Raw genomic sequence first — 72089 nt, 5'->3', positions numbered from 1 at the left:
AATATGGAACCTCTGAATCATCTTTGGGTTGTGGCGTAGCATTTGAGAAACGGAAGAAAATAACTTCGGATTCATAAAAGAAGTATCAGAATGGGTGTACCAGTTGAAGATATAAAAGTGCGCAGAAGGAGGGGTATGAGATGATTCGTGGGTTTTGAAACAACGTGGTTTCGTGAAATAAGGTCACCCGGGATGAGTGCGAATTTGAGTTCGTGATGTAATGAATGGAGCTATTATCATTTCTAAGGCAAGTTGAGAATAAATTGAGAAAAGACAGGTCGGCTAACAATGGTTGAATTGGCATGATGGTGGCAATGATCAGTTCCTTCAGCGCATTGAGTTATGCTTGTAATTTGTGGCAGTACGTGCGAAGCTTGACGACCGCCGTAATTGATTTTATTTAGAGGACTTCAAGTATTATGGCATGTTATGTGTAGAGGGATCCCGGAAGAGATATGGTGGTTTAGACCACTACTTGAGGCCGGTATTTTTTGCGGATATGGGAATTTAGTCATGTGTTGCAATGGTTCTCTTGAAATGAGTTAAGTAGAAGGTTGCTATATGATGAAGTGTTTACCCTATTAGTGGTTCGGGAGTTATGATGGAATTCTTATACTCCTATGTATTTGCGTGATTAAGTGCATTAAGTAGCATGAGATTCGAAAGTTGAGGATTTAAGATTTCGGCTCGGTGTTGACAAGGATTTCACAAGCTCGGACGAGCAGAAAATGAGTTAGAGGTTTAAAGCAAGCTGGTATTATCTTTAGTGTCACTTGAGATCGGCGTTATGTGTAAGAGGCTTTATGTATTGAATTGCGGATCCTTGATTCTCCTTACAGTATTAGTATGGCCGGTGGTATGGATGTGCAGACTTGTTATCTGTTGCGGAAGGTCGTGGGAGCGTATTCCACGGGAGAATTGTATGAGTATGACAAGTAGTCACCTGATTGATTAAATATTTAACAACCAAGTATGAAGATTGTGGCAATATCGCTAATTCGAGAATTTTTGCCTGGAGGGTGCTCGGTTCATTTGGTTGTGGAATGTGAAAGTTTGTTCAGGTTATGATGGTTGTTCTTGTGTGTTAGGGGGAAAAGGATTATTATGGATCCTTGAAAGGCTATTAGCCTAGTACGGTGCGATCAGAATCGGCTTGAGGTCTTGTGGATGAATTTAAATATGAATACGGTCTCTATATTAGGCCGGATGTGTTCATTTCAGCATAAAAGCTCCCTATGGAGGAGTATTCATACGTTGGATGTCGTTTTGTCGTCGGTTATTTCATGTAATACTATATTGTATCGTGTGAGTTATGAAACGGCTTGATAAATTTCTATGTGTTGAGGTCCCGCATAGCGATAGTGTTATGTGAGCAGGATGGCTCTCGAGATTCAGATCATATATAGCACCTTAGTTGTGCTTGAGTTTTGAAGCGTTTGGCGCTGTCGGTCCTTCCAGGGATGATATTATGCACTGAGCGTGCTTGTGTCCGATATTCGAATATTTTGTAGTAATGATCACTCTAGCTCGGTAAGTATTTTCTTATAGATTCTTTTTGTGCGGATCGGCTGGCACGTCGCCACGGGTATGTTGTTTGGATCGGGTTGCACGCCACAATGGTACCATGTGTGGATCGGGTTGTACGCCGCAACAGTGTGATGTTGAGTACAGTCCTGTCACGACCCAAAATCCCAACCTGTCGTGATGGCGCCTATCTCGATACTTTGCAAGCCTAAAATCTCAATAAACCAAAACTCCTCTTTAAGGTTAAAAATATAATATTTAAATACAATACAAACACTCCCCAAAACCTGGTGTCACTGAGTACATGAGCATCTAATATGAATACAAGTTTGGAAAATATAGTCTATAATAGTCTGAGACCAAATACAGTAAACAAAGAGGTTGAGAAGGAGAGACAAGGTCTGCGGAACACGGCAACTACCTCAAAATCTCCTGAAAATCAACCGCGCGAAAGGATCAACACTCGCTATGTCCGGGAATACCTGGATCTGCACACGAATTACAGGGTGTAGTATGAGTATAACCAACTCAGCAAGTAACAATAATAAATAAGGAACTGAAGATAGTAACGAGCTACACAGTGATGGTTCATTTCGAGTAATTCCAGCAAAGAATAAACATGCTATCAAATCTAGCAGTTTAATGTCAAATCAATTTTTATACAGTTCCTGTTCATGTAATCCGTATATCAACAATCTTTCATAGATTTCACAATAATGATAGATAACAACTAAGTACAACAATAAATGGAAATCAAGTATAACCTCTTAGGAAAACAATCACTCACTGGGCTCCCAACCCTCATCACTCCCTGGGCTCCCAGCCCTCATCACTCACTCTCAATGGGTACCCGCACTCACTGGGGGTATACAGACTCCGGAGGGGCTCCTACAGCCCAAGCGCTATAATCTGCACGGACAACTCACGTGCCATAATATAACTATCTGGATCCGCACGGTCAATTCATGTGCTATAGTATAATATAAGGATCCGCACGGCCAACTCACGTGCTATAGTATAATATAAGGATACGCACGGCCAACTCACGTGATATTGTATAATATAAGGATCCGCACGGCCAACTCACGTGCTATAGTATAATATAAGAATCTACACGGCCAACTCACGTGCTGCACGGACAACTCATGTGCTATAGTATCAATATTTCACAATCAGGCCCTCAGCCTCACTCAATCATAAATTCCTCCAGTCTCTCGGGCTCTTAATAATCATGAAATCAACCCAATCAACAATGATATGATGTATCAATAATAACAACAGAGACTGAGATAAAATGTGCAAGTAAAACCTGAGACTGAGTACATATAGCATTTAGCAGGCAATTCAACAAGTACGCGACCTTTGTGGATCCCAACAATACTATCACATAGCCTAAGCATGATTTCTAACATGATTTACAATCAAATTTTTATCAACACATAGAGAGCATATAGCTAACAACAAATTATTCAACTTTACAGTTTCTTGGGATGGACCAAGTCACAATCCTCTCGGTGCACGCCCACAAGCCCGTCATCTAGTATGTGCGTCACCTCCAAAACAATCACATGATACCAAAATTCGGGGTTTAATACCCTCAGGACCAGATTTAAAACCGTTACTTACCTCAAATCGTGAAACTCTTTACTCTACTATGCCTTTGCCTCGCAAATCAGCCTCTTAATGCCTCGAATCTAGTCACAAATAATTTCTTTCAATCAATAAAATTTATTGGAATTAATTCCATAAGAAAATACTAATTTTTCATAAAACTTTAAAATTTAGATCAAAAATCGTCCGTGGAGCCCACGTCTCGGAACCCGACAAAAGTTACAAAATTCGAAAACCCATTCAACCGCGAGTCTACCCATACCAATTTTACCAAAATCCGACCTCAGCTCGACCCTCAAATCTACAAATCTTATTTCAAAATTTCTAAGTTCCAATCTCCGATTTACATCTCAAAATCATGTAATCTAGTCGGATTATTCGATGATAATTCAATATTATGGAGTAAAAATTATCACAAGGGACTTACCTCAAGTTTTCCTTGAAAATATATCCAAAATCGCCTCTCCTCAAACTCCAATTTGTCAAATTGGCGAATGGGACGAAGTCCTAGTTTTTATAATTCTGCCCAGACTGCCTCGATCTTGGCCTTCGATCGAGGTCCTCGATCCTGGGTCTCGATCCTGGGCCTCAATCCTGGGTCTCAATCCTGGCCCTCGATCTTGGCCCTCGATCATGGCTCTCGACCCTGCCTTCGATTGTGGCTCTCGACCCTGGGCTTGATCGTGGCTTCGAGCTTGATCCTCAACCCTGCCTTCGATCGTGGCCCTCGACCCTGGGCTCGATCATGGCTTCGAGCCTGATCCTCAACCCTGACTTCGATCGTGGCCCTCGACCCTGGCTTCGATTTATTTGGGCTCGATTCTGGCAGAAGAAATTTCCAACAGAAGGAAATTGCAGCAGCTGTTGTAGTTTAATTTTTGATCCGTTAACCATCCGAAACTCACCCGAGGCCCTCGGGACCTCAACCAAATATATCAACAAGTCCTAAAACATCATACGAACTTAGTCGAATCCTCAAATCACCTCAAACAATGTTAAAACCATGAATTACGCCCCAATTCAAGCCTATTGAACTTTGAAACTTTTCATTTCTACAAATAACGCCGAAACCTATCAAATCACGTTCGATTGACCTCAAATTTTGCACACTAGTCATAAATGATATAAAATACCTATTAAAATTTTCAGAATTGGATTTCGACCTCGATATCAAAAAGTCAATCCCGGGGTCAAACTTTCCAAAAATTCAACTTTCAGCATTTCAAGCCTAATTCCTCTACGGACCTCCAAAAAAAATTTTGGACACGCTCCTAAGTCTAAAATCACCATACGGAGCTATTGTAATCATCAAAATTCAAATCCGAGGTCATTTACACATAGGTCCATATCATGTCCACTTTTCTAACTTAAATTTCTCAATTATGAGACTAAGTGTCCCATTTCATTCTGAATTCCTTCCGTACCCAAACCAACTAACTCGATACGTCATAAATTAATTGCAAGGTATAAATTGAGCAATAAATGGGAAAAAAGGTTATAATATTCAAAACGACAGGTCGGATTGTTACAAGTCCCTTATATTCTATTTTGTGTGTTTGTGTCCCATTTTCTAAGGAAGGTTCATGACACCTTTTCAGTTGTCTAACTAGTCACGTGGGTTGAGTAATCCTTTCCAGAGTTCGTTTTTCTTATGTATCGCAATCGAGTCCGTAGCTTATTAGATCATTGTGGCGTCATATGAGACTTTTTGCCGTGTCTGAGGTGGCTTATTGCCTGAGTAGCTCATACTAGGGGAGACAAAATTATTGGATCCGGGATCAGTGCGATCGGGTTATATGAAGTATAATAAAGAACAAATACCATTATTTGGTTATAATGAGGCAACGGTTCTTGTTAGAAGGAGAAACTCAATAATTATTGGCTCGGCAGTTGGTTATGAATTTCTATACATTTCTTCCATCGTGGAAGAATTTCAAGAGTTGGAACAGGACTTATATGTATCACGAGGTGTGTTGTGAACATCAGATTTGTGGAATTTTGGCTATTGTTATCGGGGGATATTATTATAGTCATGTGAATGATGCGGTGCATGGTCTAAATTCAACAAAGGTATGCAATCCTGTATTGGTGCATCGTGTAGTGATTGATACGACATTCATAGGTTGGAAACAGGCATCGTGGAGAATTCTGGATGTTAGAATTGGGCTCTAAGGCTTATTTGCCTAAATAAAAGGGAGAATTTTCAGATTGGCTCGAGTTAATGTGCTAAATTGGGTGTGGTAGCACGGGTAGGTGCACGAGGTGTTAAACAGTGATTTTGGATAACTCCGGAACACTCCTTAGCACGTTCGAGGACGAACGTATATTTAAGTGGGAGAGAATGTAACGACCCAACTAATCGTTTTGACTTTTAGAACCCCGTTCCCCTAAATAAAAATTCTCGTATGTGCTTTAATTATTTATAACTTGCGGGAATAGTTGGTTCGGGATTTGGAAGTGTTTGGGTTGAAATCGGAACACTTGGTTCCTTAAGTTGGCTTTAAAAGGCCAAGTTTGACTTTGGTCAATATTTTAAGCAAATGGACTTGGATCAGTATTTTGACAAGTTTGGTAGGTCCATATCGTAATTTGGGACTTGGGCGTATGCCCGAAATCAAATTCCGAGGTCCCTAGCCCGAGATATGAATTTTTGATAAAATAGTAAAAATATTAAGTTCAAATAGTGACCGGATGTTGAATTATATGCAAACGACTCCGGAATAGAATTTTAATGATTCCAACAACTCCGTATGATGATTTTGAACTTAGGAGCATGTTCGAAATTTTATTTGGAAGTCCGTAGTTAAATTAGGCTTGAAATGGCTAAAAATAAAAATTTAAGTTTGGAAGTTTGACCGGGGAGTTGACCTTTTGATACCGGAGTGGGAATCTAGTTTTGAAAATTTCACAGCTCCGTTATGTCATTTATGACTTGTGTGCAAAATTTGAGGTCAATCGGACTTGATTTGATAGGTTTCAACATCGAATGTAGAAGTTGGAAATTCTTGAGTTTCATTAAGCTTGAATTGGGGTGTGATTTGTGATTTTAGCATTGTTTGACTTGATTTGAGGTTTCAAATAAGTTCGTATGATGTTTTAGGACTTGTTGGTGTATTGGGTTGAGGTCCCGAGGGCCTCGGGTGAGTTTCGGATGGTTAACGAATCAAAAGTGGGACTTAGCTGATGCAAAAGCTGCTGCAATCTTTCTGCTGTAATTGCTGTCAAAACCGGACTGCATGTCAAAATCGGGCTGCCTGTCAAAAATCGGGTTATCTGTCAAAATCTAGCTGCCTGTCAAAATCGGGCTCCCTCACAAATCGGGCTCCCTCACAAATCGAGCTCCCTGACAAATCGGGCTCCGTGGCAAATCGGGCTCCATGACAGATCTGTAAGTTATAAAAAGAGGGGGCTTCGTCCCACGTGCCATTTTTGACGAATTGGAGCTTGAGGAGGAGCGATTTTGATATATTTTCAAGGAAAAATATTGGAGTAAGTGACTCTAACTCGGATTTGGTCAATATACACGAATATATCATAATTTTCACTATTTAATTAGTGTTTTGAGATAAAGATTTGGAAAAAAAAATTAAAAATCTCATAGAAACGAATTTTTGAGATTTCGGTGTCGATCCGGAGTCAGATTTGAGTGAAACTGGTATGGTTGGACTCGTAATTGAATGGGTTTTCGGATTTCATAACTTTCGCCGGATTTCAAGATGTGGGCCCCACAGATGAATTTTTAATTAATTTTGAAATTTTAATGAAAATGTAGTGTTTTCTTATAGAAGTGATTCCTATAAATTTTAGTGATTATATCGAATTATTGTTGGTTGGATTCGAGCCAATCAAAGTTGGATAATCGAGGAAAGGGAATTTAATGGATTAAAATGTAGCAAATTGAGGTAAGTCTCTTGTCTTATCTTGTGAGGGAAAAATTTACCCCATAGGTGATTAAATTAAATAATTGTTGCTAATTGCGGGGGCTACGTACGCACGAGGTGACGAGAATCCGTGCGTAGCTACTATTAATGCTAAAGTCCGGGTAGTTTAGGATTTAAAGCATGAATCACTTGTGTAAATTGTATTCTTTATTAATTAAAATATTTGATGTATATATTGTGAATTGTTATGAAAGGTAACAAAAGAAGAAATTTGTATATGCTTAATTTTTGTTTAGATTAATTAATTATTGAAATAAATTGTTATCCTCTCGAATAAATTTTATAATAAATACTCTCATTCCGGAGGTACATAAGAAAATGTCCTCCTTTCTTGTGGAGCGGGTCGAACGCCTCGGCATGATAGATGCATCTATGGATCGTACCGCACGTCTCTCGGCAGTGTACACGAAACTCTGGATCGGGCCGTACGACCTCGGCAGAAATTGTGCTTAATAATAATAATAATTACACGATACTTGGACAGTTTATTATAGCTTGTAAAGCTATTTGATAAATTGGAAATTTATTGAAATTGAATTGCAGCTTGTAAAGTTATTTGATAAATTGGAATTTTTATTGAAATTGAAGGAATTTAACTAATATATTGAGAATTATTGGAATTGAAGGAATTTAATTACTTCTACTGGTTCAATAAAATTATTGTTAACTCTGTGAATCACGTTGATATAAATATTTCTATTTTCATAATTATTTAATATTATTGACCCATAGTGAGTGTCATAGTCGGTCATCTCGTCTCTATCTCTTCGAGATTAGGCTTGATACTTACTGGGTACACGTTATTTTCGTACTCATGCTGCACTTGCTGTACATTTTATTGTGCAGGTACATATATGTCTAGCGGTCTTGTGGGCGTAGAAGTGTGGTTAATAGTTGCGGGGACATAGGTGAGCTGCATTCTGTATTACGATCCGCAGCCAACAGAGTCTCCTTCAGAGATATTATAATTTTCTGTCTAATTTATATTCTGGACAGATGCTCTATTTTAAATTTTAATTCCCTAGTAAATGCTCATGCACTTGTGACACCGGGTTTTGGGATGATTATAGGTTGCCCTATATTGAAAATTTTTAAAGATATTATTACGTATTTTGTAAACTTCATCTTCTACTATTTAATTGAGGGGAACAACTATGATTTCAAAAATATTAAATTGAGAATTTATTCAACAGTGTCCGGCGCCATCACGGCCTTTATGAATTTTGGGCCGTGACAATAATACTCCCCATTATAAAAAGTGAAGGATGTATGATTGAATTGCTTAGCCAATTAAGTAACCACGTGGTACTATAGTAGTAGCTTTTACTCTTTTAGGATGTTTGGGACAATTAAACGTTTTTGTTCTATTTGTTTTTCGTCTTTAATTTAGTTATTGGATTTGTAAAGCCAAATCTTGTGGAGTATAAAGACCAACTCAGGATATTTTCTCGATCACGAACGTATTAAATTTCTCGACGTATCTCAAAACTTACCAAATATATTCAAATGTGATTGTTCCATTAGTCTCAACTAATATAATCTCGTCCTCTCACATATATAAAAAAAAATATTATTTTTCTAGAAAATGAACCCTCCAAAATTGAACAAACTCTGTTACATGAAAGCTACATTGCACATTCCAATATTATATTAATTAAACCCAGCTCCTTGTAAGGACCACAATTAGACATCATTTTGATATTTTTGGAAGCCATCTCTGGCATTCATATCCAAAAAATTCACTCTTTTATCTTATCTGTAAAACCAATGAGGCAATGAAAAGCCAAACATGAGAATATCCTATAGTTTATCATAATGTGGGTCCTCAAATTTATTATTTGTCTCATCATTCTTAACTGGCTTGAAATGAACTTGCTCTTGCTTTTTTACTCGGTGTTAGATTCTTATATTAGGATTTTGACTAATCTGAATTCATCGATATGTAAGGCTCATACAAAGGTGAAGAGCTCTCTACCATAATTTTGTTTTTTATTTTCAAAGGTTTCGAGACCCCTAATTAAGAATGAAGAGATCATGCTAGTTATTCCACCCGCAAACCTTGGTGAAGGCTATACATCTTTGTCATCTTCCACAAAATTCTTGGCATTCTATTTACATACTAAGGTTGTTTTTTCCTATTCTTAGTTAGTACCGGGTGAGACCTTCGTGACGCAGGATAGACTCTAGGTGATGGACGTCGGTATCATGATAAAGAGGAAGAAGAGGGACTGAGGATAAGATTGGGAGCCTTGACCAAGAATAAAGCCCAGGAGTTGAAGAGGAGGTTATCAGCTATGGGAGCCTGGAAGAGTAGTGAAGACATGAGCGATATGTGGACGACGACGGCGAACTGTATAAGGGAATCTGCGAGAGAGGTGTTAGGAGTCTCGAAGGATTACTCTGACAGGCACAAAGGCGACTGGTGGTGAAATCAAGTGGTCCAAGGTAAAGTGAAAGCGAAGAAAGCGGCATACCTGAAGTTAGTTGGGAGCACAATCGAGGAGGAGAGGAAAGCGAACAGAGAGAGGCATAAGGTAGCTAGGAAGGAGGCGAAGCTGGCGGTCACGGAGTCTAAGACTACGACGTTTGGTCATCTGTACGAGGAACTATAGGACAAAGGTGGGGAGAAAAAGTTATTCCGACTCGCCAAAGAGAGAGAGGAAGGCTCGGGATCTGAACCAGGTGAGGTGCATCAATGACAAGGACGGTAGAGTATTGATGGGAGAGGATCAGATTAAGCAGATATGGCAAACTCACTTTCATAGACTTCTGAATTAAGAGGGGGATCGAGACATTGTGCTAGGTGAATTGGGACATTCTGATAGTCACCGATAAAGGTAATATAGGCGCATTAAGGTTGAAGAGGTCGTGGGGGCTATGCGTAAGATGAATAGGGTAGAGCTAAGGCTGTGCATTTGGATCGGATATCCGAAATCCGAACCGATCCACTCAATTTTGAATTTTCAGATTTCGAATTTTGGATATTTAATTTGGATTGGATATGGATTATATTTTATAAAATTTCGGATATCTGGATTGGATTCAGATTGGTATAATTTTAATCCGATCCGACTCGAAATTCGAAATTATATGGACCTATATAAATACTAGATTAAAATTTTAAGGTTAGGCTTCTTTCTTATTTCATTTTTCAGACAGCCCACTTAGGTTATATCGATATCTCTCACACACATTTCTATGTACCGACTTCCGCCTCTCTTCTCCAAGAGTCCAAATCCATGTTAATCAGATTGTGTTTTCTCCTAACTTAAGTCCTAACTAGCAATGTTACTGGTGGAATCATTAATCAGCATTTGAAACGTCTTTGGAAATTCCTATGTTAGTTAGCGGCATCTGCTACAGCAAGAGCAAAACTTAATTCATTCTTGTTTTAATTGATAAGCACCAATATGATTGGCAATAAGCCATAACTATTAACAATAAGCCAAAATAATGCGGACAATCTGATCCGACAATCCAAAATATTTATCTGATCCAAATTTTAAAATTCGATTCGATCCAATATTAATTCGGATCGGATTCAGATTGCATTTTGTAGAATTCGAAATCTGAAATTTCAATCCGAAATGTGCTAAATCCGATCCGATCTGATTCGATCCGTGCACAGCCCTAGGTAGAGCAATCAGACCAGATGAAATTCCGGTAGAATTCTAGAGGTGTGTGGGTAGAGCAGGCTTGGTTGGTTGACTGGGCTGTTTAATGTTATTTTCAGGACGAAAAGGATGCCGAATGAGTGGAGGTGGAGCATGGTGGTACCGTTGTACACGAACAAATGTGTTATCTAGAGTTGTAACAACTATAGGGGTATCAAGTTACTAAGCCATACCATGAAAGTCTGGGAGGGGGTGGTTGAAGTGAGGGTGAGGAGGGCAATGTCTATATCTGACAACCAGTTCGAGTTCATGCCGGGTCGTTCGACTATGAAAACTATCCACTTTAATAAGAGGTTGGTGGAGTAGGACAGGGATAGGAAGAAGGATTTGCACATAGTGTTTATTGACCTAGAAAAGCGTATGACAAGGTCCCTAGAGAGGTTCTTTGGAGATGTCTGGAGGCGAAAGGTGTGTCGGTTGCCTACATTAGTGCGATTACGGACATGTATGATGGAGTTAAGACACATGTTCGGACAGTGGGAGGTGACTCGGAGCATTTTTCCGTTGTTATAGGGTGACACCGAGGATCTACACTCAGGCCGTTCTTATTCGCCCTGGTGATGGACGCGCTGACACGCGACATTCAAGGGGAGGCACCATGGTGTATGTTATTCGCTGATGGCATAGTTCTGATTGATAAGATGTGAGGCGACGTTAATGAGATATTTGAGATTTGGAGACATGCCCTTGAGTCTAAGGTTTTCAAGTTGAGCAGGACTAAGACGGAATATCTGGAGTGCAAGTTCGGCGCGGAGCCGAGGGAAGCGATCACGGAAGTGAGGCTTGATTCACTGGTCATCCCCAAGAGAGGCAGTTTCAAGTACCTTGGGTCGGTTATCCAGGGGAGATCGACGAGGATGTCACACACCATATAGGGGTGGGGCGGATGAAATGGATATTAGCGTCTGGAGTCTTGTGTGACAAGAGAGTACCTTTGTTACTCAAAGGTAAATTTTATCGAGCGGTGATTAGATCGGCCATGTTGATGGGAATGAGTGTTGGCCAGTTACAAACTCACATATCCAGAAGATAAAAGTAGCAGAAATGAGGATGTTAAGGTGAATGTGCGGGCACACCAGGATGGATAAGATTAGGAATTAAGATATTCGGGTGAAGGTGTGTGGATCCTATAGATGACAAGATGCGGGAAGCAAGGCTTAGATGGTTTGGGCACATACGGAAGAGAAGCCCATATAGCCTGGTAAGGAGGTGTGAGCGATTGGTTTTGGCGGGTACGAGAAGTCGTAGAGGGCGGCCTAAGAAGAATTTTGGAGAAGTGATCAGACAGGACATGGCGTGGCTTCAGATATTCGAGGACATAACCCTTGATAGGAAGGTGTGGAGGTCGAGCATTAGGGTTGTAAGTTAGGAGGAAGTTGAGCATTTTCTACTTTATACAGGTATAAGGCTAGTCTGACAGGATTTTGTCTTAGACGGCTAGTGGCTAATGTCGTGTTCTCACTATTCTCTCGTTTTTCATTACGCCGAGCTTTATTTATAGGTTATTGTTATTGTTATTCATCTATTTTCTGGTTCTTATGATGCTGTCATTATTTCTATGGTTTTCAATTGATAATATTGATATATTGTCTCGTGTTTCGTCTTCTTGAGCCGAGAGTCTACCGAAAATAACCTCTCTACTCCCTCGGGGCAGGGGTAAGGTCTGCGCACACTACCCTCCCCAGACCTCACTTGTGAGATTTTACTGAGTTGTTGTTGTTGTTAATTAGTAGGAGTATTATTTGATACGGTGATAGAGAAGGAAAGTTGGAACATGACTAAACTTTTTTCTTTTATATTTTAATTTGTTTTTCTTTAATCTCCATTCACCAATATTAGTACTACCTACTACTTAAACTACTCTTAGTTCTATTGAGTAGAGTTTTTAGCCAAAATTATCCCTTATCTTTGGGGCTAAGTCTAACATTGTCCTTTATCTATTGCCCTGAGCACTTATTGTCCTTTATGTTTGCTAAACTTAAGCAGGTTTAGTCCATTTAATAAAAGACCCAAAGGGAGACCTAAAAACTAACAGTGATTTCACTAAGTCAAATGGGTAAAGAAACTTTCAATACTCAAATTTTGCAGAACCGATGTAGTGAACCTAAACCTGTTTAACGGGGCCGGGTTGACCCGATTCCGGACCGGTCTAGACCGGTAGTAAATCGGACCGGTGGAAGGGGGCCGGGTAGGGCTGGGTTTGGGGGGTTAGGGGGTTGGTCCGTATATATTTATTAACCGGCTAATCGGACCGGTCAAATCCGGTCAATAAAAATTACTGTTAAACCAGTTAACCGGCCCTGCCCGGTTCAAAAACTATTTTTTTTAAACTTTTTTTAAAAATTATCACACTTGTTTGTGCAATCTTAAAGGTGACAAAGGGGTGGGCCGGCCCGGCCCGGCCCCTTAGTCCCGGAACCCGGCTCGTTCAATTTTTCACTGGATGGGCCCGGACCCGTTAAGCACGATTTTAAAAACTCGATAACCGGCTAGGATTTGTGATCGACCGGTCACTATTTTTCTCAACCGGGCCGGTCCGGTCCAGTTAACCAGTTCAACATTAATTTTTATTAACCAAGTTTGACCGTTCCGATTAACCGGTAAAAAAATATATACGAACCAACCCCCTAACCCCCCAAATTCAGTCCTACCCGGCCCCCTTCCACCGATCCGGTTTACTGCTGGTCCGGAACCGGGTCAACCTGGCCTGTTAAACAGGTTTAGGTTCACTACATCGGTTCTGCAAAATTTGAGTACTAAAAATTTCTTTACCCAGTTGACTCAGTAAAATTGCTGTTAGTTTTTAGGTATCCGTTTGGGTCTTTTGTTAAATGAAATAACGAAGTAACTTCCCTTGCACCAAACTTGATAATCATCACAGATGCATTCAATGATAAAGCCCCCTAGTATACGAGGTTGATTTTAAAGAGGCCTCAGATACTCGACAGTTGTATCGTTTTCGATATATGGCTGGTATCGATCTCTGGTCGACTTTTGCTTGGTAGTTCTTTTCGTAATGGACCTAGAAATCAACTGGTCATCTTCGACTCTTATTTTGGATTGATATAGATTATGCACATTGGTCCAAGTGATAGCTGGGTACTCGATCAGATTTTGCTTCAGCCGCCGTGAAGCCATCGAGCTCCGCTCGTTTAGGCCTTGAGTGAAAGCTTGAACAGCCCAATCATCTGTGACTGATGGCAGATCCATTCGTTCCATTTGAAAATGGGATACGAACTCTCTTAGCATCTCGTTATCCTTTTGTATTACCTTGAACATATCTGATTTTCTGGTTTCGACCTTTATAGCTCCGGCATGTGCTTTTACGAAGCAATCTGCAAGCATAGTAAAAGAATCAATAGAGTTAGATGGTAAATTATGATACAATACCATTGCCCCCTTTGATAGGGTTTCACCGAATTTTTTCAATAATACAGATTCGATCTCATCATCTTCCAAATCATTGCCCTTGATGGCGCACGTATAAGAAGTGACGTGCTCATTGGGGTCGGTCCTTCCGTTATATTTGGGTATTTCGGGCATACGGAATTTTTTGGGGATTGGTTTTGGGGCTGCACTCGAGGGAAAAGGCTTTTGAATGAATTTTTTTGAATCTAGCCCTTTTATCATTGGTGGAGCTCCCGGGATTTGATCGACCCTGGAATTATATATTTTTACTTTTTTATCGTTGGCTTCGACTCGTTTTGTAAGTTCCTCGAGCAATTTAGTAATTTCGGGGGTAGTCCCTGATTCTTGCTCATTTGACTTCACTATGGCTGGTTCCGTTCTGTGGGTGATTTCTCGAAGCGGATTAGACTCCGGCCTGCTTTGTAGTTTGGCTCTGCAACTGAGTTATCGCTATTTGCTTGGCTTGTAACACCTCGAAGATCATCCGTAAGCTGACTACGATCTCCTCCACGTTATGGGTGTCTCGAGCTACGGATCGATTACCGCCCTGAATGCTTTTTTTTGGTTCAGAACGTTGGTTTGCCTCAAGAGCCATTTGTGAATTGACATCTAGCGGTACTTCGACTCGAACTTTAGTGACATCGTTAACTCGCCTTCCAGCCTTGGGTGTCAAGTTGTTGGTTTCATCTTGAAGCCGGCTTCGTGGTCGATAGGTAAAACCATCAATCGAGGGTTTGCCGTTGCTGATTTAAAGTTGTAAACTGGTGCGTATTGCAGATTTATATCAAATAACCACTGTTACCCTTGGCCCCACGGTGGGCGCCAAACTGTTTACCCGAAAAATGGATAGAGTTGAATTTATACGTAGTTCCAAGGATATGTGGCACAACTTAATACAAATTGTATGGAACAATAGAAATATAAATATGGATTGCGAAGAATGTGAAATAGGTAAGGTTGTAAAGAAAAATGAATCTTAGGACTCAACAAATAGAAACAATTTAAGAAGCCTCCAAGAATGATTCTTTACTATGGGAGAATATAGCATTATTATTATAATGTAAGCCTGGAAAAAAACTCTGCCCTACAGAAATGGTAACCATGCCCTTTTATAGTGGAGTTACTCCACTCTAAGCATAATAAAATAAACACTTAGTGGGAGACCCATGATAAATTAGTTTTTTCACAATTTCTGCCAAGATTCTCTCTAGTGGGATTGCAACGGCTTTTGTCTGCGAGCTCGATCTTGCTTAGAGCCCTCGATTTTGGTTTGAGCTCGATCTTGACTCGAGCTCCCGGTCTTGACTCGAGCTCCCGGTCTTGGCTCAAGCCCGATTCTGGCTCGAGCTCTCGAATTGATTCAGGGTCAATGTTGGTTGGTCTCTGGATTATAAGCATGATAGATTTACTCTGCATCATAGTTCGATTTGGATTCGAGCTCGATAACGATGTCGAACTCGACGTGGATCGGCCCCCCGTGTTCGAGGTTTGTTTGTTCCATCTTTGGAATCTTACTTCGATTGATCATCGTTCGAACTCGATCGGACATGCGAAGGCCAAAATCTATTTCGACCGTATACACATTTGTACTGATATAATTCATATAAACTTTCCTTCTATGAGCCTTCGATTTTCATCACGAGACATCACATATTGATATCTAACCTACTTCATATTTTTTAGTTGGGTACAATTTCTTTAATAAAGAAGTAATGAATATGGAGAAAACATGCGTTAGGTAGGAAGAGGATTATGAATTTGGAAACTTAGGTGCATTAGTCCGATTTAGGCTGTCGAAATTGATTCTTCAAGCTTTGGTTGACAATTGACCCTCCTCTACTGAGGGATTCAAAATTTAAACTAGATAATTTTAACTTTTAAGATTTTAAAAATAAGTTTATTGTATATTTGTACTTTTAAAATTATAGGATCAAAATTAATATTCTTTAAAAAATTTAGTAATTTTTTTACATACATATCTTTGTTCCATATTAAAAATATTGAACTCATTGAACATGCTTTATACACCTCTGTCCCTCCATCACCCTAACGCCTCCCCTTGAGCCCCCCACCCCCAAGAAAAAAAAAAAGAGAAAAAGGAAAAGGGAAAAAAGAAAAAGAAAAAAGAAAAAAGAAAAAAGAAAAAAGAAAAAAGAAAAAGAAAATTGACTTTATTTTTTTTAAAAAAAAGGTAGACAAAGTTGAATGACCTTGTAGTGCAAAGGCAACTAATATTGGTGAGTTATTTTCTAAGAAGAATACCTAGGGGTCAAGTGGGATTGGATGCAACTTAAATTTGTGTTTTCTTTTTTTTTTTTTTTACTATAAAAATAGAGAATGTATGTCGATATAAGATTTATTAGAAGTAGAAGTAACAAATATACTGATCAGAAATATAAAATGGAAACGGAATCAAACTAGCGTTACTGCAATGGATAGAGTCAATTTTTAAATCTAAGGAAGGTTAGTTTCCGTAAAATATTTTTCTAATTTTTTTAAGGGAAGTTATTTTTCTCCAATTTTTAAAAAATGTGATATCTAGAAAAATATTTTTTAAACTATTTTGTGCAATCAAACAGTGAAAAATGAAAAAAAAAATTCAAAAATTATTTTTCGAAAAATATTTTTCAGTCATACCAAACACTCACTTAGTTTAATGGCTTTTAGGATTCATATTTGAAATAAGAAATGGTTGAATATAAATGGCAAGACAAATATTCTTTTAACGGTTTAAAACCTAAGTTTTTGGAAGAAAGAAGTGTTGGGATTTTAAGCTTGTGTAGCTTAAAGAGGGTGGATGAGAAATGGAGAGAAAATAAAATATTTGAGTTTCTCTCCTTTGCAAAGGGACATTATCCCATATTAGAGGAAGAAAAGGCTTTTGATGGGTATATATATAATTACTCTTATTCTATCTCTTAAAGAGTTAAGAAGAAGGCAAGCCTCGCGTCGTTATCGTCACTTGGCTTCGGCTTCGGTCAAAGATTGATTGATTAATCTTTTTGGACAAAATTTCTTTCAATTATTTAATTAAATAATTAACGAAAAATTCAATCCGGAATAACTCATGACCTGCGATCCGGTCCGGTCAGGCCCGTTTTCTTTCCCGGATTATTTTAAATCTGTTTTCCTGTAATATTTCAAACAACCTGTTCCAACAGCCATAACTGTTTCTGAAAGGTTGCAAACCTTTTCAGAAACAATGCCAGCAACTCTATAAATATACTTTGAATCCCATAATCTTTCCTTACGAAATTTTCTGATCTTCTTCTTCTTCTTCTGCACAAAAATTCCAGTGTGTTTTACCGCCTTCGAGTGGCTCGCTGTTCACCGGCGTTTTTGGTACCAACACTCCGGTGAGTTAAATCGTTCTATCCTGGGAGGATATATTTCAGCACCTCGGGTACTTGAGGGGAATAATTTCCTTAAGAACACACTGTGTATTCAGTGGGCTCGATTTATTCCTATACTGTTTTTCCAGAATTTATTTCGTTAAATAAGTATTACTAACTTTCTGTTTTGTTTATATATTTCAGAAAATTTAATGGTTTAATTATTTATTACAGCAATCTAGATTTATAAAAAGAAGAATATCTCAATTTTTTCCATTTTCAACTATATACTTTGAAGAAAGTTATAATCACATAAGAAACTAAGAAGCTCACATGCTGCTAATTGAAACCATTTACTAACCACTAGGTAATATAATAATAATTCATAGACTTAAAAAAATCATAGACTATTGGAAACAAAAACAAAAAAAATTGTTTTCTCTGTCCCGTGAATATTATTCTATGTGATGCACCAACACTTTTTTAAAAGCAAAGAATTTAATGTCAGAGTTCATTAACAGAACTCTTTTACTGCGTAAATAGCCTAATAGACAGATGAATAGGTAATCAAGTAGTATACAATTTCCATAATTTCAAGTTGAAGTGGAGAATGACATAAAGTATTAATTAAGCAAGTATATGTATATACTTTCCATAATTTCAAAGGGAAAAGCATTTCAGTCAGTGTTCAAAATCCTTTGAATATACGCTTTCTGCAATGAGATTGGCAAGAAATGTACAAATATTTCCAATATTTTATAGACACACTGTAGCCCACAGTTGACCAAATTACAAATCACGTGCATAACCTCCTCTCTGTAATTACGACTAATAATGGAATTAATTTCGATACCTCAATTTTTTCCTTTCTATTCGTCCATCTAAATTAGTATTTTAAATAAGTAGTACAAGTTGAAAGTCATAAGTTTTATCCATCATAAAAAAATTACCATTGTTTTTACAATATGTTGGGAAAAAGAGGAAATGAGGATAAAGAAAAAAGAAAGAAAAGAAGTTCGATACACAGCTTTCAAGTAGTCTTTTCAAACTTTTTCGATGATGAGAAGTGGAATGACTTTATCGATTAAATATATGGTCAAATATCAGTTTCATAAACAGAATTTTGGTGATGATAATGAATCAATAGAACGAAATATATATCAATTATTTTTATAATTTCTGACTTAGTTGAAGCAATAAGTGGCTAAAAAGAAATTGCCTTTTCCTTAAAATTATTCCTCTCCCTTTCCTAAGCAACCTAAACAATTGGAAGACGAATGTTGAGATTTCATCTCGTCCCCTCTAGTTTACGTAATTCGCACTTTTCCTACCGCTTTTCATCTCATTTTTCATATTTGAGGTTTTAAAATTCATTTTTCTTTCACAACAATGATAATTAGATATTTATAATTAAAATTAAGCTATTAGAATTAAACTGATAGATGCAATATTTTTCTATCAAATTAGACGATAATATTAATCTAATAAGACGGTCATCAAAATTATCGTCCTTAAATAAATCCGTGTAGGAAAATTACTTTTCCTTGAGAGATTCCAAGTAAAACATGTATTTTTTCCCTTTTTGAGGGGTTCCCCACGCAGTAATCTTTACTTCACGGCTGTAGTCGTTAATTAACTAATTATTCGTATTATACTGTCTCTTGATACATTGTGACGTGTCAATTTTAATCGACTGGGATCATGAAAACAAAAGTTATAAAATAAAATATATAAACCTCATAATAACCTCTTCAAAATAAAATTTGGGAGTTCTTTTTCAAATAACCTGTTTATTTGAAGATTTTAATTATTTTTTGGTAGATTTTGAAAACAAAATCTTCAAATCCCAAAAACAGTTCTAGAATAGTTTTTGAAGTTTTATACTCACAAAATTTCAAATTCTTTTCAACTAAATTATATGTCCAAACATAATTTCAACTTTCAAACTTCAAAAACTCACTTTTTAAGTTTTATGTCTAAATGCTAGCTTACTTGATAACAAGTTGAGAGTGCAATCAATTTCCTATTCATTATATCACCAAAGAATCTAATAGAACTAGGAGTGTTCATGATTCGGTTTAGATCGGTTTTTCTTTAAAAAAAACCAAACCAAGTAAGTCGGAACTTCAAATATTGGAACCAAACCAATTAAGTCGACTTTTTATCGATTCGGTTTTTATCGGGTTTTTGGTTTTTTCGGTTATTTATCGGAGTTTTTTCCTTAAATATGAGACATACACTACCAAACACATATTTCGGCGAGTACATTTTCAACGTAACACTATCAAACCAATTGCTCTTTGAGAAATCTATCATTAATTACCAAGATATATCGATGATAATTGAATCAGATAGTGATGAATAATTTAATTTACTCAATTAAAAATTAATTATTTTTAACATGAATTAAATTCTTGTACTTAACAAAAGAAAACTACCAATCAAACTAGAATATAAAAGCAAAGAATTAGATTATTATAATAGCAAAAAACTAGACTAAAAATACAAATGACTAATATGTACCATAAAATTTTTAAAACTTTATATAAAACTATACATATATATAGGTGTAATAATAAATTTAAATAACTACTTCTATAGTCGGTTTGGTTCAGTTTTTTCGGTTATTTTTTGATTAAAACCAAAATCAAATTAAATTTGATCGGTTTTTAAAATTCAAAACCAAAAGCAAACTAAAACTAAAAAGTATCATTTTTTGATCAATTTAGTTCCGTTTCGGTTTGATTCGATTTTTCGGATAATTTGGAACACCCCTAAGTACAACTATGAAAAGAAGAAAGATTTGTTTAATGAGGCATATGGATAATTTTGGGGTAATGGGTATCATAAATCATCCATTAATTATCCTACTGATTACTCTATATCATAATCCAAATAAATATAAAGGTATGGCAATTCTTGGGATTCCATTTCAGTGGAGACAACTCATTTAACCATTACAACCGCAATAACACCTCTCCCCTTCCCTCCCGGCTCCTACACCTCTCCTCCCTCTTCACCATTATCACCAACCTGCAAAAAATCTGCAATCCCCATAAACCCCCCCAAAAAACTTTTCATCACTCAAAAACCCATAAAAAAACTTTCTTTTTGTTCTTGATTTGCCAATATTTTTACGCAAAACACACATAAAGCTTGTGACTTTACAGATAAAAATCAGAACTTTATGGGTTATCTATCATGTAAAGCTGAATCTTCCATATCAATTTCCAATTCTCAGAAAACCCATCAACCCCATAATGAAGAAAAGGAGAAACCCATCAAAATTCAGGAGTTTAACTACAGGGATCTTGAAGCTGCCACTAATGGTTTCTCTGACCAAAAGCTTCTTGGTAGGGGCAGCCATGGACTTGTCTATAAAGGAATACTTCGCAATGGGCGTCTTGTAGCTGTCAAGAGGTCTTCTAGAGGTGCCCCAAGATTCAGCACAGATAATTGTAATGAGGTAGAGAATGAAATTGATATTCTTTCCAAATTGCAAAGTCCAAGATTGGTTAATCTTGTTGGTGTTAGCACTGATTCTCATGATAGGCTTTTGGTTGTTGAGTTTATGTCTAATGGTACACTTTATGATGTTCTTCATTCCAATTCTCGTTCAGTTAGTTGGGGTAGAAGGATAAAGTTGGCTTTTCAAACTGCTAAAGCTGTTGATATTCTCCATTCTTTGAACCCTCCTGTAATTCATCGCGATATTAAGTCTGCTAATGTGTTGATAGACAGGAATTTTCATGCTCGTTTGGGCGATTTTGGGTTAGCGTTAAGGTGTCATCTTGATGATTTTAGGTTGAGGTCTACTCCTCCTGCCGGTACAATGGGTTATCTCGATCCATGTTATGTGACCCCTGATAATTTAAGCACCAAGACTGATGTTTTCAGTTTTGGGATTTTATTGTTGGAGATTATTAGTGGGAGGAAGGCTATTGATGTAGCATATTCGCCGCCTTCCATTGTGGATTGGGCGATTCCATTGATTAAGAGAGGGAAGTTGTTGGCTGTATACGATCCGAGGATTCCACCTCCCAAGGATCCTTTGGTGAGAAAGCAATTGGCAATTGTGGCTGCTAAATGTGTGAGGTCTTGTAGGGAGAGGCGGCCAACTATGAAGGAGGTTGTTGAATGTTTGAGCGGGTTGAGTAAGTTGGCACCCCTACATTCTTGGAATGGTTTTACCAATCCTTGTTTGATGGTTGAAACTGTGGGGCGACCTGTTGAGTCGAAAACCAGCCAATTGAACTTGAGGATAAAAGAAAGAGATTTGGATGGTGGAGATGCTAGACTTGCAACACCACTCAGGAATTCGCAGAGGGTTTACTCTGACTTGGGGTTCCGCAGCAATTTGATGGATTTAATGGCTGGAAACGATGGGCACTCTGAATTTAGGGGAGATGCTGATGGGGTTGAACCTAAGTCAAAATCTATCAGTAGAGCTTTGAGCTGCAGATATGTAAGCGGTTCAGTTGTTGGTAGAAGAAACAATGAGTCTTTAGTTCACAGCAATGGTAGAGGAGGCACATCCCGTTTGAGAAGAAACAATTCAGTTGGTGCGCATTCAGATAGGGATTAAGGAGCTGATATGATTGTTAGTTCAATCGTTTCAGCTCTGGATGCAAATCTTTGTAGAGCATTGTTGTAATATTTAGAAAGTCATTTAGAATCTCTTTCTGATTTGATGAGCAACCTTATTCCTGCAAGTTTCTCTTGCTTTCAAATCACATGGAAGTAAAATATTTTAGGGTTATCGAATTCTTTAGGCTCTTATTCTAGAGCATTAGTAAATTCGGCTTGATTACTCATGTATGTTGCTCAAAAGCACATTGAGTGTACTTTTAATGAATTGTTCATCCTTGCTTGTGTATTTCAATTGTTGAAAGTATATGAATAGTGACAAATGATTAGCTTCCATATGTTTCTTGCTTATTCCAAAAGCTCATTGATGGAAATGCTTATCTTTACTCGTCCACATAAAAAATATACAGCAAAAACAAACCCAGTATAATCTCACGTAGTGGGGTCTGAGGAGGGTAGTGTGTATGTAGCCTTACCCCTATCTTGTGGAAATAGAGAGGTTGTTTCCAATTCCACATAAAAAAACATATAGATCGCAAATCCTTGTTGGAACTTCATCACTGGGAAGATGAATCTATAAAGCTGTTACAATATCCATTTAGCTCCTAAACTGCAGGTGGAATGAACCAGCTATCTGGAAGAGGTCGCTAGCTTTTGCAAGGTACATTAAATTTCCATGTGTTCGCCAGACTTGCATTGATATTGAGCTCTCATATTTGGATCTTTCAGTGAAAAGTTGTTCTAACTGTTCTTTTTATGAACATTTTGGACACCTTAATGCAGAAATTTCCGCGGTCATGAAATAGAAATACTCCTGATTGGCATCCTTCCTGTAACTAATTTATGTGGACAGGGAGCTGGATGCAGTAGTATCTTGAAATTGTTGATGCAAGTATCGAATGTAGCAATATGCTCAAATCTGTACAACAAAGATGCAGTATAAAAGATTTTAAACATGGTATTATCCACCTTTTCCTTGTTGATATTCATTCAAATATTAATTTGAATTAACAAGTTCTTGTACATGAGCAGACACTCTTATGTTGTATATTTTTGCTACGCATCTTATTGATGCCTGTTTATGAAATTCTGTTGCTTCATCAAAAAAGAAAATCTGTAGTGGAAAACTAACTAATTCGGAATGCTCAGTAATTTCTGTCCTCAAAATTGTACTTTTACCTTATTGATTATCTAAACAAATACCATGCTCATTCAACAACCACTAAAATGCAGACATCTATTACAAGATCACACAATATGCATTTTAAACAAAACAATGAAACATTTCCTGGAGGATTTTGTCCTTGACTGTATTTATGCTTTGCAACATTTCTGGCTACATTTTTACGCAAAGGTTGGGCGTAGTGGTGAGATTCTCTTGGTTTCTATCTCTTCAGTCTTCTATAATCACAAAACTCAAAGTAGCTGTAAAGTAGCTAAGATCTTGCATTGCTAAATGAGTAAAACTCAAAGTATCAGTTGTTACGTATGTTCTAACAGATGTACTTATTTTGGAATTTGTCTTATTTCAAGAATAGAACTGTATAAGCTCTTTTTTTACCTTCTGAAAAGCCACCTCCTAGTGTATTTGTTACATATCTTGCAGTACTAGATTTACATATATTGTGTAGAAAAGTAGCTGAACAAGATCTTATATTGTGATGTTGGTCAAGAGAAAATATGATATTTACTTATTGTAAAAAAAGTAGCTGAACTAGATCTTGTATTGTGATGTTGATCAACAGAAGATATGCTTATTTTATTGTGAAAAACATAGACATATCGTATTTAACATGTTTTACTTCGAGCTAGCAGGTACACCGTGGAGTTAGCCGAGGTGCGCTAAATCGGCTCGGACACCACAGTAATTATTAAAAAGATGTTTTTCTTCTGAAATGGATTGTCATTTTTTGTTATCTATGGTCAAGTAAATAATAGTACTAATTTTCAAAATCAAGTTGTTTATTGAGATTTGGCCATGTTTTGAGCTTAATATGGCTGGTTGTTAAACAAAAGTTTGATTAAGAGAGGTAATCAGGTACATTCAAGAGACTTATTCGTGTTGATTGTTTGGCAAATGGCATGTTCTAATCCCAAGTGTTGCATTTATTCTCACCAAACTTCTTGGTGTATTAAATATTATATCCATGTGTATTTTTCATAACCATGTATTACTTGTCATACTCATCTTCGCTGGACTTTCCATATTTAGCCATGATAGTCACGTCCAATTATTTTTTGTAAAATTAAACGTCCTAATCAACTTAGATTCTGCATTTAGTAATTGATACATGTCCTTGCTGGTATGTCTAATCTTATTTTATATTATATTAAATTTTGATGAGTTTAAATAGAGCTGACATATACCGTGAAATTGGCAGTAGGGTCGACCGTGAATAGTGAGGACAGGGAAGATAGAAGAAGAAAATGAATTTGATGAAATTCAAGTCTTACAACTAAATAATGCAAGCCTTCTATGTATATTCTAATGTGCAGAATTTCAGTTGTCTTAATGGGTACAAACAGATGAATCTAAACAGTGTACTATTTTGCTGAACTCGAAAACTACCTTTTGTTCTGAATGGTGAAAATTAATAATTTCAAAAATCGAAATTTTAGTATGATTTACTGTTGAAAGGAACTGTAGGAACATGACTAAAATACTAATCATTTTGATATATACTGTGTAATAGCAAACAAGTGGGTACCACGAGAAATGCAACTGTAAAAACAGAGACTTAAAGCAGTATAAAATTTCAAGTATCACAGCTGCCAAATTCCCTTTACAGTAGGAGACAAATTGGAGCTTCAGTTTTCAAGATTCATAGACGAGTAGGAAGAAGTTGAACTTGAAACTTCAAAAGAATTGGGCTTTTAGCTCGCGTCTCCTTGCAAGAAAATTATATTCCTTTGCTTACTTTCATTTGGCATGTGCTTCTCCATGTTGAAATGCTATATGGTTGTTCTATTGACCATAGTACATTGTGAGCAGATCTGAAATTCTTCTTGTTCAACTTTATGTGAAGTGAAAATGACAAATGGTAAAAACATAAGGGCAGTCCTAACATCTCGTGTTCATACAAAGTCCGAAAAAAAGGTCGCACCTCAACATGGGCGAATCTAGAGTGTAGTTATTGGGTTCCCGGAAACCCAATAACTTTTGCATAGACCTTCCATTAAATATCTGTAAATATCTAACTGTTAATCCAGTTATTATTGTATATTAATTTGAGGTTACGACGGGAATCCATAAACTTCAAATCATGAATCCGTTTCTGCACCCCAAGGGGTGTGATGCAAACATTAGTAGTTGGCTAGTTGCATTCATGGCTCGAATCAGTGACCCATAGATTATACGGAAACAATTTTACTGATGCTTCAAGGCCGTACTTTGCAATGATATTACGGGGGAAGTAAAAACTCTAAGAGGTCTGTTTTTCTCTTAGTTTTTATTTTTCTTCATGGAGCGTGGGGAAGTCCATAAAGAGAAGAAAGGAAAAGGAATGCTGAGAAACTTGAGTATAGGACAAAATAATTATAAATGGATGAAGTGAATAGATCTTTTTTTTCTTTAAGGTAATAGGGATATTATTATCAGAATATCAAGGTTTAGTACATTACTTGACCTTTCAGGGGTGGGTAGTCCCTATAAGGCTTGTATGGTTCATAATATAAAGATACAAAGAAAGCAGAGTTAGATAAAATTAATTATAGAAAAAAAAACCTTAGATTCATTCACCCTACTTCCATCAGCTACTTGGTTTTCTTCTCCGACAATAGAATATATGTATATTTCTCTGAAAATATGGTATTGTTATATTTCCTAGCCTAGTTAAGGCTAACTTGCAATCATCAATATGAGCATAATGTTCATTTTTATTCAGTTTACAAAAGTTAGTAAGAGGAGGGTTTCCATTTGAGTTGTTCAGCAATTTGGAGGATCCTATTGGTACACGGCCATACATGTTAGGGCAGTACATTCAATTGCCATCGTAACAACTAACAACATTATGTATAGTGGATATCACGCACTGCTTGTTTATTGTTAAATAGATTGTTGCATCGGTTTAGCCAAAAATGTAACAGAAAGGGAATAACTCTTGCCACTTCAAGTTATGCACAATATTATACTTTCTGTCCAAGGACAAAGGGTTTGTCAAGGTAAATGTTTTTCGATCTTTACCTTTCAAGATATTGCATATAGAAAGAAAGATAGCCGGTCCTCTTGGGCGCACGGTCAGAACCTAAAGCAAGTGGTCCCAAGAATTTAAGGGCTCCAAAACTACTATTTCTCTCTATATATATAGTATATTGTTTATATAATTATTTCTTAGTATTGATAAATTTATTTATTTATTTTCATATTAAATTTTAATAACTTAATATCTTCCTCTAATTATTATAATCAAAATAGTTTTCTGTTATTTTTACTGAATTATATTTCTCTAATCATTAGTTAGTCACGTAAATATATCTAATAATCTAATTTATCATTTATTTTTCTCACATAAATTATACTCCCTTCATCCTAATTTATATGAAGGTGTTTGACTGGATATGGAGTTTATGAAATAAAGAAAAACTTTTGAAACTTGTGATCTAAAATAAAAGGTATAAAATAAGTTGGGACGGAGGAGATATGTTTTATGGGTTATCTCATTTCAGTTGTTATGTGATCAACGTTAAATTCATTTAATTTTTTGTACTTTATAAAACCAAATTCTCATTTTTTCCATTTCACATACTCACTTGTCTAGTGTATATATATATATATATATATATATATATATATATATATATATATATATATATAATATTTAGAACAATTAACCCAAATAGCCGTCAACCCAACTACTTAAACTAAAAATAGCCGATGAAGGTATAATATATGCATAATTTATGTATTATATATGTATAATTGTGTATAATCAATGTATACACTATGCATATGACTAGAAAAAAGTAAACAATGAATATAGACGGCTATTTGTGTAAAGATCCCTAATATTTAAGGTCTTTTATTAATGTTCTATTTTAGGTCTCGGATGCTATTGAGCCGCCCCTGCTTGGGCGGTCAAAAGTTTTATGTAAAAAGGACCAAGGAGGCTTCTATCCAAAAGGAGGAGGAGGAGGAGCTAGCTTCAGGGGCCGAAATGAATAATTACGAGATAATAATGAGACAAAGGAGAGCACTTAGACAATTCACTTTCAGTATGCTCGTAGGAATTCTTTCACCGAGGGGGTGGATTGAAGCGATTGAAGTAGTATTGGTATTTTGTTGAAACTCCCCCATTGGTCCAAACAGCTTTTTCATACTTACATTAGGATGATATGCTCAGCAATTTCCACCTAATTGCAGCCTACGCAGAATAAACAAGCCAAAGGAAGTGCTCTATCTTGTTCACAGCTTTTAATTTCTAGAACCACATGTAGTTAAGCGTATGATCTTTTTCAAAAAATTCAATTTAACAAAAAAAACAATTATAAAAAAGTTTCATTTATAAAGATCAAGGGAAAACAAGTGTAAACAGAAAGATCTCAAGGAAAACAGATGAATGATATCTGGCGGAATTGCTAAGCACATAATGACTACTTAACTTTGCTCGCTAAAAAGCCATTTTAGTTTCAAAACCATTTAATGACTACTTAACTTTGCTCAACCCAAACTAATCGGCTATATGAATCCTTTATATCCATTCTACTCTAGTTGGACGTATTTCATTTCAATACTCAATAATTTATTTATTTTTAAAAATTAAGGATTCTCTCCACGTTATCTAGCAAAAATGCAAGGACTCCCACAAACTAGAGGATCTTAACTCCCACAATAATTCTCCACTAACATACAAACCTTTCACGAAACATAAAATTCTCCTGGCAAACCCAATAACAAATGTAAGTTTAATAACGATTACTCTACCTATGCTCGCAAATTATAGTCGGTCTTAAGTTCCAATGAATAACAAGGGTGGCAGAATGTTGCTAGCCAACGTAAACCCAGTCCGATATGAGGTTCAGACTGTCGAGGACGAATTCTTTTCCATATCAAAAGCAAGAAACAGTGCCTTTGCTATACTTATGTTATTCCATGTTGGTTTTACCAACTATCTACTTTAGCTTGTCGAATAAAATGACATCCTCCTTAAAATGCAAAACCATCATCAAGAAAAGTCAAACTAACATACAACAAAACTGGAGTACTTTATATTAATACCATAATACTATATTTCTTTTAATCTCTGTGAACCTCAACTCAGGTTGAACAAAATGAGAAGTAAGAGTATATAATGTTCTGATTGTTTCAGTGAAACCAGAAAAAGTAATTGATCTAATATGCATCACTTACCTGTCATAGCTTGGATATATGGGCCATTAATCTTGATGAATGGGACATGTTTTATCTTGTGCCAATCTTCTCCGACATCCTTTCTGCATCTTACTCCCAAGTTTGGACAGCCCCATATAGACAGAAACTGAAGCTTGGTTAGCTTTTTCACTGATTCTGGTACAGAACTTAGATTTTCACAGTACCACAGCTCCAATTCTCTAAGAGAAATGAGATCTCCTAGCCATTCTGGGAGCATATACATCTTAGGACAGCTCCATATATGCAGAGTTTGGAGAGATGTAAGGTTTTGCATAGTCATCGGCAAGATTGTCAAGTTTTCACAGTCAGAGAGTGATGCATATTGAAGAACCTGTAAACTTTGTAATCCTTTTTCCAGGCTAATGTTACGACAACCATGAATGGACAAGGACTTCAAAGTTTCAAGTCCACATGAATCGAGCACAGAACTGAGACTGTTACAGTTACTGATGCTTAATGACTCGAGACAAGGAAGAACTTTCAGCTCACTCGAAAGACTTTGAATCTCCGCACAATCTCTAATTTCCACGGAAAGCAGATTGATATTATTTTTCAGCAACCCCTCAGGCAAGTGTAGAATTTCCAAACATCCACTGATCATAAGATGAGTAAGGGAGGTAATCTTGGCTGCTGCCTCTACTAGTAATTCACTGCTACAATCAGACAATTCTAATGAGTCAAGAGAGGGAAGATCTGGCAATTTATTCAAATAGGGACATGCCTCGCATGTAAATTTCTTCAGACAATGAAGAATACTATGATCTTTATTAACTGACCATCCCAATAGATTGGGCATATTCCGGAGGGTCAGTTGCTTCAGTGATGCAAATTGAGTTGCCGAATCCTCTTCACCAGAACTATTGCAGAAATACATTGCGGAATCCATCCCGTCAACAGTGAGAACCTCAAGAAAAGGCAACTTCCCTAGTCGAGGCAGCTCCACACACCTGTGACATTTTAAAAGCCAGATTTCCACAATGTGTACCAAGTACATATTCATCAACCAACTGGGGAAATTTGCACCAATATAACCCTCTATGTGTAACTTGCTCAAATCAGAATTTGGTTGAAGGCTCTCAACAATGCGCTCAACATTTTCTCTTGTGCCCATTTCTTCAACTTGATCCCATATTAACTTTAGAAATCGGATGTGCCTCTTCCCTTTCAAGTTAGCATTTTTGGCACATATCTCGTCGGACAAATTCTCAAGGTTCTTTATCATTAATTCACCATGAAGATCAAGTCTCTGCAACTCGGAAATGTCACTAGCAGCAGCCTTGCTAACAATGTAAACTGGCAATGTTTGCAGGGATCTCATTTTTCCAATGCCACCAGGTAACATGGTTAAGGATGTGCATCCGTATATATCCAGATGTCTAAGGTTCACCAACTTTCTAATTTCTGCCGGAAGTTCTATCAGATGGTTGCAATCCTTAAGTATTAAAGATTCAAGATTAAGGAGGCAACAGATAGACTTTGGCAATGTTTTTAGCAGAGTATGTGAAAGATTGAGGTACCGTAGATGTAATAAAGTAGGAGACAAATTGGAGCTTCAGTTTTCAAGATTCATAGACGAGTAGGAAGAAGTTGAACTTGAAACTTCAAAAGAATTGGGCTTTTAGCTCGCGTCTCCTTGCAAGAAAATTATATTCCTTTGCTTACTTTCATTTGGCATGTGCTTCTCCATGTTGAAATGCTATATGGTTGTTCTATTGACCATAGTACATTGTGAGCAGATCTGAAATTCTTCTTGTTCAACTTTATGTGAAGTGAAAATGACAAATGGTAAAAACATAAGGGCAGTCCTAACATCTCGTGTTCATACAAAGTCCGAAAAAAAGGTCGCACCTCAACATGGGCGAATCTAGAGTGTAGTTATTGGGTTCCCGGAAACCCAATAACTTTTGCATAGACCTTCCATTAAATATCTGTAAATATCTAACTGTTAATCCAGTTATTATTGTATATTAATTTGAGGTTACGACGGGAATCCATAAACTTCAAATCATGAATCCGTTTCTGCACCCCAAGGGGTGTGATGCAAACGTTAGTAGTTGGCTAGTTGCATTCATGGCTCGAATCAGTGACCCATAGATTATACGGAAACAATTTTACTGATGCTTCAAGGCCGTACTTTGCAATGATATTACGGGGGAAGTAAAAACTCTAAGAGGTCTGTTTTTCTCTTAGTTTTTATTTTTCTTCATGGAGCGTGGGGAAGTCCATAAAGAGAAGAAAGGAAAAGGAATGCTGAGAAACTTGAGTATAGGACAAAATAATTATAAATGGATGAAGTGAATAGATCTTTTTTTTCTTTAAGGTAATAGGGATATTATTATCAGAATATCAAGGTTTAGTACATTACTTGACCTTTCAGGGGTGGGTAGTCCCTATAAGGCTTGTATGGTTCATAATATAAAGATACAAAGAAAGCAGAGTTAGATAAAATTAATTATAGGAAAAAACCCTTAGATTCATTCAGCCTACTTCCATCAGCTACTTGGTTTTCTTCTCCGACAATAGAATATATGTATATTTCTCTGAAAATATGGTATTGTTATATTTCCTAGCCTAGTTAAGGCTAACTTGCAATCATCAATATGAGCATAATGTTCATTTTTATTCAGTTTACAAAAGTTAGTAAGAGGAGGGTTTCCATTTGAGTTGTTCAGCAATTTGGAGGATCCTATTGGTACACGGCCATACATGTTAGGGCAGTACATTCAATTGCCATCGTAACAACTAACAACATTATGTATAGTGGATATCACGCACTGCTTGTTTATTGTTAAATAGATTGTTGCATCGGTTTAGCCAAAAATGTAACAGAAAGGGAATAACTCTTGCCACTTCAAGTTATGCACAATATTATACTTTCTGTCCAAGGACAAAGGGTTTGTCAAGGTAAATGTTTTTCGATCTTTACCTTTCAAGATATTGCATATAGAAAGAAAGATAGCCGGTCCACTTGGGCGCACGGCGGCCAGAACCTAAAGCAAGTGGTCCCAAGAATTTAAGGGCTCCAAAACTACTATTTCTCTCTATATATATAGTATATTGTTTATATAATTATTTCTTAGTATTGATAAATTTATTTATTTATTTTCATATTAAATTTTAATAACTTAATATCTTCCTCTAATTATTATAATCAAAATAGTTTTCTGTTATTTTTACTGAATTATATTTCTCTAATCATTATTTAGTCACGTAAATATATCTAATAATCTAATTTATCATTTATTTTTATCACATAAATTATACTCCATCCGTCCTAAATTATATGAAGGTGTTTGACTGGATATGGAGTTTATGAAATAAAGGAAGGTTTTTGAAACTTGTGATCTAAAATAAAAGGTATCAAATAAGTTGGGACGGGGGAAGTATGTTTTATGGGTTATCTCATTTCAATTGTTATGTGATCAACGTTAAATTCATTCAATTTTTCGTACTTTATAAAACCAAATTCTTATTTTTTTTCATTTCACATACTCACTTGTCTAATATATATATATATATATAAACCCAAATAGCCGTCAACCCAACTACTTAAACTAAAAATAGCCCGTGGAGGTATACTAGGCGTAATATATGCATAATTTATGTATTATATGTGTATATTATGTATAATCAATGTATAAACTATGCATATGGCTAGAAAAAGTAAACAATGAATATGGGTGGCTATTTGTGTAAGATCCCTAAACTAGCTAATATTAGTGCTCTACTTTAGGTCTCAGATGCTACTGAGCCGCCCTGCTTGGGCGGTCAAAAGTTTTATGTAAAAAGGACCAAGGAGGCTTCTATCCAAAAGGATGAGGAGGAGGAGGAGGAGCTAGCTTCAGGGGCGGAAATGAATGATTACGAGATGAATAATGAGACAAAGGAGAGCACTTAGATAATTCACTTTGAGTATACTCATAGGAATTTTTTCACCGAAGGGGTGGATTGAAGCGATTGCAGTACTGTTGGTATTTTGTTGAAATTCCCCCATTGATCCAAACAGCTTTTTCATACTTACATTAGGATGATATGCTCATCATTTTCCACCTAATTGCAGCCTACGCAGAATAAACAAGCCAAAGGAAGTGCTCTATCTTGTTCGCAGCTTTTAATTTCTAGAACCACATGTAGTTAAGCGTATGATCTTTTTCAAAAAATTCAATTTAACCAAAAAAAAACAATTATAAAAAAGTTTCATTTATAAAGATAAAGGGAAAACAAGTATAAACATAAAGATCTCAAGGAAAACAGATGAATGATATCTGGCTGCTAAGCACATAATGACTACTTAACTTTGCTCGCTAAAAAGCCATTTTAGTTTCAAAATCATTTAATGACTACTTAACTTTGCTCAACCCAAACTAATCGGCTATATGAATCCTTTATATCCATTCTACTCTAGTTGGACGTATTTCATTTCAATACTCAATAATTTTTTATTTTTTTTTAAATTAAGGATTCTCTCCACGTTATCTAGCAAAAATTCAAGGGCTCCCACAAACTAGAGGATCTTAACTCCCACAATAATTCTCCACTAACATACAAATCTTTCACGAAACATAAAATTCTCCTGGCAAACCCAATAACTAATGCAAGTTTAATAACAATTACTCTACCTATGCTCGCAAATTATAGTCGGTCTTAAGTTCCAATGAATAACAAGGGTGGCAGAATGTTGCTAGCCAACGTAAACCCAGTCCGATATGAGGTTCAGACTGTCAAGGACGAATTCTTTTCCATATCAAAAGCAAGAAACAGTGCCTTTACTATACTTATGTTATTCCATGTTGGTTTTACCAACTATCTACTTTAGCTTGTCGAATAAAATGACATCCTCCTTAAAATGCAAAACCATCATCAAGAAAAGTCAAACTAACATACAACAAAACTGGAGTACTTTATATTAATACCATAATACTATATTTCTTTTAATCTCTGTGAACCTCAACTCAGGTTGAACAAAATGAGAAGTAAGAGTATATAATGTTCTGATTGTTTCAGTGAAACCAGAAAAAGTAATTGATCTAATATGCATCACTTACCTGTCATAGCTTGGATATATGGGCCATTAATCTTGATGAATGGGACATGTTTTATCTTGTGCCAATCTTCTCCGACATCCTTTCTGCATCTTACTCCCAAGTTTGGACAGCCCCATATAGACAGAAACTGAAGCTTGGTTAGCTTTTTCACTGATTCTGGTACAGAACTTAGATTTTCACAGTACCACAGCTCCAATTCTCTAAGAGAAATGAGATCTCCTAGCCATTCTGGGAGCATATACATCTTAGGACAGCTCCATATATGCAGAGTTTGGAGAGATGTAAGGTTTTGCATAGTCATCGGCAAGATTGTCAAGTTTTCACAGTCAGAGAGTGATGCATATTGAAGAACCTGTAAACTTTGTAATCCTTTTTCCAGGCTAATGTTACGACAACCATGAATGGACAAGGACTTCAAAGTTTCAAGTCCACATGAATCGAGCACAGAACTGAGACTGTTACAGTTACTGATGCTTAATGACTCGAGACAAGGAAGAACTTTCAGCTCACTCGAAAGACTTTGAATCTCCGCACAATCTCTAATTTCCACGGAAAGCAGATTGATATTATTTTTCAGCAACCCCTCAGGCAAGTGTAGAATTTCCAAACATCCACTGATCATAAGATGAGTAAGGGAGGTAATCTTGGCTGCTGCCTCTACTAGTAATTCACTGCTACAATCAGACAATTCTAATGAGTCAAGAGAGGGAAGATCTGGCAATTTATTCAAATAGGGACATGCCTCGCACGTAAATTTCTTCAGACAATGAAGAATACTATGATCTTTATTAACTGACCATCCCAATAGATTGGGCATATTCCGGAGGGTCAGTTGCTTCAGTGATGCAAATTGAGTTGCCGAATCCTCTTCACCAGAAATATTGCAGAAATACATTGCAGAATCCATCCCGTCAACAGTGAGAACCTCAAGAAAAGGCAACTTCCCTAGTCGAGGCAGCTCCACACACCTGTGACATTTTAAAAGCCAGATTTCCACAATGTGTACCAAGTATATATTCATCAACCAACTGGGGAAATTTGCACCAATATAACCCTCTATGTGTAACTTGCTCAAATCAGAATTTGGTTGAAGGCTCTCAACAATGCGCTCAACATTTTCTCTTGTGCCCATTTCTTCAACTTGATCCCATATTAACTTTAGAAATCGGATGTGCCTCTTCCCTTTCAAGTTAGCATTTTTGGCACATATCTCGTCGGACAAATTCTCAAGGTTCTTTATCATTAATTCACCATGAAGATCAAGTCTCTGCAACTCGGAAATGTCACTAGCAGCAGCCTTGCTAACAATGTAAACTGGCAATGTTTGCAGGGATCTCATTTTTCCAATGCCACCAGGTAACATGGTTAAGGATGTGCATCCGTATATATCCAGATGTCTAAGGTTCACCAACTTTCTAATTTCTGCCGGAAGTTCTATCAGATGGTTGCAATCCTTAAGTATTAAAGATTCAAGATTAAGGAGGCAACAGATAGACTTTGGCAATGTTTTTAGCAGAGTATGTGAAAGATTGAGGTACCGTAGATGTAATAAAGTACCAACTGACTTAGACAACTTCTTTATCCGACTACCACTGCAATCTAATACCCGAACAGATTTAAAGCTCGAAAAGAATCTCTTGGATAGTTTCGTGATATTTCTCTGCCCATCCAAAAGAAGAAATGATCGCAGCTTTTGAGCACTCCTCAACATGCCAAGTTTTTTGGGTACCATCTCACTCCCGAGCATTGATAAGTGGCGTGTGGCCGCAGGAATAATAACTTCCTTGCCAAATTCTGTTGTTAAACAATCAACACCACCTACAGATTTGGAAAGATCGTGGACAAGATCATGCATGTCACAGTCAACTATATTCCCATCAAAATCTCTTCTCACATTTTGGAAGAAGGAGCGCCACAACAACTCATTGAAATAACCATTCCCAGCTTCTTCAGGTGGCATGCTTTCAGAGGATGGAACAAATCCTTCCGCTATCCATAGGCATATCAAGGTGTTTTTATTTATCCTATAGCCCTTAGGAAATATAGAACAATATGCAAAACATTGTTTCAGATGTGTCGGCAAGTACTCATAACTTAATCTTAGGGCCGAAAGACTTCCAGCTCCGTCTTCATGTCCCATAAGATCCCACATTGCACAATCTCGGATGAAAGACCACTCAGATTTCTGATTCTTCAAGCACATTAAACTTCCAAGGGCCTTTGCCACTAAAGGAACTCCCCTACATTTCTTGGCGATCTCTTTCCCAAGCTCTTCAAGAGCTAATAATTCTTTTTGCCTATTCTTGTATGCCAGTTCCTGAAACAAGGACCAGCAATCATCATCCGAAAGGCCTTCCAAACGATATGGATTTGCTGTGCCCATCAGTAGCGCAGTCTTCTCATTTCGAGTAGTCACTAACAGCCTACTACCATCCAAACCATTGTGAACTAAATTCTTTAGTCTCTCGTATTTCTCATGATCATCATCCCATACATCATCTAGGACAAGCAAAAATTTCTTGCCCAATATTAGCGCTTGGACACGCCGCAGGATCGCCTCCATCTCTACAAGGTTACAACTACTACCAGTGGCATATTCTATGATTGCTTTAAGAAGCCTTTTCACATCAAATCCTTTTGAGACACAAACCCATATTCTTGTATCAAATTTATCCTCTACAAAAGCATCATTGTAAACCAATTTTGCAACTGTTGTCTTCCCAATTCCTCCAATTCCAACAATGCTAACAACCGGTACATCAGATTCTATAAATAGCTTGATTATGTTTTCTTTATCCTTATTTCTACCAAAAACCTTTGATTCAATTACATAAGAGTCTGACTGTAGTCTTTCACAAGAAAAGCATCTCTGATAAACAACATCCCTAAAATGGAATTTGGTTCTCTCATTTGCAACCAATTCTAACTTTTCTCCAACTTCTTTCAGTTTCAACTTCATACGGTAACCCAGACAAAGTAAAGTACCATTCAGATAAAGAGAAGTCACAGCATAGGAAACACAATAATGGGTTTCTCGGTCATCGAGAATTACCTTATGGAGGAGCAATTCAGTCAAGTATTCATCCAATAAATCATCTGCTTCATACACAATGTCTTTGAGCTTCACCAGCCAGTTCTTCAACGCTTTATCTTTCATTTGCCTATCCTCAGCATCTTGTAGTACAGCTTGAATTGTTGATACTGTGCTCTGCAGATTTATCATCTCCTTCTTTGTACTTCCTAGCAGTCCATTTTTTTGGAAAATTTGGGAAGATATCTTTTGGAAAAGGACTTCCATTAGAGCTGAGAGTACTGCTTCTGCCATGGCTGCTACTGAAAATTGTGGGTGCCTATGACTGTGAGAGTATCAACAACAACAAGTAATTTCCTTAGATGAAATGCTAGTTTTCTTGATCGCACTATAGCGAAGACTATGAGTCAAATAAATAGTAAGTCAACTAATAAACTCCACAATTTATTACAGTCGTAACAGCTGGTGATTTGTGTCAACTAACCAATAATTTCTCCATTCATCAATTGGCTCCAAATTTGAATATCAACAATTTGTAAGGATCGATTGGTTCAAATACTAAATGAAAGTACAATAGGAGGTTCGAATTGTAACTTTAGCTGTTATCAATTGGCTTTTGAATAATTTTTTGAAAATATCTTTCAATAGAATTAAAAAAAATTATTAGAATTTTAAATATTTTTAAAAGTATTAATTGTTGTATTTTATCATGAATTTCCTTTTTGATGTTGTTAAAATTAAATAATTGAGACAAACATGTATCCACGGCTACTACCGCATAACCACCAACTATCATTCCATAATTACCATATGTAAGCTGGTTTTACTAGCCCATCCATTAGCAATCACCACCACAGAAACATCACTATTAATAAATTAATTAGCACCACTAGTTGCTAGTGGCCACTATCGCCGTGCTTTTAAAATGTGTTTTATCAAACAAATAATTTTTGCTACACCATATAAACAAAGATTCTCTATATTTTGTTGATATAATATTTAATTTTATCTAAATTTTACTCTAATAAACTATACACATTCAAATATTGAGAAAATATAACCTTAATTAGTCACACTTCGAATTTAAATATAATCAAATATTTATTCCCCATTGAAACATCTTAAATTAAAAGAAACATGCCCTACACTCTGTTTGCAACATTATAACCCATCATTTTATAATGTATTATATTGTATTGTATTGTATCATTTTATGGATATAATGTTTGGGTAGATTGTATCGTATGCTATTGTTAAATAATATTTTTGCTGTTTGGTTTGACTGTATCGTATTGTACTATAACTGATAAGTTTATAAAATACCCTCTATTGTTTTAAATATTAAATTTACTAAGAATTACACATAAAAATTATATGAAAGTAAAAATATAATCTGAGCCTTAAATAAAGAAAAAATAGTTTGAAAACTAACATATGGAAGATATTTGCAAATTACTGATGTTATTGTAATGGCTTCCAAAGCCAAGAACGAGTCACAACTTGAAGTGAGAACGACGGCAGAAATAATACATAATACGTATTTGGGAAGAGTAAGTATAAAATATGATAAAGGAAAAATAAAATTATGGAATAATAAGTAAGGACACAATTGAAAAGAAAAATATGAAACAATCCCACTACACCCATCCAGTTGTATAAAAAAATGTGGCTTTTCAATATTCCAGAATAATAAATTTAATAATACAATACAATCTATTTTAAATAAATAATAAAAATAAATATATTTTGAGATAACAATATAGGATGAGTAACAACCATCCAAACAAATGTTTAGTCTTATTTCTTAACTTATTATTAGTCTAGTTTGGTTAAATATTTAGGAAATGACCCCTTTTTAACTTTTGGCATCGTCATTAAAATATTTAACAGGCTAATAGGAGAATGTCCATTAGGGCTTTATTTGGGTTTCCCTCTTCTTTTCTGGACTATACACACAAAAGAAGCCTTTACAGCGTTTGCTAGGGTTTAAGGAAGAGTAGACAAAGTAGTAGTTGTCGTCTCTCTCACGAGATCAAGAAAAATGCAGCCCTATGGAATACAAGGAATGCTGAAAGAAGGCCACAAGCATCTTTCAGGTCTTGACGAAGCTGTCCTAAAAAATATCGATGCTTGTAAACAGCTCTCCGCTATTACTCGAACTTCTCTCGGCCCAAACGGTACTTCCTTTTCCGAGATCTTATTTTTACACAATATTGTTAAATAGGATCTGTTTCAATGAGATTTGTTTGTATAATATTTTCTTTTTTTGGATAAGCAATGTGTATGTTAAAAATAAGTTATGGATAATTAGCTGCTGACCACTTTTTTTGTTCAATGGGTATCATTTCATAGTCAATCTACTAAGAAAGTGGCATTTTTTGATGGATAATGCTAATGTAATGCTTTAATCCTATACATGAAAATAAAAATGCACAGCACTTCTTTAAAAATCGCACAACAAAGAAGAAAAATCGTAGTGATGCATTTATTGACAAAATTATGCAGTAACTACGGATAACATCTTAAAATCTGTATCTTGTCATCCCTTTATGGCGTATTCTCGAAAATTGAACCATTTTTCTACTTATACGATTGCAGAGAGCATAAACATTTTTTAAAAGGATTTTTACCTCCATCACAAAGGTTTTGAATATTTCAGAGATGAAGGTGTGAATGATTATCCTATTGCTTTTATATCCTTGGCCAAAGGTAAAATTGATATAACGTTAGTCTGATAAATAACCATTGGCAGGATACAAGTTTTTTTTCCATTTTATTATATTTTTTATGGTTATTTCCCATTTCACTTTAATAGTTGTTAGTTGCTGAGGTGCTTTAAAAAAATAATAATCTAAGTAGATAAATAAAGTAGACATTTTGTCAAGGGAGCTCACCAAACTTAGCAATATGTAAGTTAAATTGGGGAAGACTAATATAGTTTTTGAACTCTGAAGGAGTGTGTTTGTAATTATCAGGAATACATGATGGTCCATGCATGCTCCTTTCTATTATCTTTTAGATAAGTTACTTTTGTTCACATCTTTTTGTCATTTATTTGTTTAGGTATGAATAAGATGGTTATCAACCATCTGGACAAGCTTTTTGTCACAAATGATGCTGCCACTATTGTCAATGAACTTGAGGTCCAGCACCCTGCTGCCAAGATATTGGTTTTGGCTGGAAAGGCACAGCAAGAGGAGATTGGCGATGGAGCTAATTTGACTGTTTCATTTGCCGGGGAGCTCCTCCAAGGTGCTGAGGAGCTCATCAGGATGGGGTTGCACCCTAGTGAGATTATCATTGGTTATAATAAGGCGATAAATAAGGTACATTATATGTTTTACACTAATCGTGCTTACTATACATTGACTAGTGATCAGAGATTTACTCGCTAGTGCTCCACCCTTGCAGACAATTGAATTATTGGATGGGTTAGTCGAGAAAGGTTCTGAAAATATGAATGTCACAGACAAGAATGAAGTTATTTCACGAATGAAATCTGCAGTTGCCAGCAAACAGTTTGGACTAGAGGATGTCCTGTGTCCTCTTGTTGCTGGGGTACATGACCTGCTCTTCTCGTAACATTCTTGGTGGGTTTTAGCCGTCTTGCTTTCTAATTCATCTATTCTTGTTGTGTAGGCTTGCATTCAAGTGTGCCCTAAAAATCCAGCAAACTTCAATGTGGATAATGTACGGGTTGCAAAGCTCTTGGGCGGGGGTTTGAATAATTCCTCCATAGTCAGAGGTATGGTGTTGAAAAGTGATGCAGTTGGGAGCATAAAGAGGATAGAGAAGGCAAAGGTGAGCTGTTACAAACTCATTCCAGAAATTCTTTTACGGTGAAGTCTAGTTAAAATGTTACAGTCTATTTCCATTTCCCTTTGTTATTCAGGTTCAGCTGTTGTTACCCTGTCTGATTGTAGTTCAGATTTTCACCTTCACTTTGCCTTTTGTGCTATGTTCACCCATTTGCAAGATTTATTTTAGCTTTCTTCTTTTCTATTTTTTTTGAATAAGTAAGGTCTGTTTCAGCTTTTTCTTCCTAATCTTTCATTTCTTGAGCGGATAAAACTGCTATATGGTAGTTGTAGGATGGTGTGGTTGTTTACTTTTTGAAAACAGTTTCTTCAACATACTTCATATAAAAATAGTTTCTTCGACATGATACAAGAATTGTGAGTTGTAAACCAACCAGTTATATGAAGATGCAGTTTATAATGGATGATATTTACAATCTACAATCTAAGTCCCACCGTAAGAAGATTAGTAATTTCAGTGGTCTTGCTGCACCAGTTTTGATTGTTAGTCTGCGTGGCTTGCTGGAAGATTTGGGCTTCAAAACTTAATAGTTTGATTATACCTGGATGCCTGTATTCCGACACAATCTTCAGTTTTTCTCATCCCTACCTAAGGTGAGCTTCCTCTCCAAAACCGCTCGCTACTTATTTTCGGGTTGAAGTGACGTCCAATATTTTCTCACGTTTCCTGGATAACTGCTTTCCTCCTGTACCCTCTTGCTTTTCCTTGCCTTCACATCATAAAGGATCAGAACTAAACCCCAGCACCTGCTTCTTCCATGGATTGTTGTTTTCGCAAACCAAATTTTCGTTGTTCCTCATTCGTTTTTCTTCATCCTTTTCGAGCATCCGTTGGGGACACTACACGAGTTTTTCACGTAACTAAGGGGACTATAGTAGTTGAAAATGCTAGGATAAGGGTTGTGTCATACATATTGGGGGCTTAACACCCCCTCCCCCCAAAAGCAGATGGGACAAAGCTACTGGGTTGGAGATATAATCCAGAAGTTACTCGATATGGGCTGGAAATGCATACTTCTAAAACAAAATGAATATGTGCTTCCTTGATCCTCTATGTTTGGTACTCCCTTCGTCCCAACTTATGTGGCACTCTTTCCTTTTTAGTCAATCCCAAAAAGAATTTCACCTTTCCTTATTTAAGAATAATTTAACATTAGAATTCCTACTTTACCCTTGATGATTTGATTTACAGCCACACAAAATATTTATGGTTTGTTTAGACCACAAGTTCAAAAGTCTTCTTTCCATTCTTAAACTCCGTGAGGAGTCAAACACCGCCACATAAATTTGGATGGAAGGAGTATTTGCTTGCTGGTTGTATGCATGGAAAATCTTGGCTTGTTCTCGTGTGATTTGCTTTGGCTTGTATTGCTTAATTACTGTTACCATTATCAAAAAATGTCCTCTCAGGTTTGGTCCCTAGTTGTAGTTGTAATGACTGGCTACATTAGCATACACACAGTTGAACTGTCATCCTCTTAGCTTCAGCCTTCGCTTGTTTTTTTGCTTAACTAACCATCTACTCCAATGCAGGTTGCTGTTTTCGTTCAAGGCGTTGATACATCTGCGACTGAAACGAAAGGAACAGTTCTTATTCATAGTGCTGAGCAGGTAACTCATAGGGACTACATTGCTTTTTAATTAAGAAGTCTCATTGGTGTAGAAAGTCTATGCACAAGTATTTTGTTGTTTCTGGATGGAGTTAAGAGATGTTAATTGACTAACGGCGGTGAACATAAAAAATGATAGATGATGCATTTATTTGTTATAAGACAGGAAATGCTAATTCTGATTTCAATCTGATTTCTGTGGTCTTTTTTACCTTTTCAAAAAAAAAAACTGATTTGTGTGGCCTCTGTTGGAATAAATTTTCTATGTACATGAATTGTAGGATTAGGCTTTGAAGTCTAGGATTAGCACCACTCTGAATTGCTTTACTACGAAGTGATTTGCAAATTAAAAAGTACCATAGATTCTTTATTTGTACGTCATGGTTTTCTTACATGGTTGATCTTAAAACTTCAAGTCATTTAAATTCCAAAAGAAGTTATTTCCAAATGTCTTTCCCTTTTATTTTATTTACCTATTTGTCTTTCAACTTTTATCAGTAATCTCTTTGTCTCTTGTATTTGCAGCTTGAAAATTATGCAAAGACCGAGGAAGCTAAGGTGGAGGAACTTATTAAAGCAGTTGCTGACTCGGGTGCCAAGGTCATTGTCAGTGGAGGAGCTGTGGGAGAGATGGCTCTACATTTCTGTGAGCGTTACAGGTAAGACAAATACTGTATTTCCTTTTGCATATGATGTTATTAGTTAGGGCCTTTTTGTGTACTTTATAAATAGGGAAAAGGGCCAAATATACCCCTCTACTTTCATATATTGTCTACATTTAACCTCCGTTATACTATCGGGTCAAATTTACCCCTACCGTTATACTATCGGGCCAAATTTAACTTACAATCAGCAAACTTTTAAAAATACCACTTGATATTTAAGTAATCCAAAATCTCCCAAATTCTTTTTATTTAAATCACTTGTTGTTCTTCTTGCTCCATTATTTTCAAAAATTACTATTGATTTGAATGCTAAAGTTATTAGACTATACAAATTATTCATAATTTGTTTTTAATTACCAGTGCACCCATTTCTCTTCTTGTAATAAATAAAATTGGTTTAGAATTTTATTTATTTTTCAATCATATACATACCGTAGAATTTAGTGGGTTTATTTATTGTGTACTATATGCAGCTGATCATCATGTATGTACTTGTATATTCAAATATATTTTGTCATTGCCTGGTTAGTATAGAGTTCGATCGACTAACTTAAAAGTGCACAATGTGTAGGCATTTAATTAAAGCAAAATTAAATTAGACAATGTAAAGTCTCCGAGGAATTTCAACTTCAATCACTAATACTTGCAAAGTCTCCATACATTTGGTGCAACGAATTCATTAAAATTGGGATGTTGTAAATACTTTTAGAATTTAGAAAAGCTACCTAATTTAGATTTTTCAATTTACTATACTTTGTTTATTCGGTTGTATTATTTAATATTTTTCTCTTTTTTTTTTCTCTAATTCAGAAAGCAGGTAAATGGCAATTATTTCAAAAATAGTGGACCAAGAAGAGCAACAAGTAATTTAAATAAAAGAAATTTGGGAGATTTTGGATTACTTAACAGATCAAAGGGTATTTTTAAAAGTTTGCTGGTTGTAGGGGTAAATTTGGCCCGATAGTATAACCGTAGGGGTAAATTTGGCCCGATAGTATAACGGAGGTTAAATATAGACAATATATGAAAGTAGAGGGGTATATTTGGCCCTTTTCCCTTATAAATATGTTTCCGGGGAGTTGTATGATTTTCTGGAAATGAGCAGCCAAAAGAAGCTAATTGGGTGTGTGTGTGGGGGGGGGTGTCATTATGGGTCATTTATCCGCACATGTACGTACCCATGATACTCTTAATTTATATCAGAGGATTATCTTAAATTTTTTTCAAAATACACCAAGATGGTTTCAAACTGTGTTTAAAAATAAAGTTAAAAGCGATTATTGTCCCGAAAAAATCTGTGCAACTATGGTGACTGATATTCTCTTAGATTTTCGACAATAGAATTCTTTAGCTTCTCAGTAGGGAGTGTGATTTTATAAAATCTTTCTCATCTTGCTTGGGATTGTCGATAATTGGCAAAGCAGATCCTCCTAACTTGGCCTTTTTCTCCTCTTAATTCAACTATCCAACCAACAATTAAGCTCTTTCATACTATGTTACTCGGACTCTCCGAAAATATCGCCGATTGTGTGTCGGATTCTCCAAAAGCAGTGTATTTTTGGAGAATCCGACACGGGTGCCACAGTATTTTGGAGAGTCCGCGCAACATAGCTTTCATATAAGCATCATATAGTGCTTTATGGCTGGTATCCTTTGGTTTTGACTAATTGAGCTTCCTGTTCATTGGATAAAAAGAAAGGGACTTTAGGGGATTCTACATTAAGTAGCAATTCAAAAGGTTTTGGCTTGTGTAATTTATTGTCTATTTTTATTGCTCTCATTATGTTGCTAATCTTCCTATGCTTCACATGTGCTTTTTTGGTACATTCAGTGCTTCATATTTAACTAGTTGGACTTGTACTATATTTAGTTGAAGCTTTTCATTATAGAAAGGGAAACTTTTGAACTGACTATAGTAATTGTGTCTTCGTGTTAAAATGCTTGTGATATAACTCAGCGCACAAGTTTTTCAGTAAAGCAGTTGACCCTCAAATTGTTTAGGGTTGATTTGGTTCCTTTGCCACTAATAGTGAAGATATACTGAAAACAGTTAGTGCCATGAAAGGACACATTAAAACTATTTCCTCTCCAGATAGAGGAAATTCGCTTGTTTGAGCAATTGGAAGGAGATGTTAAAACTATTTCCTTTTTACATGCTGATAGATTTTGTTGCCTTTATACCCCCCCCCCCCCCCCCAAAAAAAAAAAAGAGAGAGAATCTGTTACCTCTCAAAGAAAATTCTTTCGAATTCATTAGATAGTCTTTGTTTTATGCTAACCAGACCGTTTTAATGACCTCTTCTGATTTTATTGTTGCTTATAGACTAGTTATTGTTTTCACATCTGCCAGGGTATAATCTTGATCTGCTTCATATAGATTCCAGTGTTGTTGCCTCTCAAAGAAAATTCTTTCGAATTCATAGGTAGTCTTTGCTTTATGCAAACCAGACCGTTTTAATGACCTCTTCTGATTTTGTTTTGCTTCTTAGACTAGCTAATGTTTTTACATCTACCCTTGTGTAATCTGGAACTGCTTCATATAGATTTCATTTTTTTTTGAGGAAGGTAACATCGAGATTTCATTTTTGTTTTTTGCAGGCTTATGGTATTGAAAATCAGCTCCAAGTTTGAACTCCGCCGTTTTTGCCGTACTACTGGGGCGGTTGCGCTTGTAAGCAAACTGGAACTGTTTCATGATTTATGTTAAAAAGATAACACTTAAAATTCTTATAACATTTTTCTTTGATTGTGAAAACAGTTAAAGCTTAGCCAGCCAAATGCAGATGACCTTGGCTATGTTGATTCTGTTTCAGTGGAGGAAATTGGCGGTGTTAGGGTAATTATCTTAGATATTATATTTACATTCAGGTTCATCAGTTTAGCTGGGATTAGCAGTAAATCTGATTCCTTAAATATGTAATATAGGTTACAGTTGTGAGAAATGAAGAAGGTGGAAATTCTGTCTCCACTGTTGTGCTGCGGGGAAGCACTGATAGTATCTTGGATGACCTTGAAAGAGCCGTTGATGATGGTGTAAATACATACAAGGTAGCCGAAGTAAAAACATAAATATTTATCACCTGCTAGCTCTTTTCCTTCGAGGTTCATGCATGCATAATAGTCTGTTGTGATTACTTGTCCCTTCATTGTTAGGTATTGCTTGGAAATAGAATTGGATTTCAGAATTACATTTTGAAACATGATTACTATAATTGAGGCATTGACAAATGATGGATAGCTATGATTGTGTCCGGTTATAATCTTGAATGCTTTGATTGCTCTATGTTTGTTTCAGGCAATGTGCAGGGACAGTCGGATTGTACCTGGAGCTGCTGCTACTGAAATTGAGCTGGCTAGCAAGCTGAAAGAATTTTCTTTCAAAGAAACTGGGTATTGTTTTTGTTGCTTTTTCTTTGCGTATGAGCTCACCTATCACTGCAGCCCAACTTTTCTGTTGTGTAACTCCATCGCTATTTTCAGGCTGGATCAATATGCAATAGCAAAATTTGCTGAATGCTTTGAAATGGTTCCTAAAACGCTAGCTGAGAATGCTGGCCTCAATGCAATGGAGATTGTATCATCCTTGTATGCTGAACATGCGTCTGGAAATACCAAAGTGGGCCTTAACTTGGAGAAAGGTGTCTGTGAGGATATCTCTGCCTTGAGTATATGGGACCTCTATGTTACCAAGTAAGCTGCTCTTTTCTTGGTGTTTGTTTTCTTCTTTCAGTAAGATGTGCTGGAAAGGACCTACGCGAACACAAAAATCTAGATCTTCTCACTTGTGCTTGTTCAGTTCTATCTTTTTCTTAAATAAATTTCCGCTATCATGTCTATAGTTGATTCAATAGGACTGGAGTAGCATTCAATGACATATTCCTGATGTTAATGTTTGTACAGTTGTTTTTTTTACAATTATTGGGTAAGTTAATTATATAGCTAGTTTCTAGAGAGACTCTTCTATCAATCGTGAGCAATTCCCTAGAGATTTCGGCTGCCAACCGCTCATTTCTGATTACGACTGTGAAACCAAGGATGATCTGATATACTCAGTAACTTAAGCCTAGAATTTGGGTAAAGCAATTGTAGTAAAACAATTGTAGATCGGGTTGAATTTTGTTTCGTCTCCTAAAGGCAATTGTCACTGTAAAACTGTAGGGAACGAGGTTCTCTTTTCAGTTCCGAGAGAATCTTGGATTTCTTACATTTTTTTTGTTGGATATTTTGATTGCTGGATGGAAGGACAGAAGCAATCGCCTATTGGCTTGTCAGAAAGTAATAGGTGGAAGATCCACAGGTTAGGAGATGCATTGTTACTTAGAAAGCAGAAGCTGATTGAGAGGGGGACAGCGAAGAATGGGAAAATCCTTCCTACTACTACCTCCGTTCCAGTTTATGTGAACCTATTTCCTTTTTGGTCCGTTCTAAAAAGAATGACCCCTTTCTAAATTTGGAAACAATTGTTTCCAAATCAGGAAAGAGGTCATTCTTTTTGGCATGGACTAAAAAGGAAATAGGTTCACATAAATTGAAACGGAGGGAGTATTAGATTTTTTGTCCGGTAACAACTGAGTTGGACACTTGGGTAAAACAAAAGCAATGATGGAAACAAGATCATTTTTTTATTTATAAATAATGAAGAAACAAGACATTAATTTGCATTGACAAGCTAGTGTTTAGCGCGCTATGGCTTCTCAGCATGCTGTAGGTCCCTTCATTCTGTCTTATATAGACTTCAAAAGAGTACTCAGATTATTGGTTTAGTTTCAAAAGGCAATTTCGTAGTCGGTGGAGTCCAACCAACCATATGGAAGATTTGCTAAACAGAGGCACCGAAAAAGGTGACTTTCTTTCACATGGTGTGCAGTGTGGGATGCCATCTTGAAGTTAAGTACTATAGTTGGTATTGTTTGTGTAAGATGCATGGTGTGAATATGGATCATCTTCTACTATATACTAGTAGCTGTTCTTCGGAATTACGAAGCCTGATATATTCCATATGTTACAATCAATTGCGTTTCTTAGAATAATGGCTGAAGCAATGGCAAGCTAGAGGGTGAAAAAAAATGGACGCTGAAAACAAAGGTATGGACGACTGCTCAATTATGTAACTTTTGGCCGGTATGGAGTTATGCTTTTAAGGATAAGTCTTTTGGTCGGTATGGATAGAAGGAATAGTAGAATTTGAAAGTGTCAATCGTAAAAGCTCTCATTTCGTTTGGTTTTTGTGTTAGGAGGCTGGACTACTGGAGGACACTATTAATGTATAAATGGCTGGTTTGAGAGACTTAATATGTAGTAGTGAAACAACAATGTTATATGGTGATCAGATCTTGATATATTATCGATAAAATATATATTGATTTATTAGTTAAAAAAGTTAAATTGGGTCCTCCCCTTGCACACTAATGTTACTATTCTTATTGTCATCACTATTTGATTTGTTTATTTCCTGATAAACTACTATTTCATGATTATATATTCTGTACCCCGAGTAAGTTCCTTTTTGGTGGATTCAGTAGCTTTTTATGCTAATCCCTATTCCCTAATGCATCTTGGTCCTTTTGAGCAGGTTTTTTGCTCTAAAATACGCTGCTGATGCTGTCTGCACAGTGCTTCGGGTAGACCAGGTAACTTATTACTCTGCATTAGCTATTCATTTCATGTTTTACTCCTGAGAAGTGCACACTCTGTATTAGTTGGCTTGATACAGATGCATGGAAGAATCTCTGAGTATTAGTTAGATTAAAGTTCGATCATCGATGATGAAAAGGGATAAGAAAGAGCTCTTTTGTTACCTTCAGTTCATATTTGATACAAACTGATTGACGTTCATATTTGACTTGCTTTTTTGTTTGCTAATGTAGTTTTTATTAAGTTCTGTTTTAAATTTTGCGTAGGCTTCTTTTGCCTTCTCTACTTTTCTTTTTAATCATCTATTTTTTGCTGCAGATTATAATGTCAAAACCAGCTGGGGGTCCAAGCAGGAGAGATCAACCAGCAGGGATGGATGAGGATTAATCTTTAATCTCCAATTTAGGGGTCGGTTTAGTACGGTTTTGAAAGAATTCGGTTCAGTATTTTTTGTTTCGATTTTAAAAATGTTATATCAGTACCATACTAACTTGTGTGGTTTGGTTCACTTTTTGGTTTGTGTGATTCAGTAATTTCGGTTTTACTCTTTAAAGTTGTAGTGTATGAGCCTAACTTGTAATCGTGATTCGTGAGACTGATTCTTCAAACTCAAGCAAGAAAGACAGAAGTTAAAGAGAACAAATTAAATCAAACAGGTTGATGATGTTTCATTGTAAAACAAGACACCTTTTTTTCGAAGTGTATCAAAGTGAAGAAGTCAGCTGTGGGAAGGTCAAACATTTTTTCTACCATTTTTAATAGGAACAATACATAATCCTTGTTTAAATTTTGGTTCGTTTTGCAGCTTACACACTTATATTATTTTGTGTTTGTATTACTCTCGTGAGCTATCTTTTTTGGTATTTATTACCACCCTGGTTTGAAATCTGATGAGATCCGCCAAATACGTACATTTTTGTATGATGGTGCTCATAAATATTTAAAGCTTGCGCTTTTTCTTCCAAAATCTGATGGGAAGTGACCTATTCTCTTGTAGGAAGAAAAAACCACGTGTAACTCAACCATATTGATTTAATATTGTTACCCTTAAATGAAGTACTTGTTACTCATAATCTTGATGAATTTCATAGATTTACTGTTTCAATAATGAACGTACATCGTTCACTTTCATTATAATCCCTTGAAGAAAGTTAGATCTATACTCTAGAAATAACAGACAAATGCCTGAGCTATTAAGATCAAAAGAAAATTATAGGAGCAGGACTAAGTAAGCTTGATTGTTGACATAGTAATTCTTATCTTGCTCGAGTAACAAAGACGAGGAGAAAAACCTATTGTTCATGTAAGCATTTTGGGCAATCATAAGCATGATTTAATCCAGTGACAAGAGAAAAAAGTTATATATGCTGACCTATATTAGAATTTACATTGCTAAATTTTTATGTAGCCTAAAAACATTCAGCTTACTATCGGTGGGAATTTATCACACACATGATATGTGAAAAGAAAAAAATGAATGAAGTTATGTGCACTTATGGAGAGTAAACTCCATATTGGAATCGAGATTTTAGAAACATCCCAAGCTTCTCCCATTGAGAAGTCATTGACCCGTAAAACTGCACTCTTACTGATTTTTTCATTCCTTGCCGAACAAATTCCAAGTCTCTGACAATGTCATATTCGATGCTTTCTGGACTATCAAGCAGAGGCAATGCGACTGAACTATGCGATTCGATGTTCTTGATCCATCCACGCAGCAAAAAGTTCACAATCTGCACATGTAATATCATTATATTCAGAGGTGAATCCAATATCTATAGCCAATGTGTTCAGCATAGAGTTAATGTGCGTTCAGAATGATTGTAATCTTATTATATATATACACATAGTTCAAGCAAAAATAAGGGTTCAGTTGAATCCACAATACTCACCCTAGATTGATCTCTGGTTCTGCTATGTTTCAAAGACTAACTAAAAAGGCCAATTCAAAGACTTTATGATGAGTAGTCGAAGAAATGTATATTCTTCATCTTTTAGTTAACAAAATCACTTAGATATGCGAACTTGTAGGGATTCAGACCCTGGTTCAAGAAGCATGCAGTAGGATTAGGTAAGGGGCTGGGAGAAATTTATATATTTCAGTGGCTGAAAAGGAGCAAGAATAAAAAACAAATTTCTTGTCGTATAACAATAAAATTAATAAATAAACTTCTCAGCATATGGCCCTAGACAAGTCAATATGATAACTGATCATTTCAAGTGGCGTCTGTTTCAACATGGTAGAGCATCCTGAGTAGCAAGGCAAGCTTACTAGCACCAATGGAGCATATCCGGACAAAATTCAAACTTTTTCTTTTGCATTTGATTGACAGTGCACTTTCTCTATTATTTTATGTGATACTTTCAAGTCCAAAAAGGGGGATCTTGGAGCAAAGGTAAAGTTGTCTTCGTGTGACCTATAGGTCACGGGTTCGAACCGTGGAAGCAGCCACTAATGCTTGCATTAAGGTAGGCTGTCTGCATCACACCCTTGGGATGCAACCCTTCCCTGGACCTTGTGTGAACGCGGGATGCTTTTTGCACCGGGCTGCCCTTTATACTTTCAAGTCCAAATATAACAGGAACCATTCATCTATTTGCGTGTGCCAATATATTTGGATTAAATCTTGGAATATCTTACTAGGTAACAAACAGAGAAGAATATCTTATGAAGAGATGGTAACAACGAAAAAGCACATTGATAGCCAAGATAGAATGTCAAAACAAGATGTGTAAAGACGGTCTACCTCTGGGACTTCATCATGGGGGCAGTGACCAGCAGGGCTAATCTGATAATATGGAGCTTCAGGCAATTGTCGTTTCACTTGTAGCGCCCAAAAAGGCATCACCCAGGGGTCTTCTTTTCCATACATGAGACAAACGGGCACATTGTTCATTCGACACCTAAAAATAGCAAGGTGAAAGATTTGAGCTTTCCGAACATTAAGAGAAGCCAAATGCAGCTAAGTAATACTTGCTTTACCTACCCAGTAAGTGCCTCTTTAAAACTTAGTTGTCCCCGAGGAGCGAATAATATTGAGGCAAGGGATGCAGCTGCTGCAGGGTGTTCTGTTACCTCAAGAATACTGGAGAAAACTTTATCCACTTTTGTGGTATGATCAGCGTAAACTTGTTTAAGCACCTCTGCAATGCTCTCGGGAGCACTAATTTTCTGCCATCTGAAATTGAAGTAGGGGAATAAGTATGAGTACTGAACAAAAGCCAAATGTGATTAACATGGAGACAAGCCATATTACATTCCTCTTATAATGAAAGAACATCAAATTATCAAAGATTGATGCATTTTATTCAATGTAAGTTGCAAAATGTGACAAGACGCCGTTGGTTACATAAAAAAGACCAAAAGGATCATCTCCCTCAGCATATAAGTTTATGGGATTAGGAAACCACATAATCAAAAGAGCAAGTCACAGCACTTACACAAGTTCTGTGAGCTTTCTGATAGTGTCGGGAAGAGGAAAAGTCCCAGCCCATGGAAACAATCTAGATAATCTCGGAGATCTAACAGGATTAGGAAGAAATCCCCAAAATGGCGTCGCATTCAGCAAGGTTACACCTTTCACCAATTGAGGGTAGTATGCTGCTAAGTAGAGGGCAACATATCCACCAAGTGAATTTCCCACAATGTAGACTGGTTCTTTAATAACCTGCACCATCAACAGGTATGGGTTTATTCGTTACTTATGAGAGAGATTATTCTAAAAGCAATCCCTTAAGTCTAAGCCAATCAATAACTTGGAAGACTTCTCAAGAAGCCGATTGCACCATAAGGATTAACTGTTTAGTCAAATAATATTAAGCTTCACAGAAGATCCAGTTGTGTCTAATAACAAAACTGTAATAACAGGAAAAAGAGCATAGGAGAAACATTACACGTGAAATCAACTATAAGTTATCTTCCAAAGAATAGAGAACAAACAACATAGTGTTATACAAAAAGACATGCCTACCTTTAGTCTCGGATCATATAGCATTAAGTGAAGTTATAGCCAAGCAATTATACAGAAGTCAAACAAAAAACATAAAAGTACCAAGGAATGGTAGTCTGCTATAATGTAGCACACTATCATCGACTGCATCAATAACGTGCTCGTAAGCCTTCTACAAATGTTTATAATTTCATCTTCCTATGAATAATACTAGATACATGACCCGGAATAGAACAGGTAATTATATGCTTTAATGAGCAACAGTTACGAACCAGAGTACACTCAATATTTAAAAAGTAATTTTAACAGAAAGAGCACGCAAGTGAAAAGCCAGCAATACATCGATGCGAATGCTTAAGTCTGCATAATAACCACTTAGAGGAAAATCATAAGGACAAAGACAGAAACTGTACCTCTTCAATGAAATAGCGTACTTGGTCCCTCCATAAGTCAACAGAATAGACAAGTTCTTTCGCCCAAGGTTCTGCTTCATCTCCAAAACCCCAGACGGCATTGTTTCCATCACGCTCAGATTCATCTAATCTTTTGGACTGCAAAGTTGGATCCTCACATGGCAATGACTTCCCTTGTCCAAGAAAATCTAATGCCCATATTCTGTGATCACAACCAAGATCCTTTAATTGCTTTTCATAGTGAAAGGAACCAACACCAAAACCAGGAAGAAAAAGTATTGGTGCTGAGTTAACATTTTGACAACCAGATTTCTCATAATGAACTTTCAGTTTGGGTTTCCATTCCCACAAGCAGCTATCGACCACAGCAACCGAGTCGGCTTTAGTTTCATCAGGTAAACTGGGAACGATAACCTTTGGTACTGATTTAGCACTACCAATCACATCTTGGGTACCAACTTTCCCATCTATAATATCTGAGTTATAGCTTTCACTCAAGAGACTTGAGTCGACACTGTCAAATCCTTTCAGAGCGGTGATAGTAAGCCTCTGAGTCCTCTTTTTCTTTATGCTATAAACATCTAAACCAGAATACAACCTTCTTTCTTTTACTATGGGAAACTTTGCCTGATTTGAAATTAGACATTTGCTAACATTTACAATGCAATAATAGGTTGTAGAATAGCAAGAATGAACTTCCATCCTGGAGTTAGCTTTCTATAATGAATACCTAAAATCAAGAATGTATCAAAAAACAAAGCGTTTAGTTTATTATCAAAGAATAAGCTAAAAAGTACAGGATAATAATGCAACCAACTCAAGAAAAAGGACTATAGGTGTCAGTAATTTACTTCTTCACATGTAATTATCACTTCAAAGAGCTCAATTAGTCAGGTTATATGATTAATCAACTAAGACCGGATTCTTTTACTACTCAAACAAATTCTACCTCCTTTTTTCTTGACTAAAACTCATTTCTAACTACAACATCATCCAAAAAAAAAAAAAATTGGATTCATCCATCTGGGTACAAGGGGGAAAATCAGATCATACAAGAATAACTTACTTGGAAATTGACAAACAAAAAAGACCGATTTTTCATAATTCTTTTGCTAATAAGGAAATAGAAAGGAAACATAAAATCCAAATTAATGAACTTAAACACCAAGGAATTAGACAACCAATCTTATTAACACAAAGCTCAATACCCAAAGATCCAATTTATCAATTATAGTAATCACAAAAAAGGAAAATATAAACAGAACTTAACTCTTAGTATTAGGGAAAGTATAAACAAGGAATAACGCATAAAATATTACCTTTAATCAGCTATGCGAGATAATTGATCAGCAGAATCTCCAGGAGTCTAGGAGAGAATATGGGTTTTAAACATTCCCTTTTGCCTTATTTTAATATTCAGTTGGCGGACTGTTAGTTAATTATATATATTCTACAAGACTCCAGACAAGAGATTGCTTAAAAGCATGGGATCTCTTTAGAAACCAAGAAAATTGCGATAAATGAGAATTTGACACGCTAATTAATTATATCGCTGTTATTGTTTTTTTTATGACTTTTTATATTATTATATTTTTTTTTATCAAAGCGCACAAGATAGGACCGTAGGGGTAAGGTCTTCCTAATATTGGATAATAATATCACTTCTATGAATACATTGGATATATTGTTATTATTTATACAATAAGAATTTTGTTATGCATTAATAATCTACTAACGTGTATTTTATTATGCAACGAATAGTAGTGCAAAAAATACTACAACAACTAAGGTCGATTTCAAACAAGTTACGGATATGAAAAGTATTGCAAATATATTACAATATTACTTTACTTTTATATCAGAAACTAAATATTGTATTAGTCATATAAAAATTAGATTAAAATGCAAAATTCAGTAGGTGGGAAAGGAAAAAAAAGAAGAAGGAAAAGATGGAGTACACGAAACGAATTAGTGTAGCCAATTGGGCCACCACGTGGTCCGGTGTTCAAAGTTGATTGGCTTTTGGTATATTTGTCTGCATGCATGGTGGGAGCCACATAAATGTGGAATTAGATGGACCAATAAAAATATCTAAAAACACCTCGTTTATTTCATGTATCTTATTTTAGACCGACAATTTCTTTATTTTCCAAAGTCTAAAAAAAAATCTTGAAATATGTTTTAAAAATCAATGAGACTTCTTGTGGATGATTATGATTATGTTTGAAAAATTCTTGAAAAAATATTTAATAAATAGTTAAATCCAACCGACTATTCAGGTAAAGATCCCATGTTAATACTTACGTTTTTTAAGATATAGCAATGGTAGTAAGTTGAGCCGTAAATAGGCATTTCGTTACAGGTCTTGGACTTAGACTAGATTACTTTATCGCTTTGGCTTTTTCACAGAGTCGTATTTTGGTTAACCGTATCAAATGTATTAATACAAGAGAATATCGTGTTTTTTCACTTTAATGTTTTACAAGTGAGGATTGTTAGATTAATTGTGAATTGTGGTATTAGTTAGCAAATGCTGGTGCTTGATTATGAATAGAATGGAGTTTCGTGAGTAAACGTTGCTGAAACTGTGGATAATGTGAACATATTTTAAATCTCTGTTGCACGATTTTATCCCTTGAGAATTGGCTACAGTGTAAAAGGGAGCAAGTGCACATATAGTCATTTTCAGCTATTTAGAGATTAGCTAATACTTGTTTTGTTCTGAAATTTTAAACTATAAATCTTAACTTCATGACAAGTCAGGACATTTTTGTCCTGAAAATTTGAACTGAAAAAAATGGAATTCAAGATATACTGGCTAATTGATAAGTAACAGTCCTTTAGAGTGACTATCTGTTGTCAATTTTACGCGTAAAAGTCCCTACTAAATATGGATCCAATCTAGATGGACTTGAACCATGAAAAGCCTATTATGGTTGCCTAGACTGGGTTGTTGTACAATGGGCAATTGCAAATTATGGGCCAAACCCAAGGGACTCCAAGTACATTGGGCCACAGCTTTGCTAGAATAGTCCAAGTCACATCCAAGAAAAAGGCTCCATCCTCAAAGGAGTGGATAAGACTCGCAATTTGTGCGCAATCTCAACCCCACACTTCAATTCACTACGGTGGGAAGAGAAGTTGACTGCTTTTGCAAGTTAAGAAGAGTGTTACAGCTTTCAAGAGTAATAATCCGTTTGGCCAAGCTTCTAAAATTAGTTTATTTTGATAAGATTTTTCTTAAAAGTACTTTTCAAAAAAATATTTTTGATGAGTTTGACTAATTAATTTGAAAAACACTTTTGAACAGTAATTAGTGTTTGGCTAAGCTTTTGAAAACTGCTTTTAAGTGTATTTTTCTCAAAAGTGGTTCTTAAAAAGTGCTTTTGGAGAGAAACTATTTTTTTCTGCTTCTCAAAAACTGATTCTGTTTCTCCTCAAAAATACTTTTTTTCTATCTAAAAACTTGGCCAGACAACTCAATTTTTGACAGAAGCACTTTTGGCCAAAAAATCACTTTTGCCCCCAAACAAAGCTTGGCCTAACAGGATTAATATAAGTAAGTAACTACCTCCTTTTTGTGGAACTCAAATGTGATAAATACTATCGGCTAAATGGGGACTCAAGATGGTTAGCCGACTTGGCTAGAGGAAAGAGAATTGTTCAGCGAGTGCGGCAACATTTGAACAATATTCGGTTAAAAGTTATAAAAGAAAAATAAGTAATTGTACGTAAAGTTGAAAAATAGTATTTAAAAGTTGTCATTAACGTTATAGCATTGAAATCTTAGAGGGCAATATTAACTGGTGTATTTAGTTGTCAAGCTGGCCAGATCAACTTACTAAATTTTTCGTTAATTAAAACATGTATTTGCGATACTCGGATAACGTTAATCTTTGATTTTGATAGTTTGTAAATAAAATCACCTCTTGGAATTAGTCGTCATCTTCTACCCTACCAATCTTATAGGAATACTAACTTTTCAAATTTCAAGAATTTTATACTGGTAAAAGGATAATTGTCAATAGTACATCAGGTGAACGTAATATAGTAAGTGGGGAAAGGTTTTCATAAAGGGTCATAAGTAGACAAGTGATTACTATTTTTGTTAATGTTTCATCATTCTTCCGAATAAGATTTCTCTGAAATTATATTTTACGTATAAAGTTATATTTTCTTTATTTTAATTTATATGAACCTATTTTTTTATTTATTTTATGCCCAAAAAAATGACTATTTTTTATATTGAAAATAATTTACCTTTATACAATACTTTATAGTCACATAAAATATATGTGCCTTATTTTATACCATAAGTTCAAAAGTTTCTTTTTTTCTTAAACTGCTCAGTTAAATAGAAACGAAGAAAAAAATATTTATAGAAGGTCAATATTACTTTCACGTGTATAAATTAAAATAGTTGTTAAATCCCTTTATTTACTTCGGCTACTCTGTGTATAGTCTCTTTCAACAAAATCATAGCAACAACGAGACTTTGTTATTCACTAATAAACATTGATTCCATTGCTTTTCAAGTTCAATCATTTCATGATTCCCATCCCAAGATGCTCCAATGCAAAAAGAAAGTTTCATTTTCTCCCTATCTCTATTTTTTGTTTTCCTTCAGAAAAGCAATCAATTATGACTTTTGGACCTTCACGTTTAAGCTTTTTCACTTTACAGCACTTGCGCAGCTTACATTTACAACATAAAGTTAGATTAAATTAATTTTATTTTTACATTAGTTATTTCCTATTCTAAAATAAAGGGGTTGGAATATTAAGTTCCCGTTTGTACATAGATTTGGATGAAATTTGAAAAAAATGAGTTTTTGAAGATGAGATAAAAAAAATAATTTTTAAAAGTTGATATTGTGTTTGGACATGCATTTTACTTGAAAAGAATTTGAGCCTTGTGAATAGAAAACTTCAAAAACTACACTAGAGCTATTTTTGGGATTTGAAAATTTTATTTTCAAAATCTGCCCAAAAAAATGATTAAAATCTATAAACAAACAGATATTTGAAAATAAAATTTGAAAAAATCTCCCAAGTTTATGGCTAGACGGAAGCTAAATCATCTCTTGTTTTAATATCTCTTCTTCATACATAGTATTGGCAATACTATAACTTACTTCGTTAAAAATTGTAAAAAAAAAAGAAGAAGAAAGAACACGAGAACATATGTGCCGGTGTGAAATGTGATAAATACTCGATGAAATAGTTAATGTTTGTGTAAGTGAATAAAATAACAATTGAAGAAAAGAAGAAGTAGTAGAGAACCTACATATGGGTTTTTCTTATTTGACGTACATTTTAATTATAATAATTTAATGTGTAGCCCCGATCCCAATCGATCCATTCTTTTATCAACAATGGTTGCGGTAGAGTAGTAAGTACTTATTTATCCTTAATCAGGGGTCTCGAGTTCGAATCCCTAGGTATGGAATCGCCTTTTACCCCCGATGTGTGACTTTCCGGTGCGAATCCGGATTTAGTCGGCCCCAATATGGCTACCGACCACCCTGCGGGAAACCAAAAACATAATAATTTAATGTGTCTTACGATGATTAACGAAACATCTTAAAATCGCTCTTGTTTTCAAGTCAGAAACAAGTGTTCCATGAAAAATCCTCTGTCGTCATTGACTTATCGCTATGGGGGCAAAAGTCAATGAGAAAACACTACATATTATTACGGAACTCAAGGTTAACTGCAATCGTTCTTATTTAGTCCGTTTTAAGGAGATTTTTTGTGCGCGCTCTTAACTTCGTTTTTAATTCCTTTTAAACTAGATCGATGTACTATAAAATCTTACTTTATTTTTAACCCCTCTTCATTAAATTGTTCAATCCATATAGACGCTCATACTTCGAGTCTCATTTATGACAATGCAAGATATACGTCTTTTATATACATATTTAACACTTAATCATAATTAAGTAATATAGTTCATGGGCAATACATGCATAATTTTGCATAGTTCAAGTGCGAGTTCTTTTTTATGTTCAACCTCACCCTTAAATTTCTTTTAAAATAGATCTCTGGAGTTCTAAATCTTATTTTGATTTTAACCCTTCTTCATTCAATTGTTTAATCCATAGATGCTCATACTTCAAGTCTCATTTATAGTTTAATGAAGATATATATTTTTATACACATATTCATTATTTAATCATGATTAAGCCACCTAGTTCAACGCAAATTTAGCATATTTCCCTTGATAAAAAGGCTCACGTGTTGAAAAGCCTACGTCTTTAGTCATAACTCATAAGGCCAAATCTAACCCAATTTTATAAGGGCAAGGGAGATTTGACCCTCTCCACAATTATTAATGGAGGGCAAATATAGATCTTTCACAAAGTTTAGGGGTAGATTTAAACATATTCTTAATTCTATAGAATATAGGTGAAAAATGGGGCCCATGTTAGAATATTATTCGCGCCATCTTTTGGCTTCATCATTATTATATGGACCACTCACTAATATGTATCCCGTCATTGATTGCAAGAGCTAATTTAGCGCATAATCATAAACAGAAACATAAGGCTCTGCTTCACCAAATATGCTGATGCATAATATGCTCCAAAAGAAACAAATGATCCCTCTGGTCTATAATAACTAAGTGATATTTTGGCCCTTTTTTTATGGTCCAAAATAAGTAATTTTTTTTAGATTTTAATAATAAATTAATTATTTTTTTCCTACATTGCCCTTGAAGTAAATAATATTAGAGTATGTGTTAGAGGTGTTTATGTGAAGAGATAGTAACGGTTAATATGGTCAATTTTATTGCTAATTAATATTAAAAAGTAGATTTTTTAATCTGTGTTAAAATATCCAAAAATCATTTATTGTGGACCGGAGGGAGTATTCAAGATTATTACTTCCTTCGATCCACAATAAATAACCAATTTGCCTTGGTCACCCCATTAAGAAAATACAAAATTCTAGACAAAAATAGTTAGTGTGACTAAACTACCTTTAATTAAATATTGAAGCATAGTTAATGTGAGGAGTAAAAGACTTTTTAGAGATACGTATACAAGGATAATTTTGGAAAAATAAATTAAATTTTTTTTTATTATATAAATGAATATTTATTTTAGATCAAAATAAAAAAGTAAATTGGCCACTTATTATGAACCGGAGGGAGAAACACTTTTATATTATTGTCCTTTTATATCTCTTGGGATTGCGAATCACACATTACAAATTTTCTCTGCTTTTGGGTTTCGGCTTTTAAATGGAACAAGATATTGACAGTGCAATTATTTCGGGCTATCTAAATCTGTTACGTGGTTAATTTCACATATATTCACATTATTTTTGTTTTATTGTATTTTATTTATTATATTTATTTTGCAATGAAAAAATTATTTTCGTCAAAGTAATACAAGAAAGTTATTAAATAAATTTTGGTAATCGAAAACAGTCACTCAATTTTATGATTTTATCTAAGTATTATAAAAATAAGATTATGCCCACTAACACTTTTTCTGCTTTGATTCCTCCTAATACATTTTGTGATATTTTGATAAAGTTGAGTGCTTTTTTTGTTACAAAAAGTTATTTGATGATTTTATATATTTAAGTAAAGTTGATTAACTTTTTAATTATGAAACAATTTGACGTAAAATGTTACTCCTACTTGTAAACTGATCTAGTAAAACTTAAGTCACGTGTGAAACTGACGAAAAGGTAAAAATTTAACGGTCTAAGGATTGTTCCAAAAGTTCTGTAATTTTTTAGGTGGAAAATCGCCAAAGCATCAATCAGAAAAACATTTTAGTTAAAATAAATCAAATTATTAATCAGTTTCAATTCAACATAAGCCGTTTGGAACATTATTAAGTTTTTTTCTTTTAGCTAAGCGACCTCAATTATATTTATCGATAATTAATTTCATTGCAATCAAAATTAGTTTCTATTCTATACGACTAGTACTAACAATTTTTTAGAATTTTATATTTAGCATTTAATCTAATCATTTGCGAGTTCAATTCCTAATTTAAACTGCTACTGCTTATACTTTTTCCTTAATCTATAAAGTTTATGTGCTTATTTCTTTCACTTATCAATTCTTAAGTTGAAGTCAATTTTGTATTTTTTTTTTAACTTATCATCTATTGTTTTGTTATATTATTATCACATAGTCATATTAACACTCAATTTAATCTTAATATGTTATGAAATATTAGATTACGGTGGATATCCATAACTCCTAAATGAATAACACCAACTACTCTTCTCCATTATCTCCATAACTCCCAGTACTCCAATACTTATGATTGTAACTCTCATGCCTCCATAATCTCTTCTATGATATTCTTACATGATCTCAAATACTTAATGTCATGTTTATGGTATTTTTTTGTATACCTCTATGTAATACTATAAATAGATGATGAACAATGATATTGTACACACTTGAAAAATACTTGAATACATGGAAGAAATAAGAATATCCCATCTCTTTCTCTCTATATCTCTTAGCTTATTTTTCTTGTTTTATATTATTGCTTCGAGCGAAGTTTCTTAACACGTTATCAGCACGAGTCTCTAATAAATTAAAATTATTTGCTTCTGTGGGGGGGTTTTGTCTTGGTGAAATTGCTCGTGTAACTGATCTTGTTGCAGGCCTCTGATCTCGCATTTGCGAGATCAGGCATCGCATTTTCGACCTCTTAGGGGTTCGCATTTGAGAAGCTTCTCATCGCAAATGCAAAGAGAAGCTGGACCACACAGGTTTCGCATATGCGAAATAACCTTCGCATTTGCGAAGTGGGTTTGGGGAAGGCATCCTTCGCATTTGCGACAATAGTATCGCATTTGCGGTCATCTAGAGTTCGCATTTGCGAACAATTCTTCGCAATTGGGAAGACAACAAGGTGTGAAGGACTTCGCATTTGCGAAGCCCAGGTTGCAAATGCGACATCTGCAGCTGATGAAATAGGACTTAGACGGGATTTTTGGTTCATTTCCCAAATTTTTAAAACCTAAAACCTTAGAGGCGATTTTTCCTAGACTTTTTCTCCCCCAAATCGTTGGTAAGTGATTCGAACCTATTTTTTTTCAATCTTTCGCTACTTTTCCTATGATTTCAACCTAAAATCTAAGGTTTTCATGGTGGGATTGGGGGTTTTTGGGTAGAAATTAGGGATTTGGTAATTTGGGAATTTAGACCTCAAATTGAGGTCAGATTCCAAAACTAATTATATAACCGGGCTCGGGGGTGAATGGGTAATCGGGTTTTGGTCCGAATTCTGGGTTTGGACCAAGCGGGCCCGGTGTTGACTTTTGTTAACTTTTTCAAAAATGGCCCAAAATTGAATTCTTTTCAATAGTGGGTAGTTCCTAAGGCTTAAATTGAATTGTTTGGTTGGTAATTTGCTAAATTCTATCGGTTCAGGAGGCTTGTGTGAAAGAAAAAGTTGTGATTGAGCTTTGAGTTTGGCCGTTGGAGCGAGGTAAGTGTCGTGGTTAACCATGACTTGAGGAATTAGGAATTGTTTATCTATTTGTTACATGTTTAGATGTTGGGTACAACATATATGTGAGGAGACAAGTACTTTTGCGTTGTTGTCGCGTTAAAGCATGCGGGTGGAACTTGTTCCTTGTAGTTTCTTGCATACTTGATCTTGCTATCTATGTTTAGACTAGTTACTTACTAAATTGATCGTACTTTCGTGTTTACAGGTTTTGTGATAATTGAGTATTGATTCGAAAGTTGAGGTTTGTATTGTGGAACCATTGTTGAAGTAAGGCTTGTTCTTGTTGATTCTATCTCTCTGCTATTACTTGTTCATTGATATATGGTAAGAGTGAGTGTTAATGCACGAAGGGTGATTCTATCTCTCTGTTATTTCTATGCTCTCCCTGCCAGACCAGATGCCATTACTTCAGATGCTGTGATTACAGGTATTGTCTCAGTTTGCCACAGAGTTGCCTCTATATTATTTGACCCTGGTTCCACTTATTCATATGTATCATTGTATTTCGCTCATTTTTTGGATAAGCCCCGTGAGTATCTAGTTTCATTTGTTCATGTATCTACTCCGGTGGGTGATACTATTATTATGGACCGTGTATATCGATCATGTATGGTGACTATTGGGAGTCTGGAGACTAGAGTGGATCTCTTGTTGTTTAGTATGGTCGATTTTGACATGATTTTGGATATGGATTGGTTGTCTCCATATCATGTTGTTCTAGACTCTCACGCTAAGACCGTGACGTTGGCGATGCCGGGGTTGCCGAGGGTTGAGTGGAGCGGTTCTATAGACTATGTTCCCAGCAGAGTGATTTTATACTTGAAGGCTCAACGGATGGTTGAGAAGGGTTGTCTATCCTATTTGGCTTTTGTGAGGGATGTTAATGCAGAGGTACCTACTATTGATTCTATTCCTGTGGTGTGTGATTTCCCAGATGTGTTTCCTGTAGACCTGTCGGGCATGCCACGTGACAGGGACATTGATTTCGGTATTGATTTGATGCCGGGCACTCAGCCCATTTCTATTCCACCGTACCGTATGGCACCAGCTGAGTTGAAGGAGTTGAAGGAGGGGCTTCAGGAACTCCTTGATAAGGGATTTATTCGGCCTAGCGTGTCACCTTGGGGTGTACCAGTTCTATTTGTGAAGAAGAAGGATGGTACTATGAGAATGTGCATTGATTACCGACAGTTAAACAAGGTCACAATCAAGAACAAGTATCCTTTGCCGCGTATTGATGATTTGTTTGACCAGCTTCAGGGAGCAATGATGTTCTCCAAGATTGATTTGAGGTCAGAGTATCACCAGCTAAATATTCGGGACTCAGATTTTCTTAAGACAGCTTCCAGGACCCGATATGGCCATTATGAGTTCCTTGTGATGTCTTTTGGGCTGACCAATGCCCCAGCAGCGTTCATGCATCTTATGAACAGTGTGTTTCATCCTTATCTTGACTCGTTCGTTATTGTATTCATTGATGACATCCTGGTGTACTCTCGTAGCCAGGAGGAGCATGCTCAGTATCTGAGGATTGTGTTACAGCGATTGAGGGAGGAGAAGCTTTATGCAAAGTTCTTCAAGTTGAGTTTTGGATCAGTTCAGTGACGTTCTTGGGGCACGTGGTGTCCAGTAAGGGTATTCAGGTGGATCCAAAGAAGATATAAGTGGTGCAGAGTTGGCCTAGACTGTCCTCAGCCACGGAGATTCGGAGCTTTCTTGGGTTGGCGGGCTATTACCGTCGTTTTGTGAAAGGTTTCTCATCTATTGCATCGCCCTTGACTAAATTGACCTATAAGGGTGCTCCTTTCAGGTGGTCGGATGAGTGCGAGGAGAGATTTCAGAAGCTCAAGAATGCTTTGACCACGACTCCAGTTCTAGTTCTACCATCAGCTTCTGGTTCTTACACAGTGTATTGAGATGCCTCGCGGATCAGTATTGGGTGTGTTCTGATGCAGGAGGGTAGAGTAATTGCTTATGCTTCACGCCAGTTGAAGCCTCATGAGAAGAACTATCCTGTCCATGACCTTGAGTTAGCAACTATTGTTCACGCCTTGAAGATTTGGCGGCACTATTTGTATGGGGGCCATTGTGAGATTTACACTGATCATCAGAGTTTGCAACATCTGTTCAAATAGAAGGAACTTAACTTGCGTTAGCGGAGGTGGTTGGAGCTTCTTAAGGACTATGATATCACCATTTTGAACCATCCCGGGAAGGCCAATATGGTGGTCGATGCCTTGAGTCGCCGGGCAGAGAGTTTGGGGAGCTTAGCATATCTTCCAACAGTAGAGAGGCCATTGGCATTGGATGTTTAGGCCTTAGCCAGCCAGTTTGTTAGATTAAATATTTCTGAGCCGAGTTGAGTATTGGCTTATATGTTCTCTCGGTCTTCTCTTTATGATCATATCAAGGAGCATCAGTATGATGACCCTCATCTGCTCATCCTTAAGGACACGGTCCAACACGGTGATGCTAGGGAGGTCACTATTGGGGATGATGGTGCATTTAGGATGCATGGCAGGCTATGTGTGCCCAATGTAGATGGTTTGCATGAGTTGATTCTCCAGGAGGCTCACAGTTTACGGTATTCTATTCATCCAGGCGTCGCGAAGATATATCAGGACTTGAGACAACATTACTGGTAGAGGAGAATGAAGAAGGACATAATGGAGTATGTAGCTCGGTGCCTAAATTGCCAACAGGTGAAGTATGAGCATCAACGACCAGGTGGGTTGCTTTAGAAGTTAGAGATTGCGAGGTGGAAATAGGAGCAGATCACTATGGATTTCGTTGTTGGGCTTCCACGGACTCAGCGAAAGTTTGATGCAGTTTGGGTGATTGAGGACCGGCTGACCAAGTCAGCTCATTTCATTCATGTGATGACTACCTATTCTTCCAAGCAGGTGGCTCGAGTGTATATCTGCCAGATCATCAGGTTTCATGGTGTACCGGTATCTATCATTTCCGACCGGGGTACGCAGTTTACATCACGGTTCTGGAGGGACGTACATCATGAGTTGGGTACTCGAGTGGAGTTGAGCATGGCATTTCACCCTCAGACGAATGGGCAGTCTGAGCGCACTATTCAGATATTAGAGGATATGCTCTGTGCGTGTGTGATGAAGTTTGGGGGTTCGTTGGATCAGTTCTTGCCTCTAGCGAGTTTGCTTACAACAACAGTTAACAGTCGAGCATACAGATGGCACCGTATGAGGCTCCGTATGGTAGGCCGTGTAGGTCTCCAGTAGGTTGGTTCGAGCCGGGCGAGGCTAGATTATTGGGTACAGACTTGGTTCAAGATGCTATGGAGAAGGTTATGGTGATTCAGGATAGACTACGCACAGCCCTGTCCAGACAGAAGAGTTATGCGGATCGGAAGGTTTGCGATGTTGCATTCATGGTTGGAGAACGTGTCTTGCTCCGGGTATCACCCATGAAGGGTGTTATGAGGTTCGGAAAGATGTGCAAGTTGAGCTTGAGGTTTATCGGTCCATTTGAGGTATTGTGACGTATTGGGGAGGTTGCTTATGAGCTTGCCTTGCCTCCCAGTCTAGCAGGAGTTCATCCAGTATTCTATGTTTCTATGCTCCGGAAGTATCATGGAGATCCGTCTCACGTGTTGGATTTCAACTCAGTCCAATTGGACAAGGATTTATCTTATGTTGAGAAGCCGGTGGAGATCTTAGATAGGCAGGTTCGAAAGCTGAGGTCGAAGAATATTGCTTCTGTGAAGGTTTAGTAGAGGGGTCATCCGGTCGAGGAGGCAACTTGGGAGATCGAGCATGATATGTGCAGCCGTTATCCTCAACTTTTCACCACTTTAGGTATGTGTCTGTGCTCGTTCGAGGACGAATGATTATTTTAAGAGAGGGAGGATGTAATGACCCGGTCAGTCATTTTGAGTGTATTAGCCCCGATTCCTTATTTATTATTTTCCTATATCTATTTCTGCTTAAGTGACTTGTCGGGAGGTCTTGTTTTTGGTTTCGGAGTATTTTGGAACACTTAGTCCCTACAACAGAAGCTTAAGTCTCAAGATTTTGAACGTAGTCGGAAGTGTGTGAAGACGACTCCGGAATGAAGTTCCTTCGGTTCCGTTAGCTCAGTTGGGTGATTTTGGACTTAGGAGCGTATTCGGACTGTGAATTTGAGGTATGTAGCTAATTTAGGCTTGAAATGGCGAAAGTCAAATTTTTGGGAAGTTTGACCGGGAGTTGACTTTTTGATATCGAGGTCGGATTCTGATTCTAGAAGTTGGAGTAGGTCTGTAGTGTTGAATATGACTTATGTGCAAAATTTGAGGTTAATCGGACGTAGTTTGGTAGGTTTCGGCGTCATTTGTGGAATTTGAAAGTTTAGAAGTTCTTTAGGCTTGAATTCGGGTGTAATTGGTGTTTTGATATTATTTTGAGTGATTCGAAGGTTCGACTAAGTTCTCCTGGGGTTGTATGACTTGTTGGTATGTTTGGTTGAGGTCTTGGGGGCTCGGGAGTATTTCGGATGACCATCGGAAGGAAATTTGGACTTAGGCATTGCTGGTTTCTTCTAGTGTTCTAGTGTTTCGCACCTGCGGTGGGAGCCCGCAGGTGCGGCCCCGCAGAAGCGAAAAGGAGTACGCAGATACGGGCAAGGCTGGGTTGGACTGGAAGCGTAGGTGCGAGGTTAGGAGCGCATCTGCGAAATCGCAGATGCAGAAGGGGAGGCGCAGATGCGGAAAAAGGCCTAAGTGGGAAGGATCGCTGAAGCGGGCAGGGCCCGCAAGTGAGAATATGTGACCGCAGATGCGGAATCTGGGAGCTTTAGTGGGATCCGCACCTGCGATGAAATTTTTGCAGGTGCGGCATCGCAGGTCCGTATGTGCGGTTTTGTTGGGCATAACTTATAAATAGAAGACTTCATGATTTTTCACCATTTTCACATTTTGGAACTCGGGTTTTGGAGAATTTTGAGGAAGATTTTGAAGTGTTTGCTGAGGTAAGTTCCTTGTGCCTATTTATCTTCAATAATGGTGTTTACCTACTGATTTTACACCTAGTTGGTGATGTTTTTGAGGTGAGATTTGGGAGATTAGGGCTTGGGAATTGGAGAGTGAATTTTGAGGTTTTGGAGGGGCAAATGATGTCGGATTTTGATAAATTTAGTAAGGTTGGACACCTGAGTGAATGGGCTTTCGAGTTTTGTGACTTTTGTCGGATTTCGAGACGTGGGCCCGGGGGGACAGTTTGAGCCTATTTCAGATTTTGGCTTATAATTTTATGTTTTTCTTGTGGAATTGATTCTTTTAACTTATATTAATTATATCGTACTGCTTGTGGCTAGATTCGGGGCGTTTAGAGATTGATTCGAGAGGCAAGGGCATTGCGGAGTAGGATTTTGCACGGTTTGAGGTAAGTAACAGTTTTAAATCTAGTTCTAAGGGTACGAAATTTTGGATTTTGGTATGATATGACTATTTTGGAGGTGGCGCACATGTTAGGTGACGACCGTGTGGGCATGCACCGTGTGGGCATGCACCGTGGGGGATTATGACTTGGTCCGTCCCATGAGACTGTAAAGTTGAATTGACTGTTAATTACTTGTTCTCTGTGTGTTATAGAGATTTGACTACAAATCATGTTAAAAACCATGCTTAGGCTATATGATAGTACGGTTGGGACCCACAGAGGTCACGTACCTCTGAATTATTTGCTAATTGTTATCTTGTACTCAGCCATAGTTTTACTTGCCCATCATATCTAGGGCTGCTTATCGGGCGAATTGGGCAGTTATTTACTCTTAACGGTTTGGCTTATCGGTTATCGGCTTTTAAATGTATTAATCCGCTAGCCACCCGATAAGATATCGGGCGGATTGGTATCGGTTTAGCTCTTATCGGGTGGTTTATCTGCCTAATTCAATCTATATTGCGTGCATTAATTGTTTGCTGACCATTGTGACTCAAACTAAAAAATTTATGCTCAGCAGACTACATTCCAGTCTATAGAATAAAATAAATGAGTTTATTACATCCCAAAGCAAACTACATTATAGATGAGTCCATAATACATATGTCTTTCCTCCGCCCACAACTGCAAAGGAAAAGTCAATGCTCCCTGATTAATTCTGAAATGATAAAATTCCAGTCTATATTCAAAGTGAGTCCAGAATACATACTTCAAAATGATTAATCCATAAATGTGCGGACTACACAAAAATATTTGTCATGTAGCTAACGCCTAACAGTGCTTGAATTTCTGCAGCTTCAAAGTTCAAACAATAGCTTAATCCATAAGTGAGTAGATCCCTGTAAAAAATATGCATACACCAAATTTCAGCATTAGGCAACGAAGTAGAGACTGTGATAAATACTACTGTTAACTAGTATGCATACACCTAAAGCCCATTAACAACTCCGAAAATTTTTTTTAAAAAAACTAATCTCAATTAACTAATATTTAACAAGACTCCAACAGTCTAAACTTAATTGAAATGGGCAGCCATCCCTTTGGTTCGTTAACAAAATCATATATAAGTCTAATGAGCAATTTATTAAGAAAAACAGTCACATAAATGGAGATGGAACATCAGAAACAAATTCATTCATGATTTCAGCCATTTTTATGGAGAAATAGTAAAGATTCAGGAATGTGTACCTAAAATACTTGACAAATAGAGTTTGAAACAGCTGATAAAGGACAGAAATGGAGATGAAGGAAGCTCAGGTACGATTTTGATAGCAAACAGCAGAAGAATAGCTATGTCGACCTCAACTTCAATCCAAAAACAAATGAGAAACCCATAAATTCTCCAAGTAACACAACAGAAATCAGAAAACCTTTTTAATCTTTTTTTTTCGTTTTTCTTTTTCAGATCCGGATGTAGAAAAATGGAAATTCAGGGATTTTGTTTTAACTTTTTTCATAGGTGAGATGTGTGTGCATGATGGCGAATTCTCGGCTTCCTTTTGCATGAAAGGGAATGGGTGAGTGAGGAAGGAGACCAGGCGGCTAGGGTTTTCAAAGGGGGATCCGTCTGTCTTTTTCTTATGGTTTGGAAAATGAGTATTTTAAAGAGAGGGGAGATCTGGTTGGGCTAGATGGGTCATGAAAATTGGGCTTCTAAAGGGATGGGCTTGAAACAATTACAAAATTAGTCACTTTGGATTCAAATTTTAATTAAAACCAATTTGTGTGGCTAAATTATAATATATATTTTTGGCGTTAGATAGAGTGCTGGAAGTCGACGAGATAGAGTGTTGGTGGCTACTGGTTAAAATTTAGGCGTTAGGGTTTCTAAATGTCTAATAGTAAATTAGTAATAGAGATAGAGTACTGGAAGTAAAAAAAGGGTTTTTGATTATTTAATATATATATATATATATATATATATATATATATATATATATATATATATATATATATATGGATAAAAATAAAAATTATATATATTCTTAACGGGTTAACGGATTATCCATTAAGAAAATTGAATAATCCGCCCCCAAACCGATAAGCCGTTAATAAAAAAATTTTAATCTGTTCCCAATCCGTTAAACCGTTAACCCGATACCAATAAGCCATTAAGCTTCGGTTTCGGTTCGATTTTCGATTTCAGTTCGATTTTGAACACCCCTAATCATATCTCAGTCTCTTCTTGATTCCTGTTGATACACTATGTCATTTTGTTTGAGCTGATCTTTATGATTACTGAGGGCCGTGAGACTAGAGAGATACATGATTGAGTGAGGATGAGGGCCTGGTTGTGAGGTATATATACTGTAGCACGTGAGTTGTACGTGCGAATCATGATGTTTATACTTAGCATGTGAGTTGTCCGTGCGAATTCTGATATGATACGGTAGCACGTGAGTTGTCCGTGCGGATCTTGATATGATACGATAGCTCGTGAGTTGTCTATGTAACACGTGAGTTGTCCATGCAGATTATAGCGCTTGGGCTTTAAGAGTCCCTCCGGAGTCCGCACACCCCAGTGAGCGCAGGTACCTATTAAGTGTGAGTACTGAAGGCTGAGAGCCGAGTGATTGAGCTGTTGTGACGAGTTGAATGTCTGTTGCCCTGAGAGGTTGTACTTATTTTTTTTTCATTTATTGATGCACTTAGTTTCTATCTATCATTATTGTGAAATTTCTGAAAGATTCTATATCCGGATTACCTGCACTGTAACTGTATAAACTGATTTGACTTTAAATATCGGATTTGAAAGCATGTCTATTCTTTGCTATTAATTATTGAAAATGAACTGTATTTGTATAGCTCGTCACTATCTTCTCAGTTCCTTATTTATTTCTATTACTTGTTGAGTTGGTTGTACTCATGCTATACCATGCACTTCATGTGCAGGTCCAGATGTGTTTGATCATGGAGGTCGTTGAGCTCGTGCGCGATCGAGTACCGGAGACTACGAGGTAGCTGCCGACGTCCGCAGACCTTGTCTCTCCTTCTATGTTTTTTTTCTTTCTGTATTGATACTTAGACATTGTTTGATTTAGACTGGATATCTAGATTCTCATGACTCAGTGACACCCCGAAGTCGGGCTATTTTTCCGCACTTATGCTTTGGGTTTTACCCCATTTTTATGAAAGACCCCGGTTATTTTAAATATATTAATTCATTTCAGTTAAATGTTGAAAGTGTTTTGGAGATGTCGGCTTGCCTAATATCACGATAGGCGCCATCACGACGGGTTAGGTTTTGGGTTGTGACACTCACCATGTCCATAATACGGGCAACATGCTGCACATCCCTCACTTCATTGCTCTTATCAAACTCACAAATATTATTAGAAAAATCATAATAAGAGCTCGGAGAAAGATAATAAGAATTAGGACAACCATCCCAATATCCACATTGACCACCACATATATTATTAATATTTTACGTAAAAGATTGAGATGATGCACCCAACTCGTTTCCGAAAATATTTTTATAATTTTGCCATAAGTGTGGTATTCTGCATTATGGACATGGATTACCAAAATAAGAATAACAAACATTCACCCAATTTTTATTAAAAGATGTCATCTCACACAAGTAAAAACATACTAAATTATACTAAAACTAGAAAACAAAAAAATAAAAATTAAAACTTGACTTGATAGGTAGTAAAAGCTTGATCTAGTGAAACAATTTATTTCGAAGTCCCCGGCAACGGCGTCAAAAACTTGTTACCCAAAATCGCATACGCAAGTATACGCAGTCAATCAAGTAATAAAAATTGAGTAGAGTATTGTTCCCACGAGAACTTGTGATTAATTATTAACTAAAATAAGTGAATTCTACATTATCGAGTCAAGAACATTTTCGAAGTGATTTTTTTGTTTGATTAATTCTACTAATTACAATTGCAAGTAAACGAAAAACTGATGAACTAGCACACTCAACACGCGGCTTAGGTGGTTTAGTCATGTGAGGAGGAGAAGCACAGATGCCCCGGTGAGGAGGTGTGAGAGGTTGACATTTGAGGGGCTGCGGAAAGGTATATGTAGGCCAAAGAAGAGGTAGGGAGAGGTGACTAGGCAAGACATGACGCAACTTCAGCTGACCGAGGACATGACCCTTGATAGGAAGGTATTGAGGTCGAGGATTAGGATGGTAGAGTAGGTAGTCTAGAGTGTTTATAACAGTAGTATTGGCATGCAGTCTCGCTTTCTGTTGGTAGTAGGTTTTATGACTAATCGTTGTTTGCTTTCATTGTTGATCACCTTACTATCTTGTTGTTTTTATTCTACTTTTATATGACTTTATGGTACTGTTCTTTCGTGTATATATTTTCATTAATGTGGTGCTTATGCTTTCCTGAGTCGAGGGTTTATTAAAAACAACTTCTCTATCCTCACATGGTAGGGATAAGGTATGCGTACACACTACCCTCCTCAGATCTCACAGTATGAGATAATACTGGATATGTTGTTGTTGTACTGATCGGATACATATACTAAAATTTTTGAAGACGAAAATCCGAATATTAATGTGGATATTTGGATTTTGTA

At 36.4% G+C, this 72089-nt stretch overlaps 4 protein-coding genes across 6 annotated transcripts; 2 read left to right on the top strand and 2 right to left on the bottom strand.

Moving 5' to 3' along the window:
- The first annotated feature begins 20392 nt into the window (after nucleotides 1–20392).
- On the top strand, nucleotides 20393–22413 carry LOC107788168 (serine/threonine-protein kinase-like protein At3g51990). The gene has a single exon (XM_016609823.2). It carries the CDS (start codon nucleotides 20678–20680, stop codon nucleotides 22073–22075), a length of 1398 nt encoding a protein of 465 aa, XP_016465309.1. The 5' UTR covers nucleotides 20393–20677; the 3' UTR covers nucleotides 22076–22413.
- Nucleotides 22414–33325: 10912 nt separating this feature from the next.
- LOC107824180 (disease resistance protein RGA2-like) lies at nucleotides 33326–37084 on the bottom strand. Its single transcript, XM_016650928.2, has one exon. The coding sequence runs from the start codon at nucleotides 36812–36814 to the stop codon at nucleotides 33482–33484; it is 3333 nt and encodes a 1110-aa protein (XP_016506414.1). The 5' UTR covers nucleotides 36815–37084; the 3' UTR covers nucleotides 33326–33481.
- Nucleotides 37085–38305: 1221 nt separating this feature from the next.
- LOC107824172 (T-complex protein 1 subunit theta) lies at nucleotides 38306–49034 on the top strand. 2 transcript variants are annotated; one of them, XR_001656803.2, is made up of 14 exons: nucleotides 38310–38697; nucleotides 39584–39846; nucleotides 39932–40078; nucleotides 40160–40321; nucleotides 41872–41949; nucleotides 42474–42607; nucleotides 45212–45284; nucleotides 45372–45449; nucleotides 45539–45661; nucleotides 45909–46003; nucleotides 46094–46303; nucleotides 47639–47698; nucleotides 48186–48243; nucleotides 48566–49034. XR_001656803.2 is itself a non-coding variant. In XM_016650915.2 (13 exons), the coding sequence occupies exons 1-13, from the start codon at nucleotides 38562–38564 to the stop codon at nucleotides 48632–48634; spliced, it is 1626 nt and encodes a 541-aa protein (XP_016506401.1). In that variant the 5' UTR covers nucleotides 38306–38561; the 3' UTR covers nucleotides 48635–49034. The 2 variants fall into 2 exon arrangements, 1 of the variants encoding a protein (XP_016506401.1); XM_016650915.2 differs by lacking the exon at nucleotides 47639–47698 and having other exon boundaries at nucleotides 38306–38697.
- A 545-nt stretch (nucleotides 49035–49579) lies between these two features.
- LOC107824158 (pheophytinase, chloroplastic-like) lies at nucleotides 49580–54067 on the bottom strand. 2 transcript variants are annotated; one of them, XM_016650897.2, is made up of 6 exons: nucleotides 53930–54067; nucleotides 52611–53340; nucleotides 51689–51915; nucleotides 51235–51426; nucleotides 50995–51151; nucleotides 49580–49980 (listed from the first exon to the last, which is right to left on the bottom strand). In XM_016650897.2, exons 2-6 carry the CDS (start codon nucleotides 53310–53312, stop codon nucleotides 49741–49743), a joined length of 1518 nt encoding a protein of 505 aa, XP_016506383.1. In that variant the 5' UTR covers nucleotides 53313–53340; nucleotides 53930–54067; the 3' UTR covers nucleotides 49580–49740.
- Between the last annotated feature and the right edge of the window lie 18022 nt (nucleotides 54068–72089).

Source organism: Nicotiana tabacum, chromosome 19, assembly GCF_000715075.1.
Source record: "Nicotiana tabacum cultivar K326 chromosome 19, ASM71507v2, whole genome shotgun sequence".
Classification (NCBI taxonomy): Eukaryota; Viridiplantae; Streptophyta; class Magnoliopsida; order Solanales; family Solanaceae; genus Nicotiana; species Nicotiana tabacum.
Note: the sequence above shows the minus strand (reverse complement) of the source record. Positions and strands in the feature narration are given on the sequence as shown.

What these genes read in the sequence shown, in the direction of transcription:
- LOC107788168 (XM_016609823.2), top strand. Translation starts at nt 20,678, where the DNA reads ATGGGTTATCTATCATGTAAAGCTGAATCTTCCATATCAATTTCCAAT.
- LOC107824180 (XM_016650928.2), bottom strand. Translation starts at nt 36,814, where the DNA reads ATGGCAGAAGCAGTACTCTCAGCTCTAATGGAAGTCCTTTTCCAAAAG.
- LOC107824172 (XM_016650915.2), top strand. Translation starts at nt 38,562, where the DNA reads ATGCAGCCCTATGGAATACAAGGAATGCTGAAAGAAGGCCACAAGCAT. An exon ending in AGGAAATTGGCGGTGTTAGG is followed by an intron (nt 45,450 to 45,538) that starts GTAATTATCTTA and finishes TATGTAATATAG; the next exon opens with GTTACAGTTGTGAGAAATGA. An exon ending in CAGTGCTTCGGGTAGACCAG is followed by an intron (nt 48,244 to 48,565) that starts GTAACTTATTAC and finishes TTTTTGCTGCAG; the next exon opens with ATTATAATGTCAAAACCAGC.
- LOC107824158 (XM_016650897.2), bottom strand. Translation starts at nt 53,312, where the DNA reads ATGGAAGTTCATTCTTGCTATTCTACAACCTATTATTGCATTGTAAAT. An exon ending in TACGCTATTTCATTGAAGAG is followed by an intron (nt 51,916 to 52,610) that starts GTACAGTTTCTG and finishes TTGATGGTGCAG; the next exon opens with GTTATTAAAGAACCAGTCTA. An exon ending in CCCATGATGAAGTCCCAGAG is followed by an intron (nt 49,981 to 50,994) that starts GTAGACCGTCTT and finishes TTACATGTGCAG; the next exon opens with ATTGTGAACTTTTTGCTGCG.